At 39.8% G+C, this 72089-nt stretch overlaps 1 protein-coding gene across 8 annotated transcripts; it reads right to left on the reverse strand.

Moving 5' to 3' along the window:
* Positions 1–32091: 32091 nt before the first annotated feature.
* tab2 (TGF-beta activated kinase 1 (MAP3K7) binding protein 2) lies at positions 32092–51908 on the reverse strand. Of its 8 annotated transcripts, none has more exons than XM_079639273.1 (8): positions 51735–51908; positions 44202–44243; positions 42659–44111; positions 38657–38817; positions 37472–37565; positions 34485–34583; positions 34137–34250; positions 32092–34036 (listed from the first exon to the last, which is right to left on the reverse strand). In XM_079639273.1, the coding sequence occupies exons 1-8, from the start codon at positions 51834–51836 to the stop codon at positions 33900–33902; spliced, it is 2202 nt and encodes a 733-aa protein (XP_079495399.1). In that variant the 5' UTR covers positions 51837–51908; the 3' UTR covers positions 32092–33899. The 8 variants fall into 8 exon arrangements, with proteins under 8 accessions (XP_079495399.1, XP_079495401.1, XP_079495396.1 ...); XM_079639275.1 differs by lacking the exon at positions 34137–34250 and adding an exon at positions 51404–51463; XM_079639270.1 differs by adding an exon at positions 51404–51463 and having other exon boundaries at positions 42659–44243.
* Between the last annotated feature and the right edge of the window lie 20181 nt (positions 51909–72089).

The raw sequence follows: 72089 nt of genomic DNA on the forward strand, positions 1-72089 counted from the left end.
AACACGTGCGTACACTCAGTTTATTACACACACAGGGACACGCAGCAGCACACAAACCAGCCAAATATTAAAATTAATAGGATTACACAACGCAAATTCGTACGAATTTGTACAAGTGATTAAAAGGTGGCTAATTTGTACGAATTTGTACGACCTCACTCGTACGAATTTGTACTATTTGTCTAAACCCACGTGATGGGTAGGTTTAGGGGCGGGGTCAGGGGTAGGTCATTCGTATGAATTCATACGATTTTGGCAAATCATAAAATATGTACGATTTAGCAAAAAACGTACAAATTTGTACGAGTGAGGTCATATGAATTGGTACGAATTAGCCACCTCGTAAAATTCGTACAAATAGCCGTGAGATTGGGTTGGATTACAATATAAAATATTCATATTGTGTACATAAAGATATGGTGGACTCCGGCTTGTCCCGTAGATGGTCTGCTAGCGCTTTAACTTCGCGCACGAGAAGATCCATTTCCTCTCTGGAAACGCGTTCAGTTTTTCCGCTTGCCAATTGCGCCATGTAAATAGTGAAATGCACAGATGCACAGATAATCTAATGCACAGATAATCATGTGTGTGTTAATGTATGACTCATGAAGAACTAAACCATTCATTAACGATTACTGCATCAGTAACTAATAAAGATTCTAAATGATTAATAGATTAAGTAATATATAAATTTTTAATAATTAAATGTGTCATAATGTATTAATTCCTTAATAACATATTTTATTAACTAATAGTGTAAATTAATGTGTTTATTACCACAATGGGTTGAAGCCATGTACTTCAACTTCGAATTGTCTGCTTTAAATAATCATTAGCTAATGATTTGCAAATGTATCATTATGTTGTGACTTTACTTGTTGAGGCACATGACTATTAACTAGCAGTTCAGTAATATGTCATTTTGGTTTTGACATCCACACTAAGCCATGATTTCAAATTCCAGCCATCTGCAACCAAGATTTCACTGAGTCCGATGAACTGCCGCAACAAATACCTTGTTGTTCATGGCACAATAATATATCAGGTTAAGCTTGAGGTCGTGGTACACTGAGAACATGCAGCCGAGCACTGCTATTTCATAACAATGTGTCTAGACTGGACAAAGACAATATAATAACGTCCATTATGATACTACACTGGATGCGGCGCGACGCTACACGACAAAACCCTGACAGTAAACTGATGCCACATTCTATTTCTGACGTAGGGCCTACTCCAAACTCTTGCGTTTGTTCTGTTACGAAAGACAAATGGACTTGCAATGGTCTATCATGTCCAGTGTAGACAGCTGGTCTCGTCCAGTTTAAACACAGTGTATAAGCGGTCAGGAGTTCAGATTGTGTGCTGATATTTGTGTGCAGCCCAACTTACTCATCCTTCAAACACATTCTCTGACATTACATTCACTGCATGTGCAAACTGTCAAAACCCATAAATGGCATATAACTTAACAATTAGTTAATAGTCATGTGCCTCAACAAGTAAAGTCATAACATAATGATACATTTGCAAATCATTAGTCAATGATTAATTAAGTTAATAAAATATGTTATTAAGGAATTAATACATTATGACTCATTTAATTAACAACAATTAATATATTACTTAATATATTAATCATTTAGAATCTTTATTAGTTACAGATGCAGTAATCATTAATGAATGGTTTCGTTCTTCACGAGTAATACATTAACACATGATTATCTGTGCATTACATATATACTGTATATATATATATATATATATAAACACCATTTCCAGAAAAGCTTGGACATTTTGTCAAATGCAATAAAATCAAGAATCTGTGAACCTTTATTTAAAGCTGAAGTCTCATAAGATTTTTTTATCATATTCACTAAAACCGACACTATATGCTTTGACAGAACAACATAAAACGGTTTTAGAAAAAAACCTACACTTCTACCTCCACCTGGAGCCTGCTATTTGTTTAGCAAAAATCCACCGCTCCCGGTTCTTCTGGTCCAGTCAGCGCAGGGCTGTGTGAGATCTGACTGTCAATCACAGTTCATGCACACACCACAGATCCCCCCTCGGGATCGTTACTCAAATGTTACAATATCACATGTACACGCCTGAAGTTCGCAGCTGTGTTGGATTGTACAAAGCGTGATGGCGGAGATAAAAAGTGCACATGCACTGACGAGCTTGCGAACTCGATGGGAGGGTGCCGGCGGTAGTGGGGGAGGGACATGAGAGTTGCTATGGCAACGTCGCTGTCTACGTGCTCGCAACATTGTAACAACGTCGAAATTGTAAGACACGACAGGGCTGTAACGTTGTTGCGCGACATTCAGCAACTGTAAGACGTGACAGGGCTGTAGCAACGTTGTTGCGCGACATTCAGCAACTGAGAGACAACGTTCTGACCATTTTTTTTATATGCTGCTAGATATGCCTATAGATATCCCCCATTTAGCATTTTGTTAGATAATTATATACTTTTTAAATATTGTTTATCATTATTATTTAATGGGGCTATCCGTAAATTAGCCTAATTATAATAAACACCTAGCCTGGCTAACATCAGACCACATTGAACCACATGTTCATTTTCTCATATTTGAGGCGTGGCTTACGAATGCCCAGAGCCGTTTATTGGGCGCTACGAATGTCTATCAAATGCACCTGTACGTAGCTCATAGCCAATCGTTTCAATTATACCAGATGACGTATGTAGAGCGACAAATTCAACAAGCAAGAAGAAGACGATGGGTCATAGATTTATGTGTACACAATGGCGTTCAGCAACTATTGCCGTTTGTGCAAGACAAACATGAGGATAGAAGATAAATCTGCAGTTCACAAACAAACTGCTTCGGTGTGTCGCATAGACGTCGTCATTGTCTTCATGCTCCCTCCCCATTCTGTGATTGGTCCCTTCGCTGAGGCGAAAATCTAGTTCATGGAATTCAGGCTGCCTAGCAGCGTGAGTAAAAAAGCGCTACACGCAAGGCAACATGGGGAAACCCAGGCTAATAAACACCTGCAAGTGTACATTTTGAAGAGTAAAAATTACAGAAGGTTTCATTAATTCAGCTTTATTAAAACTGCATATGGCAATCAAATTGCACTTCCAAAAGTCATACATTTGTGAAAAAAGAAAAACACGAAATACACGAATATAGAAATTTATTTTAAGTATAATAAATAAACCATAAAAAGCAAAGGCAGATCAGAACATTTAATTAACAAAACCGGGATCTGTATATGGCAGACAGTAGAAAGCCGGCCGATAAAGGTCGGTAACCGGGGAAACATCCACAAATCCAGAGGAGCAAAAAAACTAATGAGACTAAATAAAACAGTGCGAGCGAGGCTACATTAGTCACATTAAATTAAAGTTGTAGGTTGTGTTTGATTGCTGAGGCTAAATTAAACGCAATAATGAGCCCAACTGGTGATTGGAATTTAAAAGGTTGATTTTCCCGCTTCAGGGCAGTGAGTACATTATGTAATCCAGTACACCCTCGGCACAACCTTAAGCAATGGCCCTGAACGGTGGTTTAATGTCAACATTGTGACAACCTTAACCACACAACGTAGTTAAAGCAACCTTTTGAACATGTTGTTAAAACGTTGTTAGAAGGTCGGGTACGTTGTGCCAACGTTTTCTGTTTGCTGGGAAAACACCCCATAGAAGTTTGAACAGAGGAATATTTACCACTGTGTCACATTACCTTTCCTTTTAATTACACGTTTTAATCATTTTGGGAATTGAGGATACCAATAGCAGTTTTTCAAATGGAATTTTTGCCCACTCTCGCCTGATATAAGACACCTGTTTAACAGCCCGTGGTCGTTGTCGTCTTATTCTCATTTTCATGATGGGCCAAACATTTTCAATAGAAGACAGATCTGGACTGCAGGTAGGCACATCCCTTTTACGGTGTTGATTGTCTAAGTCTAAGAAACCACTCTGTTTTAGCATGTGCAGAATGAGGCCTTGTCTTGTTTCCCAGGAAATATGTCATCTTGAAGCCATTAAATGTTCTCTGTACAATCCCAATATACGCCTAAATGTCAGAGGTACCTTCACACAAATGCAAGTCATCCATGCCATTTGCAATGATGCACCTCCATACCATGACAGATGTTTGCTTCTGATGAAAGTCTGGAGGGTCCCTTTCATCTTTGGGACTGAGAATCTGATGTCTGTTTTCCCCCCAAAACAAGCTGAACCGTGAACTCATCTGACCACAGCACACATTTCCACAGTCTTTTAGACCATCTGAGATGAGTTTGTTTCCAGAGAACTCAGCAGCATCTCTGCGTTGAACAGATGAGCTTTCTCCCTGTGTAACAGAGATTTGAGTTGCATTTCTTGATGTTTGGAGTAATTTCAACCTAGGGTCTTTTGCACCATGACCTCGAGCCAAACACCCCTTAGTCGAACATTATTAAAGTTAGAGCTTATTTAGAGATATCAGTCAAATGGCTTAGCCAAGGCCTAATGCATTGAACAATACGTTATTTAAGTGTATTCAGTTTAAACATGAATACGTCTGTGAAAGAGTGTAGACCTATAATACTGTGTAGCCTACCAATAGAATCGCAATGTTGAAACTTTTTTATATTATTTTATAAAAGATGCTGTTAATAAAAATAGTGATTTGAAGTAAACAAAAAGAGAATAAATGTTGGCCGTAGATCAGTTGCGCACTCCAAACACAGCATATGTGAAAGCAGAATAGCGCGTGCTGCTCCTGCATAACCTATCGTAACCTTAGTTCCCTGAGATAGGGAACGAGTATTGCGTAGCTATACGCAGAGGAAAATCCAGACCTTCATTAACAGCTGTCTACGCAGAATCCTTCAGATCCGCTGGCCTGACACCATCAGAAATTGCGACCTATGGCAGAGGACGAACCAGCTTCCTGCAGATCAAGAAATCATGAAGAGGAAGTGGAGATGGATAGGGCACACCTTGCGAAAACCAAGTTCAAGCATCACCAGACAGGCGCTGACGTGGAATCCACAAGGTAAAAGGAAAAGGGGGAGACCTAAAAACACATGGGGAAGAGACTTAGAGGCAGACACCAAAGAGACGGGGCACACCTGGAAAGAGCTGGGAAAAATTGCCCAGGACCGCGAACGCTGGAGAAAACTTGTCGATGGTCTATGCTCCGGGAGGGGTGAAAGGCTTAAATGAAACAAATGAAATGAATACGCAGTGGGGGGAAACTCCCTTTCCTCGATTTACTGAAGCTTATATGTAAAACGCATTTGCAGCTGCACAGCTAGCACACTGAGCATCTGACCTGCTCATAGGCTGTGCTGCCGCAACTGCACATCCAATGATGGGGCAAGGCCTTAACCTATAATAGCCCATCAAATTCGCCATTATAGCAGGTTTAACGACTGAAGCGACAAATCTCCAGGTTATCATGGTGCGGCCGGCAACGCAATACTCGTTCCCTATCTCAGGGAACTGAGGTTACGATAGTAACCGAGTAGTTCCCTTTCGATTGGTGACGTCGTATTGCGTAGCTATACGCAGCGGGGACAACCTGTAAAACGCGCACCATAGATAACTGGTTGCCACCGTGACTCAGGACCCCTGAGCACACAGAACAAGCCAGAAAAAAACAATATATATATATATATATATTATTCTAGACCAGACACCGTCGGGTCTAGAATAATATATATGTGTCAGTAATACTACCCAATAACCTCGACACCGTCGGGATATAGTATGGGGATTTATAACCAGCCAGAGCGGGTTTTTATATATATGAATGTGATTGTGCACAGTAGTATTAGATAAGACCAGACATCGTCAGGCCTTAGTTATACCGAAAACACCTTCGCCTGAAGAGAAGGCACTTCCATATTATAAAACTTCATGAATGTCGAAGGCGAGGACCAGCCGGCCGCATCACAAATATCTTAAATGGGAAAACCCGACAACCAAGCCCATGATGAAGCCATGCCTCTGGTCGAATGGGTCTTAATACCTATGGGGCAGACCTGACCCACTGAGGTATAAGCCATAGAAATGGCATCCACTATCCATCTAGACAGTCTTTGCTTAGTAACCTGATCCCCTTTCGATCGGCCACCAAAACTGACAAAAAGCTGTTCTGAGTGTCTGAAAGATGCAGAACGCTCCAGATAGATTCTCAGTGCTCTGACAGGGCAGAGAAGACTGACCTCCCCATCCTCGGCAGAAGGGGGAAGAGCCAATAATGTAATAACCTGAGCTCTGAACTGCGTTGAGAGCACTTTGGGTACATCACCATGCCTGGGCTTGATGGTGACTTTGGAGTCACCTATTCCAAACTCCAAACAGGAGGGGCTCATGGAGAGCGCCTGCAGATCCCCCACTCGCTTGATATATGCCAATGCCAACAGGAGAGCAGTCTTTAGCGAGAGAGGTTTAAGGTCAACCGATTGGAGCGGTTCAAAGGGAGGACTCCTTAGAGCCCCCAGGACCGTGGATAGGTCCCAGGGAGGCACCGAAGGAGGTCTGGATGGGGTTAATCCTCCAAGCACCTTTCAGAAACTGACTTTGAGCGTGTACGAGGAACGGCCCGCGTCCAACAGCTCTTGTAGGAAGGAGAGCACCACAGGTAACTCACATGACTCACACGACTTTTCAATCACCAGCTGGAAAAATCCGACCATTTTAAATTATACAGGCACCGAGTAGACGGGGCCCTAGCCTCAGAGATAGTGCTTAAGACCTTCTCAGGAGGGTCTCTGGGTACCCATTTAGGGGCCATACATGGAGGGCCCATAAGTCGGGCTGGGGATGCCATATTGTCCCGTTCGCCTGAGAGAGGAGGTTTCTCCGCATTGGAACAGGCCACGGGACTGTGTCTGACAGCTGAACCAGCTCTGGATACCACGGTCTGGATTTCCAGAGAGGGGCCACCAGAAGGACTGGGCATCCGCTCTCCCTGACCCGTTTGATGACTTGTGGAATCATCAAAACTGGGGGAAAAGCATAAAGAGGGCGGTTGGGCCAGGGATGGGCCAATTTTTGAGAAGAACACCGTGCAATGAGTGTTGTTTCCTGAGGCAAAAAGGTCGACTTCGGCCTCTCCGAACACTCCATATCAGACTGACCGTCTGTGGGTTCAGGGACCACTCACCTAGGGGAGTGTTGCCCCGTGAGAGCATATCTGATATATTCTGATATGCGTTGCCCTCAGACAGCTCAGATTGGTCTGTGCCCATACGAGGAGGTCTCTCTCCATGGCATACAGGCTGCCTGACCTGATGCCACCCTGGCGGTTTATGTAGGCCACCACCGCCATGTTGTCCGTGGGACTAAGTCGTGGTGACTCTGTAGGTTTGTCAGAAAAGTTTTCAGGGCCAAACCAACTGCTTTCATCTCCAGACAGTTGATATGTAAGCTCTGCTCCGTGCTCGACCAGAAGCCGGAGGCAGGCTTGCCCTCATGCAGCGCTCCCGAACCTAGGTTGGAGGCATCTGTGAACACCACTTTCCTCATGGAAACCACTCCCATGGTCACACCCTCGATGTACCAGTTCTGAGCCCACCAGGAAATCAGTGTTCTTAAACAACCGTAATTCACCGTGATGCAAAGGCTGGCTGACTGCCATATGGGTTGGCACACGGCGTTTCAGCCAGTTCTGCAGCGGGCGCATGTGCAGTAATCCCATACGGAGTACTGCTGATGCTGCTGCCATGAGGCCGAGAAGTTTCTGAAATTTCCTGAGGGGTGCGAGCTCGTGCGCTCTGAACGAGGCTGCCTGCATCCGCACCGAGAGCGCACGTTCTCATCACATCGTCACCGAGTCCAAAACTGTGCCCAGAAAGACAACACTCTGACTGGGGATCAGTTTGCTCTTGGCAATATTGATTGTGAGACCCAGGCATTGTAAATGGCCGAGAATCAAATCCCTGTGCACTAGAAGCTCGGTTCTCGGCTGTGCTAGCACCAGCCAATCGTCAAGATAATTTAGAACGCGCACTCCCTGATGTTTCAGGGGAGAAAGCGCTGCGTCCATACATTTCGTGAATGTACTGGATCACATGTGACGTCTTGTGTTGTCTAGATAGGGGGGGCGTCAATGACCGACCGAATGGCAGAATGGTGTATTGATAAGCCTGACCCTCGAAAGCGAATCTCAAGAATGGCCTGTAACGAGGGTTTATCTGAATATGAAAGTATGCATCTTTCAGATCCATTGTGACAAACCAATCCCCGGGGCGAACTTGTGCGAGGATATGTTTGATAGTTAACATTTTGAAGAGCCGTCTCATGAGAGCCTTGTTCAAATGTCTTCCATCTAGAATGGGTCTGAGACCGCCGTCTTTTTTCGGAATTAGAAAATTGCGGCTGTAGAAACCCGAGTGCTTTAGCGCAGGGGGGATTATCTCTATCGTTCCTTTTGCTAATAAATTCTGAACTTCGGCGCGAAGCACGTGACCCGCACTGCTTCTCACCGAAGTCTCGACTACCGCCTGAAACTTCGGGGGTCTGCGATCGGGGATGGCTTGCCAGGTCAGCACCCGTGTGGCTAGGGTTCGACACACTGATTGGGATGGGTCGCCTAACATATGGGGACCTAATACCCTTATATTAATACCTAGCGGGGGAGCGATGATCTCCCGTGAACAGGACCGGTGATGGTGATTGATCTAGCGACAGTGAAGCATGTGGGGACGTGGCCGTCGTGCGTTCACTGACGTCCATGCTTTCCGGGTGCCTTTGGCTGCGGCGCTTCTTTTTTCTCGGCTGAAGTTAACTCGGGGAGAGCTAGACGAGTCCGCAGCAGGGAGATGGGCATGCCCTCGCAGGCCACACATCCGCCGGTCGAGAGTGCATTCTCTGCGTGGTGAGGTCCCAGGCATGAAATGCAGCTCGCGTGTTCGCCAGCCTCGTGCAGCTTGCCTCCGCACGTGGCACAGGATGAGCGAGGCATTTGGAACAACGCCTCGCACAATGTTAAGACAGTTAGATATTTGAAAAAGGATATCGTGTCGTCGCCGGATAGCCACAGGTGAGACGTCAGGAGAAAACGGCTGAAAGGCGTAGTCTGCTGAAGATGCTGCTCGCTCAGGCTGAAAGGGCTTGTTCGACAGTGAAGTTCAGTAAACACAGTCAGAGATGTGGAGCTGTCGCTGAAGGAGTTATATCTGCTATAATGGCGAATTTGCGGGTCTATTATAGGCTAAGGCCACGCCATTGGATGTGCAGTTGCGGCAGCACAGCCAATGAGCAGGTCAGATGCTCAATGTGCTAGCTGTGCAGCTGCAAATGCGTTTTACATATAAGCTATAGGTAAATCGAGGAAAGGGAGTTTCCTCCCACTGCGTACAGCTACGCAATACGAAGTGACCGTTCGAAAGGGAACGCGGATAGGTCTGTCCTAGCACCGAAACTTTTTACAATGCAAAAAAATATTTAAAGAGCATCAAGCTATTAAAATCTCTATTATGTAAGCACCGATAATATAACAGTATATTAGTCCCGGGGTTTTCAAAATGGGGGCAGCAGGGGGGCCGCAGCAAGTAAAAAAAAAAAAGAAGAAGAAAGAAAGCGGAAAAAAGCGATATAAAAAAATATACAAATATTTATAGTATTATGAGTATTGTTATGAAATATCATTCTAATAATTTGTCGCATAGCTCATCTGAACATTATACTTTTAATGCTAATCTTTTAGAGATGCACCGATTGATTGTCTGGTGACCGGAACTGGCCAATTTTCACGTGACCGGCCATGACCGTCGACCGGCCCGTCAGTCTGACATACAGTATGCCAATTTTATGCCGGTCAAATGCACTCGCATGATTAACATCTCGCAACATCAGCATCACACGTGAGCAGCGCGTATTTTTTTTTCTGCCGTGCATGTTAATCAATGAGTGCATTCACACCGCGAGCAGGAGCAGCGCCTGAGTGTCAAGCAGGAGCGTCGAGTGAGCAGCAGTGAAGCGGGGGTTTTGGCGCCAGCTCCAAAACTGATGACGATTCCGAGCGCCTATTTGTGCTGCACTGCTCACACTCAATTAAAGTGACAGCACACTTTTAATGGACTAAATAAATATGATTTCACACAAAAAGTGCCTAAAATGCACTTTGCTAATACTTTGCTAATACTAATACTTTGCATGTCTAGTGTGTTTTAACAAGAACTGGAGTAGGCTATGTCAGAAAAGAAAATGAAGACTCAAAAATATTTATAGAAATGTATTATTCAGTTTGGGTAAAAGTATATGGTGTTTTATAAAAAAATATTAATATAGAAAATAAATATTTGTGTGTGCTATAAATTGGTTAGAAAAAAATGAATTGGAATCGGCTAAAATCGGTATCGGCAGGTCAAACTCAATGAAAAATCGGAATCGGCCTAGAAACTTGTAATCGGTGCATCTCTATAATCTTTCTGATTGGCTGGTATCAAACACCATCACATAATCTAATGTTCACCTAGATGTTTTTATTTATTTATTTATTTCTACATTTGCCGTAGTATTGTCGATGGGTTCAATAACACATCCTGCAAAAGGGGGGCCTTGGCCAGAACCTAGTGGTATTTGGGGGGCCTCGTCATGGAAAAGTTTGGGAACGCCTGGCTTAGTGCAGGCGCTAACAGATCCAAGTTTGTATCTCGTAAATTACCCCACTAATAATGCCCAGAATGGTACCAAACTTCTACAGTTGTACAAAAAGGTTCTGTGCTCATAAAACGAGGCATTGGAAAGTTTGTAAGTACATGAGCAGTTTATTTAAATAACACTTGCCTGATGGCTTATGCTCCCGCTAACCCGGACGTCGAGGTCACTTCCATGATTTGGGAAAAGTCTCATATTCCATGAGATAATATTAGATCTAGAGTATGATTACGACAATGAGTAGGTCCTGACATGTGTTGTCAACTCCAATTGAGTTTACAATGTATTTTAATGCCAATCCCAATGCATCTTTTTCATTATCTATCTATATGTATATTAAAATCACCAACAATTAGTACTTTATCTGCAGCCAATACTAATTCTGATAGAAAGTCCACAAATTCTTTGATGAAGTCTGTACTTAGTTGGGGCTCCTTTTGCCTGAATTACTGTATCAATGCGGCATGGCATGGAGTCGGTCAGTCTGTGGCACTGCTCAGGTGTTATGAGAGCCCAGGTTGCTCTGATAGAAGCATTCAGCTCTTCTGCATTGTTGGGTCTGGCGTGTCACATCTTCCTCTTCACAATACCCCAGAGATTTTCTATAGGGTGAAGATCAGGTGAGTTTGCTGGCCAATTAAGAACAGGGATACCATGGTCCTTAAACCAGGTACTGGTAGCTTTGGCACTGTGTGCAGGTGCCAAGTCCTGTTGGAAAATGAAATCTGCATCTCCATAAAGTTGGTCAGCAGCAGGAAGCATGAAGTGCTCTAAAACTTCCTGGTAGACGGCTGCATTGACCTTGGACCTCAGAAAACATAGTGGACCAATACCAGCAGATGACATGGCACCCCAAACCATCACTGACTGTGGAAACCTTACACTGGACTTCAAGCAACGTGGATTCTGTGCCTCTCCTCTCTTCCTCCAGACTCTGGGACCTTGATTTCCAAATGAGATGCAAAATTTGCTCTCATCAGAAACTTTGGTCCACTGTGCTTTATTAAATCCAGAGTCAACGCAGCTGTCTACCAGGACACTTCAGAGCACTTCATGCTTCCTTCATTTTCCAGCAGGATTTGCACCTGCCCACACTGCCAACATAACCAAAACCTGGTTCAATGACCACGGTATTACTGTGTAATTACTGTGTGATTTCATGTAATGACTTCCGGCTCTACGGCGCTTGACCAGACTAAGTAAACAGATCACTTGGACGTGGTTGTTTAAAAGAGATAAAAACTATATAAATACTGTTCGTTTTATCACACAAACCGCTTGTTTCGTGTCTTAGGCCATCAATGTGCACTTACGATGGGGATTTTTTTAATTTGGACTTTTCTCTGCATGCTATTAGAGACATCTCTGCATGCTTTTGGAGACAGTACCTATATACCTGCATTATATGACTGACAGACAAGAACGGTTTGACCTAAAAATATAAAAATTGAAACAACTGCAGAGACAAAGACACCTACATCTTGGATGCACTTCAGGTAAGCTAAAACATACCAACATTTAATTTCAAAGTGAACTATCCCTTTAAGTAATTTGTGGGGATATCAAGAGAATCGCGTCGCCGAGCCCAGAAAAATATCTAGCATGCTAGATATCCGGAGCTGTCGCACGACTCAACCACATGTGATGCCATAAGCTACAGCCAATCAGAGCAAGGCATGGGTTGAAGTCACCGGGAAAATACGCTGGGTTTTTTTCAGAGCAAATCATCACGCAAACAGTTTATAGCACTAATTTCTGTCTGACGTCCATATTCAAACAAAGACTCGCGTGTTGTGTACTTGTGTTCTTCTTTGCTTGGTAGTGGCGCGCGTGCTGTATTGCTTCATTTCCGGTTCGTTTTATCGCGTGATTTTTCGTGACAAAATGTGTTTTTTAAGTAGACAAGATATATCGTTGGATACAGAGTTGTTGTCTACTCGTGTAGTGATGCTGCCTTCACGTGCTGTGGAAAAGATGATATTTTCCACTTGTGAACTGGTATTTACCAGTGTGTTGTGTTCAAGTGCTTTTATGATATTTTCCACTTGTGAACTGGTATTTGCTTGCTAGCATCTGCTCTGGGTAGATAACACCAAACATAACTTTATTTTTAAAACTGACACTGAGTGTTAACGCATTATATTACAATTGTTAATGACACAACATTGTATAGGCTACAAAAACAATCCGCTAACAGTAGCAAAAAACGTTTAGTTGTGTACAATGCTTACCATTCACAACGCTTGCGTCGCTGTCCGCCATGTTGAAAAGGTCAAAGGTTATCTCATCTCGGCAACTCGTGCATCAAAATATTCTACGAGTTGCCCAGTGGAAAATACCACATGAGGGGGTGTTCATGTGCATTTTCCACGTCGGCTTTTGGTATTTACCATAATTACCATAGCACGTGAAGGCACCATGAGTTACCTCCTGTTGCGGATCAATCACGTAGTGTCGTGTGGTGTGAACAGCTCAACAACTTGAACACTCCTGATTTCACAGAGAGCAAGTCATGTAGTGTGAACCGCACAGTTCAGCCCGACATTTTAAAATCCTGTAGTGTGAACTTGCCTTTAGCTAACACAGTGTGAACAACAGTCCGAATATGTTTCCTTGGATGACGAGGGTTCGTAGACCAAATGGATGGAATTGCACTCGGAGAGACATTTTTAAAACTTTGGCGAGATCCACGATGAACACATTTACGGCGTGGTATAAAAGCAATATCCTGATTTGGGTACAAAGCAGACATGAGGCTCGCCATAATGCACGTACGTAGCTGCAAAAATTCCACTGCCAAGCATACCTGTCAACACTACCGTTTTCACCGGGACTCTCCTGTATTTCACACCCATCTCCCGCCCCCCTCCCGTTTTGTCCTTTCTCCCGTGAAACTCCCGTAATTTGTGTTCCCAAACGTTGTTATATGAATAATCACATCAATATATTATTCCAAGGTTGCCCAGTTGTCAGATCTTGTATGAAACCCATCCTACTCGCGCAATCAACACATCATACACATTTCAACCCATTTGTGAGCTCAACCTGGCAACCTACAACTCAGTAGCGCTGTTGACGTGCGCAGATCGACGCGGGAAGTTGAATAAAGCGATCACTGGTAGAAATGGGAGGAGAAGACTCCGTGGTAAATATTTCACGTAATTAACGCAGCATCCGTTTTTTCTGTCATCCTTTTGCTGGCGTTACATTATATGATGCGCTTGTATTCTTGCAAATGCTTTTAAACCATTCACGCAAAGACAAATTGAGCGCCAGAATCGAGTTCTCTTTCGGCTTGAAGTTGACCGAACTAACACGCAATTCTGCAAAAATGTCCGTTTTGTCGAGTAGCCTATCCTCATAAGAGCAGACTGGGCACTCTAGTTAAATAGTTTTAAATGAACATAAAGAAGAGTTGTGAGAGAATGATGCGCGTGTGAGATCCGCGTGCGTCTCTCTCTGTCAGCGGCTGCTCTTAAAGACACAGTAGCCAAAAAATCTTTCTGTCAGTAAAGTTAATCAAAGAACACAGGGAACAGAGAAAAACACTCACTGCTCTTGACAAAAGAACATTTGTAACTTTAATAATGATTCATCTATGTATAATTTAACATTTGTGCAGTGCAAACTGTTTGATAACTTTATACAATTTCTGTATATTTCCTACCTTTTAGACAAATATTTAAAATATACTGTCTTTGTTGTTTCTACATTAATTTGGAGATTAAATGTGAAATTATGACATTATAAAATATATAAAAAAACAAGTTTTTTTTATCGTGAGTAATCACATATTTTTTTTTGTTTCTAACCAAGCAAGTTTTTCCCCCCGTTCAGATCTCCCGTATTTCAGTACCCAAATGTTGACAGGTATGCTGCCAAGTATTGATAAAGCGGAAACACAGGATGGAAGATTGAGCAGAGGATAATCCACACAACTGAAAGCCATATAGGCAGTTTGATGATCATCATAACCGCAGCTGAGAGGAGGATAGAGGAGAAGTCCGACAGGCCCCGAAACAGATTTAACAGGTGAGCAGGATTCCAGCAATGCCGGCAACAATCTCAGGTAGCAGCAAAATCTCGGTAAAACCAAAACCTCATGCAAATGTACAAAGTTTGTATGTAGTCCAGACAGGTAAATAAAACACAGGAAAACACAGATGAACTAAACAGATAATCTAAAAACTAAAATCTTCCTCAGAACAGCGGCTGCTAACTGCGCCACAGCGTTCGCCCTGCAGGATGTTCTATAACGCTTTATTCAATACAGATTGTTTCAAAGCAGCTTTACAAGGATAAACAGGAAAGTAACGATTAAATTATACATTTAGAAGATATATAATTAAATTTAGCTGTAAAGCAGCTCTAAAAATACAAAATGTAATTTATGTTCAATTCAAATCAAGTTCAACAAATATGGAATGTGTTCAATTCAGCTATAAAGCAGCTCTGCAGAAAACAGAAGACAAATTAAATCTAAAAAAAAAAAATCCTGAGGAAGGTAATTTATTTTGTAAGCTGCATTTAAATTTTAAGTTCCATGCAATGTCTTTTTCATGTTAAAAGTGACTGTTGAATACGGTATTCAATGCAAGCATTGTCTAGGCATGAAAGTACCTAAAAAGTCCACTAGATGGCATTGTTGTGAATCAAATAAAAAAAAGTTTTCATTACCTGAAATAGAGATAATTTATGAGAGGATGTTTAGGTCTATTTTAAACTTTACTTCTCAAATGCAAATGCCTATAATTGCAAATAAACAAAATGTGCACACACATGCAAAACACTGAAATACAGACAAAATGCAGACGGATACATGGCTTTCACCTGTCATGTAAACAAAATGCTCTCCAATAGCCTACCTATAAACTCACTCACATTCGAGATCGGCCTGTAATCGATTAATTCTGTAGGATCAAGTTGCGTTTTTTAATAAGCTTTTTTTGTAAAATAGTTTTTTTTATTCAAACATTAAATAGCCTTGAAATAATTACATGATTAATTTTCTTATATGCACAAAAAGAGGGGACCTCATCTAGGGTGACATTATGTGCACGCAAATCTGGTTGTATTTCTGTTGTAGTTGCGTAAAGTAAGCTAACGCCCCATCAAAATAAAGGTCCTTGACTGTGCATATACCCAATTCCCAATCTCTCTCTTTCTCTCTCTCACTCACTCACTCTCTCACACACACACACACACACACACACACACACACACACACACACACACACAGACACAGACACACACACACACACACACACACACACACACACACACACACACACACACACACACACACACACACACACACACACACAAAGCTGAGTGTTAAGGGTTCAGTGAGGTTCAAAAGGGATTAAATAACTATTTCTAAAGAGAAAATAAATCCAATAAAGAATAAAAAAAGACAATAAATATTGAATATCTTTCTGTATAAAAGATTTTATATAAAGCTGGGTACAATGTTTCCCCGTGAATTTTCTGTGAAAATCATTCTAAACACTATAATCGCAAGATTTTGCAAGATTTCCTGTGTTTCACAGTCGAGACTCTGGTTGAAAATCTGTTTGTGTGTGGTGTGCTGTCTTTGTCACACCATGGCACACCACACACTATAGGAGCAAAACGGTTAAATCTAGGATTTTGTGTCCTCATGTTTGTGGTCTATCACATTTTGAAAATCTTATAAGATGTAAAAAATCTCTTGGTGTGTACCCAGCATTAGCTGGTTCACAAGTTATTTATTTGGTAGACAGCAATGTGTAAATATTAATGAACAAATTTCCACAATCAAACCCATCAAATGTGGAGTCCCCTAGGGATCCATTTTGGGCCCTCTCCTCTTTATATTATATATAAATGACTTTGAAAATTCCACCATGGTTTTACACAAAGTTTTATTTGCTGATGACACACATTTATGTATGTCACATGAGAGTCCAGATGAATTGGAAGAAACAATAAATAGAGAGTTAAGAAATGTAGATATTTGGTTTCGGTGTAATAAATTATCTCTTAACATCAATAAGACTAACTACATTGTGTTTCGTTCCAACAAAAATCAAATGGTAAACAAGCATTTCAACAAAAATCAAATGGTAAACAAGCATGTCTGTCTTAAAATAAATGAACAAACGATTGAAAGAGTTAACACCACTAAATTTCTCAGTCTTTATGGATGAATGTTTACACTTCAAATGCCATTTTGATCAATAAAAAAAAGAATTCTCCCACAGTCAGCACTTCTAACCTTATATAAAACCTTGTTTGAGCCCCATTTAAACTATTGTAATGTCATGGTGTAACACATTTACCAGCTACCTGAAAAAAAAATAGATTTTACAGATAAAAATTATACAGGTATTAAGGTGGTCTGAGCCCAATACCCCCACTCGTCCTCTGTTTCGTCGCCTTGGTTTATTAAGGCTTTCCGAATATAATCTCTTTCATAATGCCTGTACAATATTCCAAGTCATTCATAGGTTAAATTACCGATTGTGTGAGCTTGTTCCAATCAGTCGTCCCCAGCACACATATGACACAAGGGAAAAACATTTAATTACTGGCAAAATACGACGACTACAATGTACGAGCCTGAGTGTAGTTTGTAGGGGACTGCAGATTTGGAACGAGCTTCAGGGAAATTTTTTAATTGTTGCATTCTGTCTCCATTTTCAAGAAATATTCTTGAGGAAAAATAGCTCATAACATATGATTGTTGAACATTCCGTAATGTGTTATACTTGAGCTGGGATAGTCTGTTTGTTTGTAGTGTTTGTTTTCTGTTGTATTTATATATTTGTTTATTTTGTATATTGAGTTTTTGGTTTGTATATTATATGTTGTATGTTTATGTTATCGGGCCCCCTCCTAAAAGCTTTTAGTAGCTTCTTTGGGGTTACCCATTTCACCCGACCTACATATGACCATTGGTCCTTCTGAAATTGTGTTTAAATGATACAATGATGACGTGTAAAATAAACTAAACGAAAAAAAGCCTTCAGAGAGAAGAATTGGGTTAGCCTGAAACTGGCAACCCGCAATATCAAGAATGAGATATTCAGGGCAAAACTGAAATACAAGGACAGAAAGGAATTTTTTTTCCCCAATATAAACACAAAACAAGCGTTTCAGAAAGTTTGGACACTAACAGGATGTGAATTCAGAAATACTTAATGTGCAAATACTCCAGTAGATCCAGCACTAATTATAACAAAGAACAACTCTTTCTATGCTCGTTTTGATAAGCAGGATTTCTCAACTGAATGTGACATTTTTTGAGAGCCCTCCCTCCTCCAGACCCTGATGAATCACCACCCTTCAATGTGGAACATGTGAGGTGTCAGCTCAGCAGATGTAAGCTGGGCAAGGCCATGGGTCCCGACGGCATCTCTGCACAGGTGCTGAAGAATTGCGCTCAGGATCTCTCATCTATTTTTACTTACTTTTCAGTGAGGTTTATTTCACTGCCACCATACCTTCCATATGGAAAATGTCCATTATATTCCCTGTCCCCAAAAGGCCACGGCCCAAGGAGCTTAACCACTACCGACCTGTTGCCCTTACATCTATAATTGTGAAATGCCTGGAGAGGCTGTTGCTAAAAACCATCTTGCCAGCTGTTAATCCACAACTGTAACCCCTTCAATTTCCCCATTGAAAGGGGAAAAAGGGGCACAGAGGACTCTGTAGCCTGTCTGCTGCATCTCCTCCTTCAGCACCTGGATTCCCCTGGCAACTTTGCCCGGATACTTTTTGTGGACTTAAGCTCTGCTTTTAATTCCATCCAAAGACATCTGATGATTCAGAAGTTGTATCACCTCGATATCTCGATTCGGCTGATTCATCTTATACACAATTTCCTTAGCAACAGGCAGCAAGTCCTTTTTTGTATACACTTTACACAAGCGACAACATCCGTCCATTATCCAGCATAAAATATTTAAAATATTCAGACACAGATTCAACTATGGATTATCATACCACTGTCATGAACTTTGCCCAGTGGTGTGAGGATAACCACCTGAATCTTAATATTAGCAAGACAAAAGAGCTGAGAGTCAGTCCCCCTTCACTCCAGCATCCTATTAATGTAGTTAACAAGTTAACTGAAGTTCGGGAGCAAGGCCACGCCTCAACTAATCAGCTCGTTCCCCGTCTGTATATATACACCGAACCCACCTTCACCACACCGTTCGTCTCAGTTTCTCGACATGGATCCCGAGCTGCAGATCAACCCTTCTGACTCCGACGACGACTTATTCGGAATCGCTCCTCCGCCACAGAGGAGGTCTTCACAACAATCCCCAGGTAGTCAAAATCCACACCGGCTGCGTTCTGCCATAGAAATCCCTCAGCACCGCGGGCATTCACAAAGTTCATCATCGAAGATTTCTCCAACCCCGACTCGATCTCAGGATCACTCTCCTCTGCCTACGAGAACTACCATCAACGATCGCCACAGGCACGGAAGCCGGCGCGATCGCTCTCCTCGTCAACAGCGTCATCATTCATCAAACCGCAGTCATTCTCAGCGCAATTACGCCACGTCTCCCAGACCAGAGACTAACATTAGGAATTGGACCGTAGCTCGCCTTCAGCGAGCTCTTAAGGATAAAGGCATCCACTTCAGCCGATCTGACAATAAATCAAGATTATTTCAGCTTTACACAGCATCCACCAACACTCCAACTTTAAATTCCGAGCCTCCAACGCTTCCGGCATCCACACGCGATCCTCCCATCGTCACTCATGACGTCACCGTACTGCCTCCACAACAGCCTCAGCCAGCAGTATCGGCGCCACCTAGTGGAGATCAACTACTTCAACCTCCAATTTCCGCCCCTTCTACCTCAGATTTATCCCATCTAATGACATCTTTTCTTACATACTTACGCTCACAAACAGCTCCAAATCCTCATGGACATTCATCCCTTCATCCCATCATCCATTCCTCTACCCTTCCTTCTGGCATTAACAGCCACACTGCTCCTGTTATTTCTGATTCTTCCCTACAAATTAACCCAAATCAAGTCCATCATGCAGCAAACCCAGGACTTCTACCTCTCAGCGGACCTTTTCAACCCCCTACTATTCCTTCCTTTTACCCAGCTAATCTATCACTTTTCCCCTCCCTTCCCCACCCCTACCCCTCCCTTTCCCAACACCCTCACATCATGCCAATAAATACTAGCCCATATACCTTGGCCACAGCTGCACCGCCTCCTCGTCCAGCTTCATCAATTCACCGGCCCTCCCCGGTCTCTTCAGCCTCACGTCTTCAGATCCTATCAGGTAACTACACCGATCTAGCCCAGCTCCTCCAGCCATCCCTCATAAATTCCAGCCAGCCCAGAGAGCTGCAAACCAGTCTAGGCCTAATGCAGTTCAGCCATCCACTAAACTCTCATTCAAAAGACCTTACTCCCACCGAATTCGCTTTAGCTTTCTCGATCTACAGAGATATAATTTGCTCTGTCTATCCCGATCGAAGAACAGAGCTAGACGATTACCTTTCAATCGTTTTAGACATGGCAGTGCGTTTTGGAGGAACAGGCTTCTACAACTATCACGTTCTTTTCGCCAACCAAGTAACAGGTCGGTTACAGCAGTTCAATCAGGGAACATACTGGGGCACTCTTGATGCAGAACTTTACTGTCGGATCTTCGCAGCACGCACCTCAATGTCCTGCCAACTATGCGGGGCACCCTCACATCCAGCCTCAGCATGCACCATCACACCATCTCAACCCTCCTCCTCACGCAAAACATCCGTTTTCAATAGATTATCCTCAGCAGCCCCACCTCCTCCTCTAATTCCCAAACCCCTCAACATACAACCCACAGCCAATGTTCCACTTCCCAAAGGCATCGAGAAAAGAGGACGGCCGATCCTCTACCAAGGAGGCAGAATGGTATGCAACAACTTCAACGATCTCGGCTGCTCTCTTTCCAATTGCAGATTCCTACACACCTGCTCCTTCTGCGGAGGCGCTCACTCAAGAGCCTCTTGCCCCCACAACCCAACTGCTCTACCCGACTGACTATTAAAGTATCTCGGAACACCAGTCAAGGTAAAAGCATTAGCCACTGCCTTACTAGACCACCCCGACAGAGAGTTTGTAGATTTCCTTATCAGTGGATTAACAAACGGCTTCCTCCCAGGCATAGAGATAATCCCGGACACGTCTCATCTCTCCCATAACCTCCAGTCCGCTCTCTCCGAACCAGACGTAGTTGACACATTAATAGCTAAAGAAATCCAAGAAGGATTCATGATAGGCCCATTTAAAGAACCTCCATTTTCTCCCTTTCGCATCAGCCCCATCGGAATCGCCACCAGGAAATATTCCGGGAAAAAGAGATTAATCATCGACCTGTGGAGGCCTCATGGCACACACATTCCCAGTATCAATAGCATCATTCCAGCCCCAGACTTCTCCATGAAATACGCTTCCATCGATCAAGCCATCACTCTCATCCGCAAGGCAGGCCATGGAGCATGGCTCTCCAAAGCAGACATCACCAGCGCTTTCAAAGTCATGCCCATTCACCCAGAATTCTGGCGTTTCTTTGGAATATTCTGGAAAGGAGCTTATTATTTTTCAGTACGCCTCACTTTCGGCTGCAGAAGCAGCCCTAAGATCTTTGACTCCCTCTCGGAGGCCTTATGTTGGATTCTCATCAATAACCACAGGCTTCCCTACGTCCTTCACCTCCTCGATGACTTCCTCATCATCACACCCACATCCGCACCTCCACACTCAGGACTTTCTACCCTCGTTAAAATGTTTTCCGAACTAGGCGTACCCCTTTCAAAAGAGAAGACCTCAGGGCCATGCACCTCCATCGAGTTCTTAGGCATCACCCTAGACTCCATCTCCTTCCAAGCATCTCTACCTCCTGAGAAAATACAACGCATTTCATTGCTCCTATCGAACTATCTTCTAGCAGACAGGTGCACTAAGCAACAGCTGCTAGCCCTTCTTGACCATCTTAACTACGCCATCAGAATAATTCCCCAGGGAAAATCTTTCCTTTCCAACCTACTGTCAAAAGCAGCAACAATCCCCTCTCTACACGACAAAGTCACATTGGACGAAGCCTGCAAAATTGAAATGCGGCTCTGGCAGCAATTTCTGTCTTCATGGAACGGCATATCCTTCTTTTATAACGACTATGTCACACAGCCAGAAGACATTCAGCTGTATACAGATGCAGCGCCTTCCACCGGATTCGGCGGCTACTACAGCGGCCGCTGGTTCGCTTCTGAATGGCCACCAGAATTCAGCTGTCTAATTCAGCAGCCAGACCTTCCCTCATCTGCATTTTACGAAATGTACCCCGTCATCATAGCAGCCATCCTTTGGGGGCATGAATGGTCCAGACATTCCATACTCATCCACTCAGATAACTCGGCAGTAGTCGAAATCATAAACAAAGGCAGATCTCGTTCCCCGGCTATCATGCAATTAGTCCGCAGACTGACACTAATATCGGCTCAACACCAGTTTATCATCCGAGCTGCACACATCCCAGGATACCACAATAGCATAGCTGACTCATTGTCTCGTTTTTCTTTTCAGAAGTTCAGAATCTTGGCTCCAGAGTCAGACATCCATCCCACGCCAGTCCCACCGTTTTCAGCCACCATCTTCAATTAAATCCACAGCTGGAAGCCCTTTCATACGCTTCACAAGAAGCTATCCTCAACGGCCTCGCTCCGAGTACCCTCTCTGCTTACTCGACTGGTTGGAATTGTTTCAAGGCTTACCACTCCTTCTACCAACTCTCATTTCCTCTAATGAATGTTTGGTCCATCTGCAACTTCGTCACTCATGCCCATTCCTACCTAAATATCAGGGCATCCTCCATTCAGACTTACCTATCCGGAATCAACTTTATCTACAAACTCGCCACTGGTGACCAATGCCACTCCATTTCTCACTCCCACGTATCCATGCTCATCAGAGGTCTACGAAAACAAGAACCAGTCCTCCCCATTAAACGCTTGCCCTTAACTTCCGACCTCCTTAGCCAGTGCATCCACACATTACGTTCCGGCTACTTGAACCCTTCAATCGACAAAACACTAGAATGCATGTTCTTTCTCGCATTCTTCGGCTTCCTGAGATGCTCGGAATTTGCCCCGTCGACTTCAGCCTTCAATTCAGCCATTCATCCCAGCCTCTCAGACATTACCGCTCATACGCCAGATTCTCTGATATATACCCTAAAGAGAAGTAAAACCGACCAATTTGGTGAGTCATCTCCAATCTACATTTTTCGCCTCAACTCCTTCCTCAGTCCTTATGAGCCACTTTCGGAATACGTTCTTTCCAGATACGCCAACCATTCATCACCTCAAGAACCACTCTTCCTCGCAGAAAACAATAAAATGGCCACTAGATTCTGGTTTAGCAAACACTTCCGGAATATTCTCAGCACCTCCGGCATATCTCCCGAACACTACTCCATACATTCATTCCGGATCGGAGCAGCCACCACGGCCGCCAGTACGGGCATCTCTGACAAGACAATCAGAGTCCTAGGTCGCTGGTCATCCGAAACATACCGCTTGTATATCCGTAATAATCTTAACGATCTCCGTCTAGCCCAAGGTCGCATCGGCTCATCCAAACCTTTGGGGGTCTTTAAGTAACTCTGCTTACTACTACCGAGACGAAGCCCCCACTCTGAGTCTCCCTGGACAAGACTCCCTGATCAGCCAGACGGAGAACCATAACATTCTTTCCCCATCCCTTTCGACCCTTCTTCATTCCATAAAGCTAAATCTGTGTGGTTGTGGCGTGGTCCTTGCTAGTGAAATGTAGTTAACAAGTTAACTGAAGTTCGGGAGCAAGGCCACGCCTCAACTAATCAGCTCGTTCCCCGTCTGTATATATACACCGAACCCACCTTCACCACACCGTTCGTCTCAGTTTCTCGACCCCACCCACCCCTCCCCTTCCAACTCATCCCATCCCATCCATCCCACTTACCTCGACCCCAATCTCCCCCCCTCCCCCCTCTCAATCTCTAACATCCCCCATTTTTACTTCCACAGGCTGCATCCGGGGGTCTTTAAGTAACTCTGCTTACTACTACCGAGACGAAGCCCCCACTCTGAGTCTCCCTGGACAAGACTCCCTGATCAGCCAGACGGAGAACCATAACATTCTTTCCCCATCCCTTTCGACCCTTCTTCATTCCATAAAGCTAAATCTGTGTGGTTGTGGCGTGGTCCTTGCTAGTGAATTATTCATAATAAAAGAGTTGAAATAGTGGACAGTTACAAATATCTTGGAGTAACATTGGACATCACACTTACCTTTGATCAGCACATTATGGATTCAGAAAAGTCTCCAAAGAATGTCATCTACTTTATCAAAGCATCATTCAGCCAATTCTATTGTTTTGTTCTGTATGTTTTTTTTCAACATGCTTTCTGTTAAAAACCAGAGAAAACTTACAAAGGTGTCTAATATTGCTGCGAAAGTTATAGGTCTTCCAACACTCAACCTCATAGAACTTAATAACAGACAAATCACACGCATTGCAATTTCAATAGAACAGGACTCCACACATCCACTTAATGAGTATCTAGCCCCACTGCCTTCAGGGCGTAGGTACAGGGCTCTGAGGTCCAAGAGGGCTCGCTTGGGAAGAAGCCTGATTCCCTCAGCCATCACATACCTTAAAACAACAGGTATCGCTGAGTGTTATTTAATGTTTTTTTTTTGTATTATGTCTATTTGTATTTGTATTATATTGGTTATGTTGTGTGTGTTAGACAAGTGCAGTGCTGTGGAAAATAATTTACCCCTGGGGACAATATAGTTAAACATTTTGGTAAACACTTTTGTTTTCGCTCAGACTTGCATAGTAATTTTTCTGACTCTCTTCTGCAAAAGGATTTATTAACGTTCTCTGCCTCACTCCCCATGGCATAAATGAGACCGTTTACTTGCACTTTTCCGTCCTCTATCAAGCTTAGTAGCTGTCCAGAATCACTGCAATCTCTGTCTCCCATCCACTAGTTTATCAAAGGAAAAACTCGAAGGTGGATTAAACTTTGCCATTGTTCGTCACTTATGACCCCCATGTAAAATGACAGAGTAGGCACAGTTGCACCTTTACGCTTAAAGAAGATAGTCCAACGCTGTGATACAATGAGCACACCCAGGCCTTTAAGAGAGCAGCCAGAAAAATGTTGCACAACTGGAAGAAAATAAAACTAGTTTTTTCGCATTTCATGGAAAGGGGGCACGATTGCGTACAGAGAGGCCTTAAAAGCTACTAGATCTGCTTATTTTTAAACCCTATAAGAAGAAATCTTCTATCGCATCAGGGAGTGCATTGTAGTCTCCCTGAGGAATAATTGTATTCATTCATTGCCATAGGAGAGGAAGAATTTTATAAACTCGTTAAATCATACGTACCAAAAACTTTTAAGCTGGCTATGATTAAACCGCTTGTTAAAAAAAATGCAACCTGATCCTACAGAACTAGTCAATTACAGCCGATCTTGAATCTACATTTTCTGTCAAAGATACTAGAAAAGGCAGTATCCTCACACCTATGTTCTTTTTTTAGAAAGAAATGGTATCTGCAAAGATTTTCAGTCAGGATTTAAACTGTACCATAGTACTGAGGCAGCTCTCATCAGTCACAAATGATTTGCTCTTATCATCCGATCGTGGTTGTATCTGTAGTGCTGCTTTTGATACCATTGACAACAAAATTCTTTTAAATAGACTTGAAAATTATGTTGGCATTGGTGGAATTGCATTAGCATGGTTTAAACCATACCTATCTGACCGTTATCAGTTTGAAGCAGTAAATGAAGAGATATTCTGACAATAAAATATTCTGAAGTAAAATGCAACATACGCAGTAATATAAATGCAAAACAATCATAAAAACCCTGACAAGGAGTTTTTTTTCCCTGCAGAATTCCTTTACTTTTACTCTTGATACCTTAAGTACATTAGAGTATGCAAGATAATTTTTCTTAGCTAAGGTTTGAAATATATGACTAGTAGTTTTTCCCCAATGCAATATTAGTGGTCATTAAAAGTACTTTAGCGTAATAAAGTATCTCAATATTTATTCCATGAGTCAGCCCTGCAAACCTTACCAGGGTGTCTAATGTGGAGCCCATCTCAGTCCAGCAGCACACCAGGGTCTCCCTGCTCAGCTGAAGAAAAGAGGCAATGCCTCTGTCCCAACACCTCATCCATGAGGACAAACCAGGGCCAAGCAGTGGGTTTCAGCAGTGGGTTTCTCACTCACACCCTCACCTGTCCAAGTTCAAGTTCAAGTTCAAAAGTTTATTGCCATTTGCACATGTACGTTTCAGTACAGGTACATTGGAATGCTTATGCGTTTCTCAAAGTCAAGTTCTAAATTAAAAATAATGTATAAAAAAATAACACGAACATACACATATGTATCATGAGGTAGAGCAGAGAGTGACTAGACATTTTAAAAGGAATGCAAAAGAGATATAGAACCGGTGTATAACTAACCTTCCTAGTTTAGATAAATACACATTATAATAAATAATAATAATATTGTGCGTACAAGATTAAAACTCTAAATAGAATAAATTACTATTGCACTTGATCCTTACAATAATTAAAAACATGGAATAGGATACTGTTTTCCCTCCTTAAAGGAGAACTCCGGTCAATTTTAACATTGAGCTCAATTTATTGTAAATTTGGAGTGCTGTCAATACAGAGAACAACGACAAAAATCGGTGTTGCCTACACGGTGTTATCCTATTTTTAAAATTTGCACCCTATTGACTTGAATGGGGCACGTTTTAAACCTGCTTTTATCCTCTTAACATCTTTGATGTGTCATACAAGTGCCCAGCCATGTTGAGTGATTCCTTCAAAGTGAACACGAGTGAATCTGACTGCAGTAGATGTGAAAGATATAAATTAAAATTATGTTAATTCAGCCTGCGCAAATACCTGTATTTAGTTCCTGTTTTCGGTGGAAGTCCAAAGTAGTCGATTGTCGAGTTCACACGCGTGATCATAGTAACTAAACCTATGCGCGTGAACTCGACAATCGACTACTTTGGACTTCGACCGAAAACAGGAACTAAATACAGGTATGTGCGCTGGCTGATATAACATCATTTTTATTCATATCTTTCACATCTACTGCAGTCAGATTCACTCGTGTTCACTCTGAAGGAATCACTCAACATGGCTGGGCACTTGTAATGACACATCAAGGATGATAAGACTAAGAACTGGTTAAGTTTAAAACTTGCCCCATTCAAGTCAATAGGGTGTAAATTTTAAAAAGAGGATAACACAGTGTAGGCAACACCGATTTTTGTCGTTGTTCTCTGTATTGACAGCACTCCAAATTTACTAAAAATTGAGCTCAATGTTAAAATTGACCGGAGTTCTCCTTTAATGTTCTGTGCCACTAGGCAAGGCAAGGCAAGTTTATTTATATAGCACATTTCATGCACAGTGGTAATTCAAAGTGCTTTACATAGAAGAAATTAAAATAATTACATAGAAGAAATTAAAATAATTACATAAATAATAAAAGAAATAAAAATAATTAAAACAGTTTAGAAAATAAAATACAGTGCAAACAGTCGGACGAACAGTGGCACAGTGCTCATTCAGTAAATGCAAAGCTAAACAGTGGTAATTCAAAGTGCTTTACATATAAGAAATTAAAATAATTAAAAGAAATAAGAATAATTAAAACCCTATCTGAGATGGAAGTGATTTAGCAGGTTTGCGGTGCCAGTGGACCTACAATCCAGGGACGTCCTCTGCTGGGGTGGTGTCTTACACCAGTATTGCCCAATGGGGCCCCCACAGAGCACGTTTCACTTTTGCTGTTTTAAACAAACAGTGAACCTTTATACTCTCCGTAGTATAGATAATCTTCACTCGCCTCGTCGGAGTGAAGCTCTCCCATTCCCCTTCAAAATCTCTTCCAATCAGACAGCCCTAAAAATTAATAAAATCTTCCTGAATCACAGTTTGGAAAATAAAATAATAAAATACAGTGCAAACAGTCGGACGAACAGTGGCACAGTGCTCATTCAGTAAATGCAAAACTAAACAGATGTGTTTTGAGTCTGGATTTGAATGTGGCTACTGTAGGAGCACACCTGATCTCTTCTGGAAGCTGGTTCCAGCTGCGGCTGGCATAATAGCTAAAAGCGGACTCTCCTTGCTTTGAGTGAACCCTTGGTATTTCTAGTTGATGTGATCCTAATGATCTGAGTGATCTGTTGGGTTTATATTCAGTGAGCATATCTGCAATGTATTGAGGTCCTAGGCCATTAAATGATTTATATACCAGTAAATGTGACTGGAAGCTAGTGTAAGGGAGCCACTAGCCTGACAGTGGCTGGGAAAAAAACTTTTAAACAAACGGGCCTTGTGGGTGCTAATGCTCACAGGCCTACGATGTCTCAAATTATAGCCTGTGTTCACCCATTTAAACAAGGCATAAGCTGGGTGGTGTTTGTCCTCAAGGATGCTCTGTGCTTTTCGTTTGCAGCGCTGGGTGTACAGTGTCCATGGAGGGAAGGTTTGAGCCGATAACCCTCTCAGCTGTCTTAATGACACGTTGCAGTGATTTCCTCTCAGCCAGGGTGGTGTTGCCATACCAGACTGTGATACCACTGGTGAGGATGCTTTCAACAAGGTCTTTATAAACATTAGAGGTTGACTTTTAAGTCCGGCCTTCTTCAACGAAATGCAGCCTCTGCTGAGCTCTTTTCACTGTTGCAACAGTGTTTTTAGCTAATTTGAGATTCTCGGAGATATGAAGTCCCAGGAACTTAATAGCTGTCAGTTCGTTCCACCTCAATCCCCTTGATGGTTAGAGGCTGTAGCGGGGAAGCTCTCTTCCTAAAGTCCAGAAAGAGTTCCTTTGTTTTGTCTATGTTGAGAACAAGATCATTGTCCTCCCCATAGACAGTGACCCTGTGAACCATGTCCCTATATGATGATTCATTGCCGCCTTTGATGAGGCCAAGGATAGTGGTGTCATCTGCATATTTAATGACAATATTGTTATTGTCCGAGTTGGTGGCACAGTCATGTGTATATAGTGAAAAAAGTATAGGGCTGAGACAGCATCCCTGTGGGGCACCTGTACTCACTGTGAGCTCAGCTGAGACCTTCTTTCCCACCCTCACCACCTGTGGCCTGTCTGTGAGGAAGTCTGTTATCCAATTACAAGTGGTAGTTGGTACTCCCAGTTCTATCAGCTTGCCGGTCAGCTTCGTCGGCCGGATCTTATTAAAAGCGGAGCTGTAGTCCAGAAAAAATACTCGTACATATGTATTGGGAGTGTCTAGGTGCTGCAAAATATAGAGAAGTGCCACCGCATCATCCACTGACCTGTTCGAGCGGTAGGCAAACTGAAGAGAGTCTGCTGTTTCTGGAACCACAGAGTTAATATGCTGTAGGACCAGCTTCTCCATGCACTTCATGGCGACCGATGTAAGCGCCACTGGTCTAAAATCATTCATTGCAGTTGTGTTTGTTTTTTTCGGAACTGGTACTATAATAGAAGACTTAAAAATACGTGGAACTGTTTCTTGGAGGAGAGAAGTGTTAAAAATGTCCTTGTACACCTCCGCCAGCTGTTCAGCACAGACTTTGAGGACTCTCAGAGCCACACCGTCAGGTCCTACAACCTTATGGGGGTTCACCAAGTGTCCCAGGACACTTGCAATCCTAAGGCAGAGCAAATTAAGCATGGCTTGTTAACAACCACGGCACAATAAATTTCAGCAAAGATATGTGTATTACCTTTCTTACTTTGTATTTTTTTTTGGCCTGTATGCAAGTTACCTTCCCCAGCAGACAAATTTTTATCCAGAATTGCTCTAAAAAAGCAGAAAAGGGTACTTATGAAAAATATTAACAGAGGGGTGCAATCTTAACATTAGTGCATTGTTAACACTGCAATATGAGACATCAGGACATGCATACAAAATACTTCAGAAATCATATTTCTGGATACTCAAATTTGGTTAAAACCTTTGCAGACATAGCTTGCATGACAGCACTACAAAAACACATAAAAGTGAAACCCCATTGCCTTACTACTGCTTTTCTTATTGTTGTGGGCTTTATAGGGTGAGTGATATTTCTTAAAATACACAAGTGAGACAGACTAGTGCACATATTACAATCAACATTCATTTAATTTATTTATTTAATTGTAATTTAAGAAACTTAGCTGTCTGCTCCTTGCTGCCTGAAACAATTATTAAACTAATATTAGCACAAGTTTTGCATGAAGCCACGCAGTGGTTTATAAGAAGGACTTGTGGCTTTTAACTCATGTTTTCATTTACTCAAATAGCTAGCGAAACCAAATACTTACACTTAAATGTGAATTTGCCGTCCACCATGGAACTCTCGGCTGTCATTTTTTACAAATAAAAATGTTGTCGTCACCGGCGTGCAATGACTTATGGGGTAGATTAGGCCGCTAAGGATCCTTTCATGGGGAAACAAAGGGTGCATTTTGAGCCTTCGTCGCGCCGCAATGACACAACAGGCCTTCGAAAACGACCTTCGAAGGTTGCAGAATTTAATTGGGATAGCCTTCATCGCGCCACGGTGATGCAATCGGCCTTCAAATGCGACCTTCGAAGTGTGCAGCCTTTGAATTGGGACATCCTTCGTCGCACCGCTGTGACGCAATCGGCCTTCAAATACAGCCAATCGGCCTTCACATACGTCCTTCGGAGGATGCAGCCTTCACATTGGGACACAGCTTATATTTCTTCACGCCCTGGCGAAACTTACCAATTCACAAAATGAACGGAATGCATAACTGATATAAAACTGGATGACTAGTAATTTCCTACTACTTAATTCTGGAAAAAACACAGCAGCAAGAGTTCTTACCAGAACCAGGAAGTATGACCATATTAGCCCCGTTCTGTCAACACTGCATTGGCTCCCTATTAAACATTGAATACATTTTAAAATATTGGTGATTACTTACAAAGCACTAAATGGTTTAGCTCCCCAGTACTTGAGCGAGCTTTAAACGCATTATAATCAGTCACGTCTATTGCAAACTCAAAATTCTGGCCAGTTGATAATAGCCTGGCTCCGCCCTCCTACGTACTTCCGCTCAATTTTCATTTTCCTTCAGTACTCCGTCTGGGATTGTGGTATATTCTTGGGTTTTCTCCGGAATTTTTTTTACCGGTCCAATAAGCGAACAGAGGGAGTGGCTGAGAACGATGACGTTGAGGTTGTGCACTAGTTTGAGTCGTCATACGTCACGACCAAACGTTAGCAATTGGTTATGGCAGATCCAGAGTGGCTCTGGGCAGGTCCAATAGTTTTAAACTTGTACCTGAGTACCTGCCTTCAAGGAAGTTAACGCTTGTCAATCAATGGAGAGAGGCCAGACTCTGTGCAAATACAATGTACAAGAGACTGGTAGAACAAGGCTAAATTGATAATACCTAGAATATCAAAATCGACTGCTGGCGGTAGATCCTTTTCCTATTTAGCCCCAAAACTTTGGAACAGTCTTCCTAACATTGTCCGGGAAGCAGAAACACTCTTGTTAGTTCAAATCTAGACTAAAAACACATCTCTTTGGCCTACCATACACAACACATTATAGACTTCTATAATTCAATGTTAAGCTGCATAGATTAGGTCAGCCGGAACCGGGAACACTTCCCATAAATCCTGATGTACTTGTTACATCATAAGAAGGATGGCGTCTACACTAATATTAGTCTCTCTGATTATCCCGAGGTTTACCGCAGTCCGCCGGATCCAGGCCGTATCCAGATCTGATGAAGGACCTGCGCCTGGACACGACGACAACGCAGTCCTGAAGTGTCAACTAGTCTCCCCTGTGAAGGCCTCCTTCCCTTTACGCCTATACAGATAAAACGTTGTCGGGATAATTCCGGTTCGCGTGGCTATGCAGACGCGACAAAAAATAAATAAATCTGCATTATAAATTTTCAAGGCTTGAACCTAAGAACCCATTTCATGTTTTACGTTCTCAAGCCACCAGGCACTGTTTTGTGCTGAACAGGGTTTTCTGTTAGAACAGTGTCGTGTTGGCGGCCCCTAAGTTAATAACAAATGATCGTTGCGACGGAAGTGAATCAATCAAAACTAACTTTAGCTGGACAATAACTTAATTCTCAAGCTGCTGTAAAGCCAAAACAATCTCTGTTACTTTAATTTCCTAATATCACTGTAAAGCTGCTTTGAAACAATCTATATTGTTAATAGCGCTATATAAATGAAGTTGACTTGACTAAATGAGAGTAACAATACTTCTATCGATTGTTTCTGCTGCCTCTTTGCCTGTTTTCATGGATTGACTGAAAATCTTATCAATGGCAGGTTTAAGAGTTAAATAAATGTAAGATAAAAAGAAAAACTCCAGCAAAGCAGACAAAGTTTATTTTTGATTTAATTTTTTTCCTTTTTTATTTTATTTATTTTTTTACAAATAACTTATCTATTACAAAGACAGTTTTCCCAGCTAAGATCAAAAACATTGGATATCCAAATAATTTTTCTCCCCCTTTTCTTTTAAAATCCATAAACATGACAGACAGATCCAATATTTCTTTGGGTTTTTCAAAAGTTAGTTAAACTACCACAGAAAGTAATATTTTTGGAGCCAAAAATAGTCTCATCTCAGAAACAAAGCGTAGAATGAATAAATTTTCTCCACAGCAAAGTTATTTTTAGCCTGGATACCAGAAACCAGCATTTGGAAATTGTGTATTCATTTGTTTCATAAATAACGACCTCATTCAACTTTCCAATGCACGGCTTATGCATTAAACACTCTTGTAAGAATGAATGGCAAAACATTCATTTTCTGAAATAAACTTTAGGTCAATCAACTAATAAAGTTACAAAACATTTCCAAGGACCTGTTTCAATTCTGTAACATCTGCAAGCAAAGGCATTGTGCACATGATCCGTAACCAATAACCATGTAAAGACTGAAGGCACATTGTGAAATATTGAGCTACACACTCAGGGACACGATGATCTGTGCTTCCTGTGCTTTGGCACTTTATAAAACCTGAGCCATAAAGGTTTAGCGGTGAGTACTCCGTGTATTAAAAAGCCCTTGTGAATACTCATCCACTGTTAGGAGGGCACCCATACACTATGGGATAAAGTCTTTTCTCTCCAACCCACATTACTGAATATAATCTGAAAAGCGTTATCAATGCATAGCAATGAAACATTCCTTTCTTGGCACAAAGGTATAAATTCTCCTAATAGTAAACCTACATTCCAGTTGTCACATAGGAAAGCATGTGTTATCGGAGGGCTTTATGGATTTCCTGTGAAGTCCTTTGACCGCTCTGAGGTCAAGTACCATATTAATAAAATCTAGATCTTTTTCAGTTTTGCTGCATCTGCAGCTCGTACACTGGATAGAGTGCTTGACAAAGAGCATTGTTTTGTCGTTTGCTGTTGCACATTTTAGCATCCCTTTAAGTTCTCACAAAAGCTCACGATGGGAAACCATTCTCATCTGAGAAACAAAAAAACAACACCACATAGAAATAAATGAAGTCTATAAAGCTATACTTACAGGAAATACATGTGAAATCTCGAGAGAAAATAGGCATCAAAAAGCTCATTCTAAAACTATGTACAGTAAAATCTGTGTGGCGGGGACTCCTCTGTAAACTGTACATCTAAAGCATGCATTTTTTTTTTTTTTTTTTTACATTTTATTTACCAAACAAAAGATTTGCGAGTTTAGCAGATTCCACTCATGATCCTTTGGGAACAGCATTCATAAAGCAGTCAAAAACTGTTCCCATGAAAAAAAAAGGCACACTGGCATCCGTAGCCACACGTGTAAACCGTGTGGATGTAATAAACGTGTTAATATCACTGGCAGCACTGAGCCTCTTCATGGATCAAGCGGGTGAAATTTCCCTTGATCTCCCACGCGACACATAAAACTCCCTCTCGACACAGAAGCACACATTTTGTACAGAGACAAAATAGCTGTAAACATCATCCAGTCTTCAGTGGACATCACAAGACGAACAGACACACAATGACACTGTGGGGGAAAGAGGAAGCTTTATAGAAATCCTCCAACAGGTGAGTCCATGATTTCCTGGAGGAGGTGAAACGGTGGCTGTTGACACTTTTGTGTGTGTGTGTGTGTGTGTGTGTGTGTGTTGCATGTATTTTGTGTGTTTGTGTGTGGCTCAGAAATGCCGTGGAAATTCACACTCTTCACAGCGGTTGAGGGCAGGGTGGTTGAGGAAGGTGCAGGCAGTACAGCTCCATTGAACTCCATCATCATCCTCAGGCTCCGACACGACCCTCACATTCCTACTGTCCTCTGAAAGCAAACACATCGAAATCGTTATCAAAGCCTGTGCAGATGCGAGTTAGAAGGAAAGAGAGGGAAAGTGTAAAGACAGACAGAGAGAGAGACCCACCCATGGATACAGCCATAGAAGGTGGTACAGGAGGTAGAGACGGATCTCGCTTTAACTTGGAGCTGACGTTTATTTTGCGCCCTCTCCTGTCTAGAGAACCTGTGAGATCTACACCTAATCGGCACCACAACACAATGGGCCGATTGGCAACAGAGAAATAAAGACAGAGAAAGAAACTGAGGATGAGAATGAAATGTAGAGGCAGTAAAAAAAACTTTAAAATCTTTTAAGGGCACAAAAATAAGATATACTGTACAACATCAAAAAAGAGAAGCAGAAGCAAAAGTGTGGCAAGATCGTATTGTAAAGTGTAGAAGAGACGAGATTAAAAGTTTATTAACTACTGACCTGGTTTTGTAGGACCTTTAAGCGGTTTAGGAGCTACAGGACCCAAGAATCCAAGGTTGTCATAAAAATTGTGAATTGCAATGGGATTAAAGTCTGGTCCTAAAAATCAGAAGAACAAGCCGTCAAAAACACATTTGCATAAAATGGGACCAAAAAGAGAAGCTGAACTTAGCAGCAATACATTAGGGAGATGATACATAAAAACAAGTCCTCCCTCTTGATTTGTTTCTCATAATGCACACATGCAACAGGCAAAAAAAAAAGAAAAAAGAAAAAAAAGTTATATTAAACTAGTAAAAAGAAACAACATACACTGAAGTTAGTAATTTTTCGGTTGGGTCCAATTTAAACCATTACTGTGTTTGTGAGATTTGCATTAGTCTATTTTTGGAACGATTGTTCATATGAAACGTAATTAAATATAAATAAATATCTGATTAAATAAATGTTATTCAATGATAATTAAATATATATTTTTAAAACTACATATTGGTATTTGGAACTCATTGATAGGCTACTAAAACATTCATTCATATAACTTAAGCCATTGATAATCTATGTCAGTGGTTCTCTAGTGGTTCTATTTTTTTTTTTGATCAGGTAAACAAAAGGGTAAAAAATAAAGCATGTAAAAAAAAAACAATTTTTTAAAAGCATAAAACATTCTAAACTGCCTGTTAGTGTAGCTTAATAATCCCAGTTACATCTTTTATTTATAACAACAGCAGTATGTTAACATTAACATTTAACATAGGCAAAATACATTTACAAAATCTGATATTTTTAAATGGAAAAAATAAATAAGAGACAAGGGAGCCTATCAACTTCACATAAATATAAGCATTCGTTTCAAACTAGTTAGAAAAATGTTTATGTGTCGTTTAATAGGCTAATGAGTGAAGAGAATGGAATACGCTGAAATATTCCCTGGAATACATTGTCAGAAAATTAAACAACAAATACATCACAATTACCGAGTTCATCTCATCTGGCATGTTATTAGAATTATTATCAATGTTTTGTCAGTCTAGATTATTAAATACCTGCTGACAGAGTGCTGTTTTATTTACTATGTGCGTTTACACCTATGGTTTACACAACTTCTCTCACAGAGATAATTGATTTCTACATAGCTGAAATTATTTAGATGTTTAATAGCAAAATAAAGATTATATAGTACCGGTAAATGTTAATATAATTTAAGAAGTTTTAAACGAGCGGATCGTGTTAAAAGCTGCATACGGTGGCCATGCTGGAGCATCTGAGCATCCACCCGGGGACTGCACGAGACTACGAATACGACTACGAGACTAATGATAAGCATAAACAACAGAAAAAGAGAATTAAATTCAGCTGTTTTATTTCCAACATGCACTCATTCATGGCTGTTTTATTTAATTCATGTAAAGTTAAATTTTTATTGGGACATGACTTGACGGATTCACATGACTCAGTGTGTCCATGATTAAAACTACATTTCAAGCATTTATGTGACATCTAATTTGGGCATTAATGGTTGTTATGTTAAATAAAGTTTATTTTGACTTTGAACATTGACGACCCCTCAGACGCAAAGCTTTAAAGGGGTCATCGGATGCAAATTTCACTTTTATATGGTGTTCGCATATACGTGTCTTTGCAAGTGTGTGGACACAACCACCATACAATACAATTTTTTTTAATTCATTACATTTTTTTATCCTCAAAAAGCCTAAACACTCTCAATATCAAGCCGTTTGGATTTTCTGAGCAATATGATGTCATATTGCTCATGCTTCGCCCACAACCTCTGATGGACTGTCCTGTATTTGCATATTTATACCCTCAGCCATTTTTATACTGTCCACCAAGGCAGCACTTTACGTGTCTTGTGTCTAGACCTCCCATGGAAGAGAGGGGTGGGGTGAGCAGTTACTAATTATCATTTTAAGAGACATGCACCGAAACGAGTCGCTGTGACCAGAGCTGTTTTTGAGGAGGTAAAAGGGTGTTGTTTTACACAACCATTGAGGAATTGTAACCAAAATATGTAACAAACTTTACATGAAGACCCTAAAGAATCATACCAACTTGTGGAAAATGGGCATCTGATTACACCCCTTTAATGGTGGTCTTGTGTGTAATTCTCAAAACATCCACAAGATGGTGCCATTTATTGATGACTTTGATATTACAAAACCGATACCAGTTTATGGAAAAATGTTTAAAAAAGAATTGGTATGTATTGGTACTCATATGAGCTTATGAGTAATGTCTCTCAGTCATCTGTCTTTCTACAGTTTTTTTTCCAACAGACACGGGAGGGAATACAATGCTGAATAAAGTCTTATTTTGTGTTATTTTTGGACCAAAAAGTATTTTCGATGCTTCAAAAACTTCTAACTAACCCACTGATGTCACATGGACTACTGTGATGATGTTTTTATTAAATTTATGGACATGGACAGTATACTGTATATACATTATCAATGGACGGACAGAAAGCTCTCGGACTAAATCTAAAATATCTTAAACTGTGTTCCGAAGATGAACGGAGGTCTTACGGGCTTAGAACGACATGAGGGTGAGTCATTAATGACATTATTTTCATTTTTGGGTGAACTAACCCTTTAAGAGTTTCAAGGACCCAATATTCTGTTACACGTGTGTGTGCAGCACTGAAAACAGCGTGTGAGTCGTCTCATGCTTGTATGGTTTAAAATCACATTGAAATGCTCACAAAGGAATCGATAAGAGGAATCAAATGTTTTATTTTATAACAAGTATCCGATTCTTGACCTCAAGTATTCGATTCTAGAATTGGACTCAAACTTCTGCGCTTCTGAACATTACTGATATTTGAGTTATTCTGTAATTTAGCAACTTAAAAGTAATTGGCCTTCTGATTTTTTTTTTTACAAATTTCAAGAAATTATTTTGTCTGGAGCGCTTTAATGCCACGCCAGGACATATCCTGAAAAACTGCGGAAAACTAGCATGGTACTCACCTCGTGTCTGAAGGAGGTCAATCTCTTTGGTTAAACAATCAATATCGATCTGTAGAAGCCTATTCTTACACCTCAGTTGTTGCATCTCCTCAATCTGAAAAAAAAAAAAAAACATAAGTGGAAGTGTTCAAAAGTGCATTGTGTTGATCTATTATAAAATACCAAATTATAAACAAAATGAATGGTCTACAAACTCGTTTGTTACTTTGCATTAAGTCCGCCATGGCATTATGCTCATATTGGATCGACATGATGTAACAATTATTTTTGAGGCCAAACTAATGAGACAGAGATGCTTTTACGGAGTACAAGTGACTCAAGTGTGCTAAAGACTTCAAGCTCTGACGCAACATACACCAAATATTTACACTTTTCAGCCTATTTGAAAACAATAATTTTCCAATTTAGTAAAGAATCATAATTATAATCAATGTTGTCAGAGCAAATGTTAGCACACCTAAAGGAGAGTTAAGTGTGTTAGCAAAGGCTGTTGCGATAACCGTATTGTAATACAGCGATACTGCCAAGCCAAATTAAGAGGAATGCAGGCAACTGCCGCAACACCGATGTTCACTTTTGTTCATGAGGCTATGCCCTTCTTGTTTATGAATGTCAAATAAGTTGATAATGATAAAAAGAGTGAAGAATCTTTTTTTCCACCAACTTGCTCTTTGTACAGAAGCTCAGTGGATTTGCACTAAACAAGCCTAAACAGACTGAAGGCGTAAGATTGACTGCGTCAGTCCGAAGTCAAGTCATATTTGAGAAAAAAGTACGCTTGCCATGTCCGAAGAGGAAAGCAAAATCTTTGTCATAGCATCCTGTCAACATTTAAGGGTATCGTGGCATCCATAGTCGTAATTGTGACTAAAAATTCGATTGATTGTGCAGCCCTAGTTTCTTGGTCAGTTCTCGTATAAGTTATGCATTGTGTGGTTTGCCTTATTCTCCCGTGCGTTCATTCAGAGTGTTTGGATTATTAATAAAGCATGTTTTAGAATCTCCATCTTCGTGGCTACACATTTATTTGTTTAGCAATAAAAAATTTAAATAAATATATATTTTTAAAATTGCAATAATATAACATATCGCGATACTGAGCCACTCAAAATCACTGCAAGAGAAAATCCTTCACCGTGACAGCCCTAGTTAGAGTAAGAGAAATGAAGAGGTACATTAACGTACAGATGGTATCTGACAGACTGAGTTGGAGCGCTGCAGTCGTCTCCTTGTGAGGTCATTTTCCATCTCGTTGACTTCCTCTTTCAGCTTCTCCAGCTTTCTCTTCTTCAGCTCTAATTCATGCCACAATCGCTCCATGCGTGCCCTCTGATGCACTAGCAAAGCTGTAAATACACACAGATTATCATTATCAGATACATGCACAATTTCATCTACAAAACTGATCACAAACATCTGATTACCGGTAACTATAACGAGTCTATGAAGTGATAAAACAGCATTCAGCTTCCTTCTATAATGTGAAATATTTGAATTTGAGTAAACTAAATATTTGCCAAATTAGGCAGGACTTGAGTTCATCAATCAGAAACTGACTGGACTGTAAAATAAGCTGGTGAATGAGAGTTTGTGGTGGATTGTGGATGGTTACCCTTCTCCTTCACTCACTTTTGAGAAAACTTTTTGACCAGGAGATCGATATTTTTTTACTATTTACTAATATCAATATTGATATTAAAAGGTATAAAGAATGGTATTGAATATTCCTTTTAAACATGTAACCGCAAACATTTCATGTATGAAACTTCAATTATAAAAGTACCATGTAAAAGAAAATGTATTTTGGTGCCAATTATTTATGTAGAAAATATGAATCATGATTGTATTTCAAAATACAACAGAACTATTGACATTAATATGTACTCCTGTACTGGACAATAAAGAATATACATTTATTCAGAAACACAGGACAAACACACACGCACATCATTATATAATCTTGTCAATAAAGCAATTGGGCTTCTAGGCTGGACAAGTGTAGTCCATGGCAGCACTGGCTTTTTACTAGCACGGGGTTATTTGTATTGGCAAAAGATGCTGTAATATTTACTGGCACATGAATGTCCAGACAAAGTTTGGGAAAACTACTTAGGTGGTCGAGTCAGACAAGATTAAAATGACCAGAACTTCCAGGTAATTATTACATTACCCAGCCTCCCAATAACAGTAATCTCACATTCACTAACAAATGTGTCAAATTCTGAATATCACACACACACGCACGCACGCACGCACACCAACCATTAACAACTTCCACATTGTTTAATGATCTAGTGATGTCAGAACATTAGACTGGAAGCTAAATATCATCTAAACATCAGTGTCTTCGACAAGCTTCTGGAATAAATGATCTGAATGCTGTTTTACACAAAATTTGTTCTGTAGTGATAGATAAGCTGCATGACTCATAATGCATCCTGCTTTAAAGGAACACTCCGACTTTTTGGGACTTTAGCCTATTCAGTGATAACCGCAGCACCTGAGACGCGCTCTGAACGAACTCTCTGCTCCTCACCACGGCGCGTCTCAGGTGCTGCGGTTATCACTCCGCCCAAGTAGCAGTGCTTTGCCTTTAGAGAATATAGTTCCCAGTATTTATACGGTTAAAATATGTCTGTGTCTCATGTGACTGTTTTTTGTACACTCTGTGACTATACAAATCACAACATGTAAATAGGAAAATGTTTGCGTTATTTTGTCACTTATTTGGATTAGTATGCTAGCTGCAACCATTTACATCCAGTCTTTGTGCTAAGCTAGGCTAGCGGTGGGTGCGTCAAACAGACTTATAGCACGCACGGAGATGAAAAAGGTATGTATGGACTTATCTAACTCTGGGGGATAAGTTGAATAGGCTAAAGTCCCAAAAAGTCAGAGTGTTCCTTTAAGACAAAACACACTCAACAGAACAGTGTAGGCTATCTTTTAATGAGTTGGGCAAATATCCATATAAGGCAAACACAACACTGCCACGGTTCGCTACATTTTACACACAACCCTAAAGAGCTGGGCTTTTATCCCTATTCTATTAACCAATGAAAGTTAACGAGTGAAGAGCTTTGATTGAAGATTGTTGTGAGCTTGTCTGTGTTCTCATTTTGGCAAAAATCTCCAAGTATCCCAAATTTGCGTCATGTGGAAAAATGTTTTACAAAAAAACTAAACAATGCATGCCTTGCAGTAGGGTAAGCAGTAGGGCTGTAACAATATGCAATATGAAACCGAAATCGCGACACTCAGATCAAAGAACCTGTCGCGGTGTGAGAAGTCAGAATCGCGACACACCCCTTCCAACTTCCAGAGTTATCATTTCCGTCCAATCCAATGCGACCAAATCTTTAAATTACTATTAGTAGAGCTGTGCCGGTAAACTTGACAACCGCACCACCGCATGGCTGAGTAGCACCAGCGGTGGTCCGCCTAAGCACAATTGTTTGTACGTGAATGCTGTTTTACATGAATATAATGACTCGAGTGAAGCACAAAGGTACTCCCATAAATTTAATCTTTGTCGGTTTTGAATTATGGTTTGCGATCTGGATTATCAGCGAATTTAACAAAATTCCATTAGGTTATTCCATATAGAAAGCTTGAATTGTCTACTTTTAAACAAAACAATTCAAAATGAAAAGAAACTGACTAGCCTATAGCCTACTCTCTGTATTCCGGATGAAGTGTGCATTTCTCTCTCTAGACGCGTTCAGTGCAAAGATGACGAGTCAGCATAGTCAACTTCATCTTTGCAGCCCGACACTGACACAGAAAACACTAGTTTATTAATAAACAATTAAAATGTCTCCTTGCTAAATTTAACACATTCATAGTCATTACTTTTGCCGGTTCTTTGTGACAGCTGGTATGTGCGTTATTGGCAGCGTCACCCTCTGGTTACATGAACACGTCTCCACCGCATCCGTACCGAAAACATGGAGATTTTATTTTAGAGAATACTAAATTCACTCTTCATACCTTTTACAACTAGTAGAAAAGATGAAGATATCAGAAAAGCGATCGATGGTCTCTTTGCTGCTCGTGTCCCACATCCCCCTCAAAGTGCAGAGCGGTAGGCTATATCATCGGTTCCCAACAGGGGGGTCGCGGCCCACAAGGGGGCCTCAGCGAGTTCTGTGGGGGGTCGCGTCATATTTTGAAAAGTTTTGAGCAATTAGCATTAAATAAAAGTCCTTAACTTTTTTCTATTCAAAATTTACAAAATTTATATAATGAGCGAGTTCATCATGAATCCATTTTCCAATCCGTGTTTTTTTCTTATCCTGAGCCACTGGTACTCCTATAATAAGTGTTTACATTGGGACTATTTTACACGGGTTCGGATGCGCAGTAGCCCAGTGCCTGCGTGACTCGTCATAGATGTACACAGAGAGAAGTAGTTCCGGCTACAATGTTCTTCCGAAAGACGCATTATTCTGTTAATAAACGCATGTTTATTATCGCTCGCTATAGCGCCAAAAGCGTCAAAAATAAAGCCTCACACATTGATAAAGCGTCACAAATAACATGCAAGCATTGAGGCCCCAGACAGCAGTCATTTAGTAATAGCATATTCTTTCTTTTTTTACCTACACACCAGTGTGAATAATGTTATTGCATTTCAAATAGGGCCAATTTATAGGCTACTCCTAGGCTTACGTTTTTAAATTACAAAGGGCCTACTGATGTTTTTTTATTGTATTTTCAATATTATAGGCTATTATTTGTGCATAAACATATCTGGTTATAGTAAACATACCCCTTTGTTTAAAAACAACATATTTTGTCATCCTTGCTGCAAGCTTACAAGAGCGATAATATCATTAAATGTGAAGGGGGGTCCTAATTATTTTCTTGTGAAAAAGGGGGTCTCAGACAAAAAAAGGTTGGGAACCACTGGGCTATATCACGCGTCTGTGTGGTACTTTTTTTTTTTCTCTCCTCCAACCCTAACCATCCTCCAACTCTACTAAAAAAAAAGAAGAATCGAGGTTTGTATCGATTTGTGGGTCAAAAATCGTGATACGAACCGAATCGTGGGTTTGGTGTATCGTTACAGCCCTAATAAGCAGTATTTTTATATAGGACACAAGTGCTTGTGAACAGCTCTGACATTATTCTCAATATTAACTGAGCAAGAGGTAAAAGTAGAACCAATACAAAAGATGAACATACCTTGTGTGTATGCAGCGTCGTCTGCACCCATGCTGAGTCTGCGAGGCTCTGAGCTTTTGTCCCGATGAGGTGAAAGTGGGTCAGACTGGTACAGGGGATCCGGCTCTGTGTAATGGTGATCGCCAGGTAGACTGAGCAGGTTAGTTGGCTCAAACGTTGGCGATACCACTCCAGGAGACACAGCTGGTGGTTTATTGGGCGAGACAGTGATTTTAAAGGTGTATTTGGTGTTGGGCTGCGTTACCACCACACGAGGAGACGTGGCAGTGCCTCCAGCTGCCACAGAGGGACGAGATTTGGGTGGGTGGTGGTGTATATATGCAGGTCCCATGCTCACCTGGCTTCCTAAAGCCCGCAGACCAGCAGAACCCTGAAGCGTTGGATTGGCCGAGATATAGACTGTAGGCGGGTTCCTTCCCCCTCCATCATCGGCTGATGAGTTTGCAGAAATATAGAACTTGGGTTGCGAGCGAGGGGTGTTGGGAACAATGGCACATTCGTCCGATGGGGTAGTAGCAGCAGTGGGTGGGGACGCAGAGATATACACCGTGGGCTGGCTGCGACTGAGCCCAGCTCCTCCAATTGAGATGGGGGTAGAGGGACCCGTGCTGGCAGCCAGAGAAGACGACGAGGGACAGGACGAAGATGTGGAGCTACAGGTGGCTCGTGGGGAAGAGCCTGAGCGCAGGAGCGTAGCGGTGGCCGTGCTCGAACCACCAGCCCCCCTCTGTGGAGACTCCAACTTTATCTCAATCTGATTCTTCCGAGGCCCAGTTGAGATGTTCTGGATGTTATACTGGCTAAAGGAGGCAGCAGATGAGCATGAGGAAGGCGAGGGTGACGAAGAAGAGGCCTGTGATGTCACGGCCGAGGGGATGGAGGGGGCTTGGGTGTTGGTGGGTGAACTGATAGGCATGTATACGTGTGAGGTTTGATGCTGGCTGCCGCTCCACGAACTCTGGGAAGCTGCAGGATGAGTGATTTGATAGATCTGCTGGGTAGGCTGGGAGGTGGGACTGTACTGCGCTCGTCCTTGTACCTGTCGCGTTGAGCCTGGTTGGGTCATGTATGGGCGAATGTAGATTGAGTTTGGACTGTTCAGACCCGACTGAGGCCCTCCATGTATGTGCAGGGAGGTAGGTGTATTTCGGCCGGTGTTGGGTGCGAGTGTCACTGTGATCGGGTTGAAGCGCGGGGTTGGCGGTGGTCCGTGACCTTTGCCCCCAACCTGGTATAGGCCAAGGTGCTGAGGAGGCTGCGGCTTACGAGTTGACTCCATGGCAGTGAATGCACTGAGGCTTGTGGGTGTGTGTGAAGGCACAGATGGCGTTTCAGGCTGGTAGAACTCAGAGAGGGGAGACAGCACGTTTAAAGGCCCATCGCTCACACTGGGGGTGAGAGTCCTACTTCCATTCATCCTTACTACATCTCGCTGCACTGCACCGTGGGTATTCTGAGAGACGCCGAGGTTGAGTTGGGTCATGTGATTGCGAAGATCTGTCAAACTCTGGCTGCCGTCACTATACAAAAAACCAGGACTCACCTTGGCCAGGTATTCGCAACATGCAGCCAAATCGTTTTTATTCTGAGGAAAGAAGAGTGAGACAAATCAGCTTCAGATATGTCTGGGGTAGAAGCTAAATTTAAAGATATACCCCTGGGGTAAGATGTCCCACCCCTTAGATCTGGTAGTGACAGACCCCAGTGGCATTTTGTTGTGGTTCATTTTATTATTTCATTTAAAAATTATTATAATTCATGAGGATAATAATTCCAAGAATTACATTTCAAACATCATTACTCATTGTTCATCATACTCCACAGGTCAACCGAATAACATCAGTCAGTGAGTTTTGAATATATACTGCATTCCAAATGACATAAATGATACCTCTGTAGAGCATTTGGAAGAGAAAACACCTGAGACTGCACATTGTAAGCATAGAAATATTGAGCACAACCCCAGGTTTCCCACATTGAATTACCCGTACAATGAAGTCTGTGATTGTCCTAGTAATTTGTTTAGACCTTTCCTATCTAAAGGAGTATTTTTTTTGTGTGGAACTGGCAGCAAGCAGAGAATATCTCTGTCTGTCATAAGTGCAATCATGCAGCTAAGGTTAAAAATTAAACTCAGAATCAGGTATATAATTTTTCATTTTTAAGAATTGATTGAGAATCGTTGAGGAAAAAAACAGTGATGCATCAAAAAAAAATTCTTCCATTGCCAATCAGATATATCTTATAAGTTCTGCAAAAATCAGATAAAAGCTGGAAAGTTTACCCTTGGAGACCACTTTCCCCAATAGTGATTTTCAATTTTGTTCTATAATAAATTAATTAGCAAATATTTACATTTATTTCCTTTAAAATACATATTGGATGTTGTATCAGCGCAGTTATTCATCTCTAAATATAGTACAAATATGATAAGTGCTGACTGGTCCTAAAGGGTTATAAGTGTGCCGTCTTTAACGTGAGCATGATATTATGGCTTTTGCAACTCATTTTACTTTCATAATGTGGCCTATTTCTGAATAATATAGTTATTTCAATGAATGAAAATATTGCTCTCTCTCTCTTCTTTACAACATTTCAGTAATGCTTTAGCTTAGGTGGGGTATGTAATTCTCTTTTTTGGCCATTTTTTCAAAATCACTTGAAATCCTATTCCTAACCCACTTAAAGCCACTGAGTTAGAAGCACTGAAATAAAAATTAAGCAATTTAATCATCTGTGGAACGGGCAGGACTCGAAAAACTCCAGCCAATCATTTCCAAGACCACCTAGAATCATTGGACAGTAAGTGTGTCAATCAATCGGTCGTACCATCCCCCCATCCATGTCCATGTTCTTTGAATGGGTGGAGTCAAAGGAAAGAAGGTAGGACCATTTGAGTTGTGTATTTTCAAAACCTGCCAGCCGTTTTGCAAATCACATACCCCACCTTTAAGTTGTAAACTAATATATCTCATACTTGAAACTTAGTATTGTGTACTATTGGTGGCTATGATCAATATTGTTGGCTATGATAATGAAAAATTGCTTGTGATATTACTAATTTGCTTTAGATCAGGGATTGCAAAAATGTATTGTCAGATGAACTCCTTTGACAAAAAAATATTAACTTAGTACCCTCTGGAAATCAAGAAGTTAACATTTCAATTTAACAACACATTCACGGTTTCACTTGACATGCAGGCAAACAAATATAATGTTTTATATAATAAATAATAATAAGAAATAAAATGGATTTTTTGTAAGTGTTATATCGGTTTTATTTTAATAAAAATTTTATGACTCACTTAATCAGCTTTTTATCCACTCCACCAATTTGGGAATCGCTGCTTTAGATGAAAGAACACTATTTTAAGGGTATAGAATTATGCATTAGTTAAGCATAAATCCACTAGAAATGAATTATTAACTTTTCCACAATAATGTGTTAATTAAGCACGGACATACTTGTTGGCTAATTAATGATTAGCTTAACATATAGTAAGGACATATTAGCCATTATAATCGGATTCAGATTCATGCGATAAGCAAAAATAAGCTAGCAAGTAAAGATTAACTGAACGTACAGTAAACACCTTTTAGGCATTATTTACAACTTAAACCATAGCCTATATTATTTTTTTGTATAGTAATGTACTTAGTTATATATAATAATATATTTCAGTGATTCACCATAGATCAAGTTAACTAAACAATATGAAGCTAGTAACTGTTTAATTAGTGATGGTTAACTAATAAATATAATAATAGACAATTTGACCCCCTGTTCTAAAGTGAAAGTTATATCCATATAATTATTGCACTTATTGAGCGATATTTAGGTTTATTGACAAGAATAAGCCAATAATTATGCCAAAAGTACCACTAATACAGGACTAATAAAGACAATTTGACACCCTGTTCTAAAGATAGGTTCTTGTTTACACTATTGGTTTGTTTAGCAGTTATTCTGCAACGTGATCTTACGAAAATGTGTATTTTTACTTAAAGTGTGGCTCTACAACACGTAATACAGTAAATGTACGTGTTCATACACCGAAACGTACAATATTGACAGCACTAAAACATTTTGCTCTGTTCGTGACTTCTGCTGCAAACTCATTTAGAAGGATTACGTTAAACAATTAAAACGAAAATGTATAAAATTTCTGTAATTGCTTAACCATTATTTATTATGTAATACTTATTTTGTTCGCCGTGGAACACAAGGTGTTTTCTCAAATGCAAAAAAAAAAAAAAAAAGACTATTTAATTTGTTCGCTGTAATCCACATTAGGGCTGAATGATTAATTGCATTTGCGTTAATATCGTGATATGATAAAGAAATATTTTTTAACCGCAAAGGCTGCGATTACACTGTTCATGTGACACGTGAGAGCTTTGGTAAAGCAGTCTGTAGAGAAAGCATCAATAGGCCTGGCCTACTGGAAATAACAGTTTATGTTTAATCCATCTATTTTGTGTTGGTCATACTATACAATAGGGGTGGGGGAAAAGATTCTCTCACCAACGATTCTGGATTGATTCTGAGCTTAGTTTTTAACCACAGATGCACGATGGCGTTGAGTGCGTTTTAGAAACACCTGTATTCTGCTTGTTTCCAATTCCTCTCACACACAGAACTCGAACCTTCCATAAAATAATCTTTCATAAAGTTATGAAAGGTTGAAGCGAATTACACTGACATTTACTAGCTTTTATATTTTGAAGCTATATTAGTTTATATATAAAGTTCTTAACATGCTATTGTTTTACATTTTTTAAATGTGTAATGATTTTAAAAATATATTTGAAATTAAATAAAGTTTTATTAATAAGATTAGGCCTAATTAATAAGCAAAACATTATTAATGTTTATGGCATTATAATTAATAAGCTAAGAAACATTTTGGAATCGGATTGTGAGGTGCCTAAAGATTCCCATCCCTACTATACAATGATTTATTGCTTGTCTTTGTTGAGTAATACAGAAGATAAAGAACTTAAAAAATTAATCGCATATTAAATCACAATATTGGTAAAGAAAAATAAATAAATAGCAATTCGATTATTTTCCAAAATCGTGCAGTCCTAATCAGCATCTTCAGAATCCGTACAACTGCAATGAACAGATCCAAATTCACCATTTATCCAGCGATCTTCATCTCCATCCTCAACAGCGACCGTAAACAAATAAAGCTTGTTATGAATTCAAAACTTGCCGCCTCAAAAAGCTTGACACGACACGTTTTACGGCAGTGACATCACATGCTCATTAGCTCCATAGACAGACAGTATATAAACTGGACACAGCGACCCCATAGGTTTCAACGGAGAAAAGTGAAGTCAATTAGAAGCACTCACTTCCTGGTGGCTGGGCGAACTGCGCAGGCTCAAACTGAGCTTGACGACGTAGATGTGACGTGAGCAACCTGTCCGACAGCTGTACGTCTTCTAGTAGCTGTGCCGAGAGAAATCTGAATCATTCCCTTCCGAATCTCAACTTTATGACTCTCTATGGGCTTCTCCCTTGACTTTATGTCTCCACGTCCCCCCGATTGCTTATGACGCAATCGTTAGCCTATTTTTACAAAAACTGCTTCTTTTTGTCATCTGATTGGTGATAATCGCTCTCGACTTCCTGTGAAGTGATGTATCAATGTTTCCTTATTCCCTATGCCGTGCGCAGTGCCCTTTCGAACTTTCGCTCCCTTCGGATTGGAATCTCACTTAAGATGGCGGAATACCCTGTGAAGTCCACTTCGCAGTCCACTTACGGTTGAATGGAACGCACTTACCATTTCCAGCGATTGATAACTTAAATTCTGCTCTGTACCTGATACAAAACTATTATATATCGCCAGAGAGGGCTGCGACTGTAACACATCATCATTCAAACAACTATTGGTACCGCTTTTGACATTTTCGCAATAAAGAAATTATTGAGTTTACACTTTTCTGTCTGTTCTGTTTTTCTTTATAAGTCTATATATTAAAAAAATGGTAATGGGAAGGGTGAGGTTTGAGTGGGATTAGTGGCTCTAAATAACTTTTTAATGCTATGGTTACAAAATGTTAATTTTCCTAAAACATTTATTTTACATGTTATTTCTTGTTTGGGTTTAGTGATATAACATCTATCTAGGGCTGTATCAGACAGGTATTTATCAACGGTACACCATTGTCAGTAACAATATAAATTTCTTATAAATATAAGTATTTAGATATACATTTTTTCGATATAGCACTCGATATTTTTATTAAAATGAGCGCGCATCGCCCGTAGTTAAATCAGCACGCTACCATTGACAAGCAAACAACCAATAAGATCTAAACAGCCAGGTTGCGTTTGCTCTTGTATTCAGTTGCTTCACCACATTGACATCCCAATATATCTTACAGTTTTAGAGGTTTGTATTGTCATAGGAGTGTAACGATACGCGCATTTGTATTAAACCGTTAAAAACTGAACAATTTTGGAAAAAAATTCATGCCTGTGCCACCAAATTTTGTTAGCGGTCGCGCCACAACGTTGCCACAACATCAAATGGAAAACATAGCAAAATAAAACTGCGCTACTCATTATGTTGTGCTTCACGGACTGTTTATCAGTTTGAGTAAATGGTTTGGACCAATGTCAGTGCAAGCAATACTGTTACTACACAACACTAAGAGATCCAGTAAAGAAAGCATTTGAATTCGCCACTAAAGTAATAACATCGCTGCGAGATCTAGTCAGAAGCATTCAAATTTCTCCGTTATTAATGGATCAAACAGCGCTGACGTGGAAACCAGGAGAAACATTGTGCCATGAATTAACTAGTTTTAGGCTTAGTCCACAGATCAGCAACATTCATCATGTATTTAATGTAGTAACACCAACTGTAACATGGAAGTTTGGCAGGAATAGTAAAATGCTTTCAAGTAAATCACATCTTTTTCCAGCACTTCAAAACTCAAATATTATCATATTTAAATGTTATTATTTATGTGATGACCAAAACATTATTTGTTCATCCTTCAAATATTACCCCGATTAATTGAACTAAAAGTTTCAAGATGTAGGAAAACGGATTTATTAAAAAATATTTATTTTATTTTAATAAATATAAATATATATATATATATATATATATATATATTTTTTTTTTTATCAAGGAAATTTCTCTGCTATTTCTTTCTTTTGGCTGTATCGAAAACGTACCGAACTATGACACCACTGTGTATTATGTGAACCGTTACACCCCTACTTAATACAGATCTCATCTACTTCATTGCTCTACATTTACAATTTTACATTGCACACATTTTGTAACATTTTTATTTAACTTCAAGTGTTTCTTTAACACTTAATTTTTATCTTAATATGGGGCATAGAATATATTTTTGTTTACATTTTATTTTTGACTGCTAAAACTAATATAAGTTGTTGTTTGCAATGTGAAAAACCCCCACAGTGGTATGAATTCAAACTTTTCTCACTGTCTTTAAAAAATAAAAAGGTTTTTAAAAAATGTCAATAATTATCGATACCGAACGATATGAAACATTATATCGTGATACATTTTTTATCTATATCGCACAGCCATACATCTCTCTATAAAAAGGTAAAATTTTACAGATATCATTATGATATAAAAGATTTTTAAATATCTTATGTTTTTACCTGTTAAAGCATAATTATGTGTATGTTGCCAATACATCCATGTTGTACGTTTCAGCATTTACAAAAAAGTACTTTTTGTGTCTGTAAAAGTTATGCATTAGCCTAATACTTTTATAACAATGAAGACCACTCATTATGTGCCATATTTATTGAGGATATCACTTTTACTTTAGAACAGGGGGTCAAATTGTCTTTATTAGTCCTGTTTTAGTGGTAGTTTAGCCATAAGTATTGTCTTATTCTAGGGCTGTACACGATTAATCGCGAATAATCGAATCCAAAATAAAAGTTTGTGTTTACATAATATATGGGTGTGTATTGTGTATAATTATTTTGTATATATACACACACATGCATGTATATATTTAAGAATTTTTTTTTATTTATATATAAAAAAATTATATAATAAATCATATAAAAATATATATGCAGTATATAAATGGAAATATTTCTCAAATATATACATGCATGTGTGTGTATTTATATAATTACACACACACACACACACGCGCGCACGCACGCACGCTTATTTTGGATTTGATTAATCGTGATTAATTGTTTACAGCCCTATCATATTCTGGTCAATAAACCTAAATATCACTCAATAAGTGCAATAATTGATGTGGATATAATTTTCACTTTAGAACAAGGGGTCAAATTGTCTTTATTACACTATTTTACCAATTTATAACTAAAAAAACAGCACTAATTAAACAGTTACTAGCTTCACATTGTTCAGTTAACTTGATCTATGGCGAATCACTGAAATATAACTATGTACATTCCTACACAAAAATAATTTATGGTTTGCTAAGTTGCAAATATTGGCTAATAGGCGTTTACTGTACATTCAATCATTAATTTCTAGCTTATTTATCGCATGAATGTGGATCCTTCAATGGCTAATATGTCCTAACTATATGTTAAGTTAATCATTCATTACAAGTATGTTCGTGCTTAACTAATGCATAATTCTGGACCCTTAAAATAAAGTGTTACCAAAGTGTCTGCTAAATTAAAGCAAATGCAAAAAAAAAAAAAACCTACAATGCAAATGTAGTGTGAGATTTGATTTTATTCACCAGGAACGGGCTAGATTGTTGAAAGCCGTCTCTACATGACAGGTGGTTTGAAGGGAGGGGCTGTAAAATAACAGGGGTTAGTGACATCAGCGTAAAGTTGTGTCTGTATAACATGCATGACGAATTTTCCGCAAATACACCAGGTATTGTATTAAGACAATAAACTGTGTCACTTTTGATTTCATATTAACTTGTGACAAATTATGCTGGGTCGAGACGAATTTCAAAAGGAGGTTCAAAGAACTTAGGCTTACAGAAACACATTTGATAATAAGCCTTGTATAATTCACACACAGGACATGGATGGGGAAGTGGAGCATGTCTAACTCACCTGTAGGACACACTCAGACACCACGTCCTCTGGAACTTCTGGAAACTTTTGCCGCAGGTGCTGCAGAACCTGGTTGTCAATCTGCTGGTTTCCCTGTGCCATTCGTCTACTGCCAAAACAGAACAGACTTGACCTCAGCACGCACGCGTCGCTCACCCACTATCTTAGCATCTTCTGCAATTAAAGAGAGAAGACAGAAATGCATATTTGTGAGACAGACTAACCAGATGAAAAGCACTGGATATTTGCAACAGATGTAGTCCAATATTCATTTATGAACATTTATTTGGGGGTCCTCAGGATCATCGTGTCATCGCATACAATAGCTTTAATGGCTATTGTATGCAATCTTGTGAGGGAACTGGATTTTGATGATGTTGTGGAAGCGTTTTCACTGAGGAAATCGAGAAAGATACCCCTCAGCCAAGGTAAAGTTAAACCAACTTTTTTGTTCCAAGCTGCCTGTGGTGAACGACAGTTACACATGAACTGCTAAACACATGTCTGCTAAATGTAGAAATGTAAATTAATAATGGCATTTTCTCCTGTGCCATGATTTGGAAAGGTCAGAAGCTTTTTTAGCGGTTGATAGATACTGGGGAGATTTAAAGAAACAAATTTGTGGTGTGCAGTGATTCCCCTAGAAATTTTATTTATTTTTTTTTAAATTACCCCTTAAACCATGACTTCTGGCAAGTTTTGTGGATAGAAATGGACATTTTGAGACATGACATACAAATATGACATACCATCAACAGATTCAAGGCCTGATTATTTGTTTTAAACCCTATGGAAGTAAAATAATGACAAATGTTTTTGAAATAAAAAAGTCTGTTGAATTGCACTACTTGAAAAAAATATGCATTGCATTAACCATGCTTGCATTTTAATGCATTATATTTTTAGGCCTTGCATTTTTATGGGCTGAAATTCAACATGGTTGTATATTTAAGCTGTGAATATTTCAATTCGGGCAATTTTCGGTCCACTTTATTTCGCTTTACAAATTCGCTTCCACAAATTCAGTGGTTCAAATTCGACAGTAAATTCAACAGTGACCTCCAGCAAGGAAAAGCAGTAGATTACCGAGCATAATCTCCATCTGCTGTTAATAAACCTCACCAGCAGGGGGCGCAAGAGCGTGTTGACGAAGACCAGAGCAACAGTTAGAGCAAGCCAGAGCCATAGAGAGAAAGAGTTGCGACACTCTTTGATGTCGCAGCTATGGATGTCACGTGGTTCATGTAAACCCCAATTGAAGTTAGAAACGTGTATACCAATGTCGTATGTTACTTTAGAGAAGTCCCTAAATGTGCGAATGTCCAACGTCAAGCCAACTTTATAGCCAGTAAGTTATATAACTGGGAAACGCTTAGCGTGAAACTTTGCTTGGGTGTTAAGTTCATATTCTGAGTCCATCTGCTTGCCTGTAGCCATATAGTACAGCCTTCTCAATAAGGTGCGAGTTTGGTCTTTTATATCACTGTATTAGTCCATTAAGATACGTTAAGCGTTTTATATGTCCAGCAATCCTGAATTATTGAGGGAAACCCAGTAGTCTACTGCAGCACATTGCCACAATATAAAGTTAAGGCAACTAAACAACCAAGAGAAATATATGTCTACATTTGTAACATTTGTAACATCAAATGCCCGAGTTCCCGAGATTCGTGTTCGAAGGTGTCGCTCCTCGTACGTTCAGTAACGCAGTTTCAAACGCAGTGCTTTCCTCTTTGAGACTCAGTGGGCACTGGGGAGTGCGTTCTGGACAATCTCATCGATTTATTGCACAACCTTCTGTGTTCTGCGTCTTTTCAGTATGCGGTGGTTTAGGCTGTCTGCCCTATTATTGTGCATGTGCACTTCGCTCGTACCGCAGATTTGTTCCAGATGCTAAGATTGTAGGAATAACCCACTTGTAACAGCTGGTGTGATGTTGCATGCTTCATTATTAACAATAATCGACCGTGTTTAAGGCAGTGCTGAAAGCGCCGGCGAAGTTTTGGCACTCTGCCAGCTAGATGCATGAGTGTTTCATCCAGGCCCGATACAAAGCCAAAGAGCGGTAACTGGTGTTACGGTGTTCTGCCTTGGTTTCTCGTGGGCTTTTGGATGTTACTGGTAAAGCAACCCATTATTTTCTCGAAAAAAATACGGAATTGACTCAAAATACTTATAAACATTATAAAGGAGGTCTTGAATGAGCCAAAAATATAAAGAACTCATTTTCGACCGAAAACTAAGTTACGGCCTTTTGCCTTTGCACGGCAGAATTGTGCAGCCCTAATTTAAATATGTCATTTTGGTGATCAAAGAGGAGTTTTAAGAGATACAATAATTGACTACAGAGGGACTTAAATAAATGATCTAAAAAACAAAAACAAAAAAGCAAAGCACTGTAGATTTAATCAGCTTCAAATGTTCCTCAAATGTTTTTATAAATCACACAGCATAGGATAAAAATCAATAAATGCATTCAATTGCACGGAAAAAATCCACACATGTAAAGGGTGTAAAATAGGGCTGCAACAACGAATCGATAAAATTCGATTATTAAAAAAAGTTGGCAACGAATTTCATTATCGATTCGTTGTGTCGCGCGACTATTACGCCACATGTTGAGCGCGCGCAGCTGAGCAGAGAAAAAAAATTGAGCGCGCCGCGCAGCAGAGCACAGAAAAAAAGTTGAAGAAAATAAAAGAGCAGAGCGGAGGTAACGTTAGAGGAAAGACCATCGGAGAGACCCGTAACATTGTTCTGAAACATGGCGGAGGCAGAGAAATCAGTACGACCTAAATCATCCAAGGTGTGGGAATATTTCACACGAAAAAAATCGAAAAAGTGTGTTAATTGCAAGATATGCAAAAGCGACATGGCCTGGCACGGGAGCACCACAGTGATGATGCAGCACCTAAAACGTAAACATGTTGGAGTCCTTGATGAGGAAGGGAGTTCAACAGCAGGGTAAGTCACTACAAATTACTACTACTTTTGTTCCGTTTTGAAGTAAAATGTATGTAACGTCCCTCCAGTAGCTCTTCTGGTGCTGGTGTTTACTCGTTATCCAGCTTAATAAGCATGACACGTTAGTGTTAGCTCGTTAATAACAGTACTAGGCTAAAGCAGGAGTGGTATAACGTTATAGTTAGCAAGACAAAAGACACGTTTTTATTCCCTTGCCTTTTTTGGCCCATTAATATTTCAATCTGTTGTCATGTATAAATTCTCACCAAAGTTACATTTATTTGATCTAAATTACAGTAAAAACAGCAATACTGAGATATATTGAAATAGAAAACGTAAATTTGTAATATTTATTTAAAAATATTTAAAAATGTATTCTTATTATATAGGCTATATATATATATTATATATATATATATATATATATATATATATATATATATATATATATATATATATATATATGTGTGTGTGTGTGTGTGTGTGTGTGTGTGTGTGTGTGTGTGTGTGTGTGTGTGTCTTGTCTGTAATTGCTCTTTGTGTTCTTGCCTTTACACAACTAGTAGCTAAAACAACAATGTATGCATGTGTGTATTAAAGTTTATGTAATTTGTGCTATTACACATACTAATACTATCTTTTTGATTCCAGAAAAAAAACAGCAAACCATGAGAGCCTTCTTGATGGGAAATGCTTCATGTACACCACAGCAAGCTGCTGTCTTGACGGATAGTATCCTCAACATGCTTGTCACTGACATGAGGCCTCTGTCGATGGTTGAAGATGACGGCTTCACTAAAATGATCCACACCTTGAACCCTGGTTACACTCTGCCCTCCAGAACCCACTTTACAAAGCTCATGGAGAGAAAATATGAAGAGACATTCAAGGAAGTGAAGACTGCAATAAACCCCAACAACAGCAAACTTGCTCGTACCACTGATGTTTGGACAAGTGTAGCAACTGAAGCCTACCTTGGTGTTACATACCACTACATCACAGATGACTGGGACATGCAGTCAATCTGCCTCACCACCATGCCACTGCAGGACAGACATACTGCATCTAACATTGCAGAGTGGTTGGAGCAGGTAGTGGCCAGATTTTAAATTCCTCCTAACAAAATCATTGCCATAGTCCATGACAATGGTGCTAACATTGTTGCTGCGGCAAATATCCTGGAGGAGAAGCATGGGTGGTCCTCTGTCCATTGCACTGGCCATACTTTGCAACTTGTGATCAATGCTGCGTTGAAGCATCCAAGCATTGAAAAAGCTGTCGGGGCTACAAGATGTCTGGTAGAACATTTTAAGAAAAGCGAGCTAGCCAGCAGTAAGCTCAGAGAGAAACAACAACAGATGAACACACCTGAGCACAGCCTTGTTCAAGACGTAAGCACCAGGTGGAATAGCTGGAAGAGCTTTCAACAGTCCTCAAGGCTTTTGAATGTGCCACTGTGTTCATGAGTGGACAGAAATATGCAACAATATCTACAATACCTCCACCTGTGAAGGGGCTGTTGAAGTCCACCCAGAGTGCTGTCTACGAGTCAGCCCCGCTGCGGGCTTTTCAACTCACTGCTGTACAGCAGTTACAGGAGAGATGGAAAAGGGAGACTGCTTTCTCAGATAGAGCACCAAACACAGTGATTCTTGCGATGGTCCTTGACCCAAGGTTTAGGAAACTGAACAAGTTTCTTTCACCTGATGAAGTCCTACGTGTTCAAACTAAAGTGCAAACAATGGTACTTGAAGAGAGAAGGAAGATGGATGTGCAGCAGCATGGCAGTTGCAGTGTTACCTCCACCAATACAACAGCTACTGAATCAACACCTCTAGCCACTCTACTTGACTCACTCCTTGGTTCTGATGGTGAAGAAGATGATAGAGCAGGCCAAGCTGAGGATGTCCACACCCAAGTGAGGAAAGAAGTCCTTACATACTTTGGAGAAAAAAGCCTTGCCAAGGAAGAAAACCCATTACTGTGGTGGAAGGCTAACAATGACAAATATCCCATGTTGGCCAGGCTAGCCAAGTCTTACCTATGCATCCCTGCCACCTCAACACCATCTGAGCAGCTGTTTTCTGCAGCAGGAAACATAGCCTCCAAGAAAAGAGCCAGCCTGAGCCAGGAGCATGTGGACATGCTAACATTTTTGCATTGCAATGCAAAGTGTCTGAACAAAGAGAGTGAGAGAGAGTGAGTGTGTGTGTCTGAGTGTAGTAGTGTAGTAGATAAGTTCAGACGTTCAAAGAAATCCTGTTATGTTTTCTGATTTGTATTTTTCTTTATTTGTTATAAATTATTTATTGTTCCTCAGACAGCTCAAGTGCCTTTAAACCAAAATCTAAATCTTTTTGTGCACTTTTAAAAAAGCCTAGGCTATATATCTAATTTGGCAGATGTAAAGTATACCTGTGATGTGTGTATGTTTTTTGTGTTAGTCCTTTTTTTTTTTTTACATTAACAGCTCAGGGATGTTAAAGGAGCAATCTGTTTGTGCACATTCTAAATATGTTTTGCACTGTCAGTTCTATTTTTCAATAAAGGGTTGAAAATGAATGTTTTTTTATTTTTAATTTTTTCAGATTCATTGATTAATCGAACAAATAATCGACAGATTAATCGATTATTAAAATAATCGTTAGTTGCAGCTCTAGTGTAAAACATTTTTATACATCAGTTAGTTTTAATCCTCGAGTCTGATTGGCCGATGTAGTCTAATGTGAACAATCCTCACATGGAGAAGAAGCATGGCGGAAGGAGGAACGGTGCCGACGATTTATCCCCCTTCTAAAAGGGTAAAGTCAGAGATTCATACTCCAAAAATATAACCGCTTGGGTAGGAGGGGTGTCGAGTGCGCGAAAATAGCCTATCATATCTCATGCCATTTTTGGCGTAAATGGCATGAGAACTAAAATTTGTGCTATAGATATGCACTTTCATGAGATCATGGCGGGCTTTAATGAGGAGCAGTGGGTCCGAAATTTTAGGATGAGTAACCCAACCTTTGATAGGTTGCGTCAACGTGTGTCCACATTCCTCTATACGACGACACAACGTTTCGTCGGGCCATTCCGTCCCTTTGCAGATGTGCGTCGGGGTTTCTCTCGTCATTAAACCACGGAGATGTAGCCTAATGCCTCAGAAATTCCGATCAGCCTGTTTACATGACAGTCGCAAACAACTACAACAACAACAAAACTCAGATCTGCACAAATCACGTAAATGGCATTTCAATGTCAGAATGGCAAATTGTCAAAAAGCAGCGAGTTTGTAGCTATGATTAGCCTACATGAGTAACATAATATAATTACAGTCATTCTTGTAATGAAGATTTAAAGCATTTATATTTAAAGGTTTTATAGAAAACAAAACAGTTATTTCTTTACTGTGCAAGAAGTGAGGAGTCATGCATAGTTTTACCCATGATTACCATTATCTACAAATGTATGACACTATAGAACAGTGCTCTTCGCTATTTTTTTCAAGAGAGCCACACTGATAGGACAACGTCAGAAGGAGAGCCATTTTTACCGCAAACAAAGTATCAAACATTACATCCAGTCATAAATAACATGTCTGCTTATCAATCAGTCATCCCTGAACATTCAATAGGCCAATGCAATGCAACAGCCTAAATACAAAAGGGCAGGAAAAAAGCATTCTTTACGATTTACCAGTCAAATTTGTAACTGAGACGACAAGATGATTTCCAGAATATATTCATCCCAGAATGACCTTAAGTTCTTTTTTTCTACATTAGCCTATCATGTAGCCTATCTAAACATCCAAGAGCACATTCCATTAAGAGCTGGAAAGACCGTCATAACTGGCAACTCCGCAGAGACTGGATATGTTTAAATTAACAACTTTTGTTTCAATCAGACTGAATTCATTCCAATTGATGAATCTGAATACGTATTGTAGTTTACATGAACGCTAAACGTGATCGGGTTGATGTGCGCGTTTAGGCTATAAGTCACAAGCTTAAAATCTGAATATATTTTTTGACATGCAGCACACTGCACAAATATACAGAGTTTCCTGCTGTTTGAGCTTAATAACCCTTCTCCTAAATTGGTTCTTTTTATTTGTATTAAACAGCACACTTAATATTTATCCATTTCTGGTCATAATTTGGAGACGAACATATAAACCATTTTGCCGTGCTGTTTATCACGCAGTAAAATTGCCCCTCTCTGCGCCCAAAACCTGTGGTCGTCTGTGGATGAGAGTCTGAAACAAGGACTGGTGGGACGTTGTCCTGCTCCACTTCACAGACGCAGTGAAAGGAGAATTATAGAATAAGACACTTATTCATATGACACTATTCAATACAGCTTGTTCAGCGCTTCACACGTCATCCTTTCAGTTTCGTTTTTCAATCGATCAGTGTTTACATGTTCTCTCGTTTGGATTAGAAAAGGAATAAACCACCCCTTTCAATCCGATCGAAATTATTTGTAATAGAGATGACACTGAGGTTTTATTGGGTTATTTTATAGCCCTACTTGTTTTTAGGAAATATCTGTAGTGACTGCATGATCATATCACTGTATTATTTACCGCCATGCGAGCCGCAGGAGGTAATGAGTAACACTGCTATAGAAGAACTGTAGAATAGCACTGTCAGAGCATTTACATTTTTTCCCACTTCTCACAAATGTTACTGTTGTTAACGTACATCTGCACCTCTACTCAAACTCACTGCTTTACTTTCAGATATTTGCATGAGACAAAATAAATAATATTGTTAGTAACAGCACTTAAGTTTCTGCTCCTCTTCCCCGGTGCTGGTGCCACTGCTCTCATATGTTAGTCTGAAAGAAAAACTTCCTGAAACACTAAAAGCACTCTATTTAATTTGTTTATTTATTCAGATTTATTTATTTGTCTTCTTATTACTTGTAATTTGTTTCTTTGATATGATTGTAAACTTTGTTATGATTGTAAACTATGATTAACCTCCTATGCAGTTGGGAAAGTAGGGTTTTCTGTGGAGCTTCCACCACTTCACATTGTTTAAACGCCCAATCTAATTTCAGCTATTAGCCCAGAGACTATTTTACTGCCTTAGTTATTGTATACATCTGTTGTGTAATCTGTTTTGGAAAAAGAAAGAGGGAGGACACAAATTAAAAAACAAGAGAGAGAGAAAAAAAAATGTAAATTCACTGGTTGCTCAATAGGAAATATTCCATTTTCTACCCCAAGGCTAAAGAGGCCATTTTAGAGTTGCAAAACACAAGCAATGCAATTTGTATATAGTGCTTCTAATGCTTGGTTGTTTGAGATACACAGAGAACATCCATTCATCGCCCTCGGCAAAGCCACAGCTCAACGAAATGAGCCGCTGCCTTAACAAGACTCCAGTGGAGAGCTGCGCTGTCTGCCACACCCACACAATGAACAAACAGCACAAGACTGAGCAAAAGATATAAGCGCATCCCAAAATAAATTTAAAAAGAAGCCAAACATGAGCAAATTTTGAGGAAAAAAATGCTTAACGAAAGGCATAATACACAGTTTAAGCCAAAAGGTAAGAATGATTATCTGACATTCACTGAGATATTTAAATCAAAGACATAAACTAGGCCTACCTACTAAAGTATTAATCTGCCGCAACTTGCAAACGTTCAAACCACTTTTACCTTAGTGGAAATTTCTGTGGAAAAGTCCACACAATTGTGCAATATTCCTTGAACTTGTCCACCAACAACAAAAATGTCTGGCTTGCGCTTGTTCATATAATGGCAGTGAATGGTGCCAAATGAACCATGTTATATTTTATTATTTGCATTTAGCATAGTTTAGACAATCTTAGCAACAATCTGAAGTTAACAGGTTAACTGTCACAACTTTTGCCGTGGGTTCATATTCCTTCCTTAACTCTACTATCTGCAGTGACAGCATTAAGCAGTACACGTGACAGCATTAAGCAGTACACGTGCCACCCTTTCCTGTTTTTTGCACTGTTGTCTGACAATTGTCAGGTACATTTGTATATAACTAAACCAATACAGAAATATCTATAGCTAAAGTCAACCAATCTGAACAGCTGGTCTGAAAAAAAATTGGATTTAAGATTTTTTTATCTTGAAGTGTGGAGAAAAAAGAAAGAAAAAAAGAAACAGTTTAGTATGAACCATTACAGTGTAATATTTGACTATCAAAGACCTCTTGCTTAGTCAAGTCCTTAGATCTGATTCTGTTTTTGTTGGCCATCAGGCAAATTAATAAAAAAAGTGATTCCCTTTAAGAAAACTATCACTTTACCAAAACATGTATCCGTGTTTATTAACCAAGCCAAGAGTTTGGTTTGGAAAATAATGCTCAACGCACACTGAGCCTATTGTTGTCAGTACTTCAAAACAAGTATTCTAATGGCCATGTGTGTGATGAGGAAAATTATCTGAAAAGTACAAAACAAGTTTCTGTTTTCTTTTATACATTTCAACTTGTACAACTTGTGTTTTAATCAACTAAGTTTGAAAGAAGATGATCTTAAAGTTTTTTTGATTTTTGCACTAACTAGCCTATTTGGCACGTATGTTTTGCACACAGTGGTTTAGCTATGCTTTAGTGACAAGATAATAGGGCTGGGCAGTATGGCAAAAATACATATATAAATAAAATAAAAATGACCAATTTTTCTTTATAATTCTTTTGCACTCGTTGTCTTTTGTCTTCCGGTCTGTATTTTCACAGCGATGTAAATGAACAAGACCGCGGCAGCATAAGCACACCTAGGGCTGGGCGATAAAACGATAACGATAATTATCGCGATATAATTTTTCTCGATAAAACGATATTAGGAGTTCGATAAATGTTCGATAATGTTTTTGCGCCAAAAGCAGAACGAATCTCATTTGAACCGCACGCGCCACACGGACCGTTTATCCGCTCGGCTCAAAGGCAGCGCGAGCGCGAGCTCACTCGAGCAGACGCGTTTAAGCCTCGTTTATACTCAACGCGTCCGCACAAGCGCGAAGTGCACGCGGCAAAAATGACGTCATTGCGGTGTTCGCGGGCGTGCGCGTTGGGTGCGCAAGGGCCCATTTCGCCTGGTGGTGTGCACGGCAGATTTTGGAACATCGCGCGCGGCTCCGCATCCGAAGATGAACGACTTTGAGCCGAATCTGGCCGAGCACGAACTTCTCATCACACCAGCACCCCTAAATTAGTTGCTTACATTTAAAAAATGAGCATACAATAGCATAAAAAGCCTTTTTAATGAACATAAAGGTCCATGGTTAATACAAATGTACACGAAAGTTAATAAAATGTTTAGTGAAATTAGAAAATATTTAAGAGATCGTTAATTTATTTGTATACGTACATGTATTCCCATATAGGCTAGCCTACATATATTTTGTTCTAATGTCAAGTAATAATCTCCGGGTTTAGGCTACTGGGTTTTACACGATTATTTTTGTATTGGTGGTGGTAACTAAAATAAACATTGTCACGTGTTTATATTTCTTCTCACCGATTCCTGATGGTTTAGAGAGGACAATTACTCGAGTTACTACCCCCTGTAGTTTCAAAGAATAGTACAACGGCGAGCGCGTCAAGTATAAACGCCTCGACCGTTTGGAGAGGTGCGCGCGCAGTCAGCGGAGACTCGCGCTCGTGCGGACACGTCGAGTATAAACAAGGCTTTACTCTGATCGGTCTCGGTCACTAGATCCAGTGAGAGCGCTTGAATTCAGCGAGGAACACAAATGTCTCAGTGATTTAAACCAGTTTAAAGGCAGATGAGACCGCGCTGACGAACAGGAGAAGCACTGTGCGCAACGATAGTCAGAAGCTTCTCCGTCTAACGTACACATTCCCATCATTTACCACGGATTTAACGTTACTGTAACGTTAGCCTAGTAATATTAACTCCACCATGAAATGTGCGATATATATATATATTGAATTGTATAATATTATTAATGTAGACAATGTATTAAAGGACTAATGGAATATAATTACAGTTTTTAATAATGTATTTAGGCTACTGGTTTTCATAAATACCATAGAAACCATAAGGTTACATTTTATCTGTGGTTATCATGATGTAAATGCATGATGCTGGCTGACCAATGGTTAATTTTAATAAAACTAAAGAATATTACATTTTACCAAATAAAAATAATGTTGTTACTTTTTTTAACAGATGTTACTGTTTTTGTTAATGAACATAAATTGTATAAAGAAAATCTGCATCCTAACTCAAGCTAATACTACTGAAATAAAGATATTTATTTTATTAAGGAAAAATGTCAAATGTTTGAATGTTCTACCTCAGATTTGTGAATGTTCCCCTGTTTGGCAAGTGTTTGTCATGATATGTTCTGACAATAAAGAGTAGTTTAAAAACACAACGCTCTGGTTTCTACAGCTTTCACTTAGGAGTAAAAATCTGTCTTTAAACTTGAAATAAATAAAGATTTGACATTTATCGATAATTATCGATATCGACTGATATAAAAAAAAATATCGTGATATTTTATTTTGGCCATATCGCCCAGCCCTAAGCACACCCACCAAAAACATTTACAAACTGAATCCGCAGGGCTGCCAACTCTAACGAATTCACTGTGAGACTCAGGCAATTTTCACTTTTTACACGCTCTCACACCACACATTAATTTTCTCACGCAGAGAAAAATCGCAAAGCTGACACCGACAGACAAGATAGAGAATGTTATATGAAACAAATTCTCAGCTCTCCGATTCTTATTATTATATATCATTAAAATAGCATACCGTTGTTATTATAAAAAACGTATTATATTTAATTTGAGATGTCATTTTTAACCTTTAATAATAATAAAAGGCTGACGGGGCTCTGTATGTTTACAGCATTAGGTGATACATTATTTTTGGGAGAGAATTTGCCATAACACATTAAGTATCTACTGTAACTAATATTTAAATATTTGAATATATTTAAATCGTAAATCGGATTTTTTTTTTGTGAAAAAAAATCAGGGATTTATTTTTTAGCCCATATCACCCAGCCCTAATTGAATGTTAAATAAGTTAATAATGATGACAAGACTGTTCATCATGGTGATTTGTACAGAGGCTTCGTGGATTTGCACTTAAGCCTAAATAGACAGTGAATGAGAGGGACCGACTGAGCGCGAGTGATTACCTGCGTCTGTCTTCGAGATTAAGTCATATAGGTGAAAAGGTTGCCGTGTCCAAGGAAAGCAAAACATTTGTCGTATCATCATTTTAACGTTTAAGGATATTTACCATGAACGGCGTCAGCACTGGTCAGCATTCCACAGCGCGAGGAAAAAAATCTGCGAGTCACGCATTGAATCAATGCCATTGGTCTCTATTAAGTGAAGCATCAGCTTCAGCGTTAACCATGCAACTGAGCCTTGAAAAGTGGAGCTCAAAGTTAAAAAATAATTAACAACTTGTTTCATTACATCTATCTTTTAATGAATCAGCGTTTTTTGAACATGTTCGTTAAATGAACGGTCATGACTCAAACGGTCCGTTGCCATTACAATGTAACTGCACGCTGAGTGACAGCCTTTCAATGCGCAGAGTTTCGGAAACAAAATTTGTTTAGTTTCGGTTACATTGGTTACTTGTTATTGGTTACATTAAATGTCCTTGTTTTTGTGCATGCTGACCACATCGTATTTTGTTCTCGTATTATTTTCATCAACAATATGGTTTGATTAAAATAATTTCCTTATTGTCCATGCGGAGGCGATTCCATTTTATTTATCCATGGCACATGCGTTCTGTTTCTTTATATGCAGCCCAATGTTATCCAATGACTTGTTTGCATTATTTATGTATTTTTGTTAGGCAATACATTTTTTGGTAACACTTTACAATAAGTTCTAATTTGTTAATGCATTAACTAACAATAGCCTTTGTTAAAGTTAATTAATAAAAAGGGGAAAAAAGTCGGCATACCACGGCTCCAAAAATGTGACAAATTTAATGATAGACTCACACCCTTTTTATCAATTTTCTTGTTGAGCACCCAATTTGAGCAACATATTGCTTTGCTGTGGATGTGTGTGCTTTGGATCTGATTTTAATGTTAGTAAATAAAATATTTGTGTTCATGTTAGTTCACAGTGCATTAGCAAATGTTAACAGACACAACTTTGGATCTTAAAAATGTCTTAGAAAATGTTGAGCTTAACATGAACTAAGATTAGAAAATGTAAAGCTTAACATTAACGAAGATTAATAAATACTGTAGAAGTATTGTTCATTAATTGTTGGTTCATGTTAACTAATGCTATCAAAATGAAACCTTATTATAAAGTGTTACCATTTTTTAATAAAGAAAGTTGGCCATAGGACTGTAAAATACATTTTTAAAGTTAAGGAATCTTAACACTGGTTAAAACTAGGCTACTGTATTTGATGTTGAAGTGTTTGGGCCATGTCTTTGAATGGTGAACCTTTTGTTTTTGTATTCAGGCTATCAAAAAAATTAGAATTTAGATTTATCGGCCAATATATTGGTTATCGACTTTCAAATGTAAAGCTATACGGTATCGGCCAAAATGTTCATATCGGTGCATCCCAACTTGAAGTAAAACTACTCGTATCATGACATAATATCACCCACCTCTACAAGACAGCGTTAAGTATGATGTATTATAATGTAGCTTTAGCACAAAGAGCTCTGATTGCATTGTGAGGTTAGTTTACTGCATGAGCAGCTATATCTGACTAACATGGTGGAGGGTGTAAAGTAATGCTGTGTGGTATGAGCTGTACACTTCTAGTCTCTATATTTGGCTGTCATGGTGTAGTCCGTTAAAGTCTGGACCCTCACTGCTGTACAGCCACAGTGAGTACATTTACATGCACAGGTATCAAGCTACAGCAGGGTTTTGCGTAGTTGAGTTTTCTACATCACATGTACATTCTACATCATATTCTACATTGTCTTTCGGAGCAAGCACACGGTAACATTTTAATGGTATCGTGACATCCCTAATCAGTCAATAGTAAAACGACACGTCGACTAATTTTCATGGTCGATTACGCCGACTAATCGCGGCGGCACTAGGTGTTTATAAAAAAATTATGAACCATTGCTTTAGTCCAACTGTATTCCTAAACTCTCCAGTACACTATGATTTCACAAATATTACCAACTCTAAAGGTGCGTTCACACTACAAGCAACACAATACCATTCATTTCAATGGGGAGCGGGCGATTTCCGGCGACACACGCGGCAGCGACTGTTGGCGACCAGATGGGGCAAAGTTGACAAAGTTGAAATCTGTTTTACTTTATGCAAATGAAGAGCAACTTTTGGGAGCGACAACCAATAGGAGTCAAGTCCACTACGCCCACTAGAGTCCTAACCACCAGCCACTGGCGACCTGCAGCGACAAAGTCGCTTGTAGTGTGAACGCACCTTGTAACTGGCAAAAACAAACAACCATGCAGCAGAAGCTTCAGGCTTTGGCAAACCGATCAAACACACTGTGAGGACAGAACGCAGAGGACTGTTTTTGTAAAACTACAATAAACACATGATGCTAAACTACAATTTGTAAGCACTGTCAGAAACAGTATTGTCTCCAAGCCAAGGTATTTATTATATATAATCTTTGTGGAGCCTCGTTAATATTGAGAACTGAGTTTGGATCGGATACACATGGTTAGACTTGGATCAGATGTCTATATCGTATATTTAGGGTTTGAAATAGGGGTGTGAAATATCACGGTTTTTGATCGTGGATGATTAAAATGTCTCCACGATCTGCTTTTGAAGAAATCTCGTAGTATCGTGCATTCTATCAGTTGCAGTTCTGGCACCTCCGTCTAAACATACTGTACAACGCAAAGTATATTCACATCAAATGTTAACACAGAGGAACGGGACACTGCAGTTCACTAAAGTTCATTATTTGCATGTGCTTAAAAGGGATTTCTTTATTTCTTTAAAGGGAAGAAATGTGAAATTATTTTTGAATTTGGAGCCTTCTAGACTGAGAAAAGCCAGAAAATTTATTTTTGGCTTATGGTGATGAAAGACAACAACTGACAGAATGCACTAGCTTCGCTGCCCTAGGAGGCCACGCATACCGGTAAGAGATCGCAGTAAACAACAAGGCTATGCTACTAGTGAGTCTCCGTGAGTCTGCCCGGTATTTTGATGTCGCCCAAAATGTCCAGGATTCGGCTTCTGCGTTCTACAGTCGCCATTCATCATGTTTACTGTGACAAGCAGGAACGAGACTGACGGCCGCGGGAGAACGACACATTACTGATGAGCGACACCTGTGAGACGCACCGGTCTCGTATCTCTCATGGAGGAGCGGGAATTTTCTTAACAAATGTTAAAACGCACATCAACCGATCACTTGTTTAGCGTTCATGTAAACACTACATTCAGATTCACCAATCGGAATGAATTCAGTTAGATTGAAACAAAAGGTGTGCATGTAAACAATGAATGCGACTGCAGAAAGCAAAAGCCGAATCCCGGACATTTTGGACGATCTCGACGGCCGGACATGTCCGGGAAAAAGAGGATGGTGACCCCTACTACTCAGCTTTCTCCACAGAATAAGAAACTGTTAGCTTAGCTTCCAAATAAAAAATGCATGACACTATATGTACATTCTGTGAGTGAGATCCCTCCCTCTATGGGCGGGTTGAAAACATGCGGAACAGCGCATTCTACTGGATAAATGAGCTAGTGTTTGTAGTCTTACCCGTATTCAAAGAAATTGGAATTCCTGCTTTTTCTGACGCAAAATGACGATTTTTGCGTCATAAAAAGCAGAAAGTGGAATACTTAAACCTTATTTCTCCCATCTCAGGGGAAAATAAGGGAATAAAACATGACCATTCGAAAATGTGACTGGGTTTCTAAAGATACAAAGTCTAATGCAAATGGGTGAAGTGTTCCTTTTAAAGCCTTGCCAGTTAAACATGTCATTCACGTGCTGATGCGCTGTTCTAATGTGCGTTTTTCTGAGTGCTTAAGGCCATTGCACACGGAGTCCGAAATTCGCATCCGAAATTTCCGCACGTTAAAAAATAAACACGACCTCACGTTATGTCAATCACGCTTGCACACTGCCGTCATAAAAAAAAAATCGAAACAGGTTTGATTTTCTGCGTTTTTCGCATCCGTAACAAGCAGTTTGAATGGTGTTTGAATGGTGCTTTGACAATTCAGAGCCACCGAATCACGAATACGAAAAAACGCATACGAAAATTTCGGACTCAGTGTGCAATGGCCTTTACACCCAAAGCACACATGCACTAAAAGCCTGTCTAACAGTGTCTGGTTACTGGACTAAGTTATCTTTCGAGTCTTATTGCGCTAATACTGCCAAATACACACAATGTTTACATGAACAAAGTTGGTTATGTCTAAAGTGAAAGCAAACAGATAAAATTGAGAGAAAATCTGCTTGTCAAATGCGTGTATATTAGACTTGCCGCGTACAGGTCTTAAAGAGACAGTAGCCCAATAGTAAACATGCTGCCGGAGTATTACTGGAAGCGTTTGTAGTACAGCGTCACAGCAGCTGCTACAAAAGTCTCGGCGCCGAAACCCGCGATTCACTGCTGCTCACGCGACGTTCCCGCTTGAAGCTCGCGCGCTTCTCTTTGACCGGTTTTAAAAATCGGCATTGGTCAGAGTGATCGGCCGGTCACCGACTACGGCCGATCACGTGAAAATCGGCCGATTCCGATCACCAGCCGATCAATCGGTGCATCCCTAAATATAACCTACTATGGAAGTCACTGTGGTGCATCAACTGTTTGGTTACCCACATTCTTCCAAATAACTTTTATTTTCAACAGAAGAAATAAACATATTCGGGTTTAAAACAACTTCAGAGAGTAAATGAAAATATTTTTTGGGGGAAAACTATTCCTTTAATGTAAATAACACAACAAAACACAAAGATAACTTTTTGCTCTTGACTGAGAACTTTAATAGTAGCTTTAATAAGAATCAATGTATAATGTATACAGTGAAGTATATGTGTTGTTTTATTTTCATATTTGTGCATTTAATTACTTTCTTCAATGCTACTGTTAAATACACTAACTGTAGCTGAAAAAACTAAGCTTTTTATTTCATTTATTAAGTTTATATGTGTAATGTGTATATTTGTTCTTAATTTTTAATAACAAAGAAAATAATGACAGATTTTTATCACCACCTTGGCCTAAATGTCTGCCTTTCTTTTATATTTTGTTACCTATAAGGCTTTGTTTTTGAAATAGGGACATTGGTTTGGCTGTATTGCTCAGTCACTTGCAAAATAGTAAAACCAACATGAAAAAGAATCGTGAATCGTGATTTTCCTGAAAAAATTGTAATATGATATTTTTGCCATGTCGCCCACCCCTAGTTATAAATTAACTTATTCACTCACCAGCCAATTTGGTTACTAATTGTTTAAGTTACCAGCCATTTCAGGACCTATACTAGCCAAAAAGAAAAAAATTAACCAGATTCACTACGTCACAGCCTACACGTATATATATATATATATATATACACAGTGTTTCCTCTAGGATTTTTTCCAGCTGTGGTGGCAGGCCCATTTCCCCAGGGGGAGGGGGCGCCGCCCATGAGTGATATTCCCATGGGCCAAGCCCCCTTGCCCCAGGTGTTTAAACCTCCCCTAAGTATTATAATTAGGGATGGGTATCAATTCAGATGTTCCGATTCGATTTCAATTCGCAAGCTCTCAATTCGATTCAATTTCGATTCTCGATTCGACTCAATGAATATAGATTTAACACAAAACCTATATTTATAAAAAAGAACAGTGAACATAAGTTTACGAGTGGTTAATTAATAAAAAGAAATTAAGAGCCAGTATATTAAACTCTTATTATTTTAGGTACACTTGGGTACATTAAAACAGAACCCAACCATATCAAATGCAATGAATAGACAGGATTTTGATGCAAGATGAAAAATCGACTATTGAAAAAGTCAGAACAGTCTCATGCCTTGATCAAACAGGATCAGGTTATTTTATGTTTAAGATAAAACAAACATAAAATCTCACTGCATTAGAGTAACATGGAGGCTGCAAGCCTATGAAGTGTAGGAAAACTAATACTGGCTTTTGGGTGATATATAAATAAGTATGGGGGAAAAAAATCGATTCATAGCCTTTGAGAATCAAATTGAATTGACCACATTTTAAAAAACGATTAATCGAAAAATAGTTTTTCTAGTTATAATATGAAAGGTTCCAATTTACAGCGGCAAAGCGATTATGCGCATCCCGTGCGCCGAATGGTGCACTTGAAGCAACTCGAAGTCACAGCGTGCAGCGCTTCGCATTGAAAAGTTAAAAACACAAAGCGAAGAGATATTTGATGCTTACTGTATTATATCTATGCAACAGTTTATTGAGCCTTTTCTTTTAACAGTTTTAAATTTCAGTTACAGTGCGCATGAAGAACAATTCATAGTGCTCTCTACTCCAGTGCTGTAATCTAACAGAACTAACTCAATAAACTCCAGTAAGATAAAGTCATTTTAGGCAAACCATAGACCTTTATCTACAAATAAAGTATAATAATGTGAACATTGATCTTGGAGAGTGTCATCGTGTTACTCGTAACCGAACGCGACGCGCTGTTTGAGTTCTGAATGGAGAATGACTGAGGAGAGATGAGTTTTCATTAACTTTAACTTAACGACTTCAATATAAATTTTTACCTCACATTATGCTATCGAATGACTTTAGAAGTCTTGGAATATAGTGCACGAAAACTTTATGGTGCTTTACAATGTTTTTTATGCCTTTAGTGGGGCTTAACAATAACACAATAGTATGCACAATATCGGACCTCACTGAGAAGCTGCAGCCGTGGCGGGAGGATTTTTGGTGTGGCGGCCCACCACGGCAGAATGAATGTAGCGGAAACACATATATAATTTGGATTTCATACTAATTTCTTATTCAAACAAAGTCCTGTCATCCAACCATCTCCTCCCTTCCTCTTTCATCCTCATCCTTTTTTACCAAAAATGTGTTTTAGGTGGACCGATCAATACAGTACAAAGAACAAGAAAAAATAAGATGTTAGAAAATAACAATGGCGGAATCTGAAATCGCCCCCTAAACCCTCAATCACTATCCCTATGTTAGTCCACTAATAAAGTTCACTTGAAGGAATTAACTTTAAATCAGCTCCTTAATATTATTTGTTCTTTCTGCGAGCTACTCTGCTCTGATTGGCCAGACAGGTCAGTCTGTTGTGATTGGTTTACCGCGTACAGTGCACGTGTCGGAAACAAAAACACCTATTGCCATAACAACGTAAACTAAACACAGTAACGAACGATGACGTTGATTTTACCATATCAATCCAAGCGCGAGTCCGATGATGAAACACTGGAAGAACTAGTTATTCAACCCGAACCTCCATCGCAAGGACGACTCGAGCAGGACGTTTCTCGGTGATACACTAACGTTACTCACAGTCACAGTTGCAACATCTCATAATGTACCTCAAACTAATTCCTCACCATCAGCATTAACAAGTGCATGTCCATCAACAAACCGATTATTTTACTTGTACTTGTTTATTTACAGAGTATTTTTCTAATTTATTGCGGTGAACATCTGGAAACTATCAAAAACAGTGCATGCATTAGCCGAGCTCTAGCGTCAATGACTGATGCAACATAAACATTGGTAAAACAAATCTTGCTCCATGCATCTTTCCTCAAAGTAGTGAGAACAACAGACAGTAATAGTGGCCCACAACTGATTAGCAGAAGTATTCAAGTAAGACAGTAATAATGTGAGTTAGCAGGAGACTAAGTACACTAAGAATAAAACTAAGTACTTAGAACACCATCTTTTAAGAGCAAGCGGTTTGCGAATCCTGCATTGAACTCCGAGATTTGAGAAGCAGTCGTCAATAAAATGAAGGGAACACAGCAAAAGTTTAGGATTATACTGCTGTGGTATTGTGGTAAAGATTATTTTTAACCACTGATTCTTCACATGCTCGTCCTTGGGCAGTGAAAAAAAATGGCTTTACCTTGACATTGTAGAGCACAGCGTCTTCTCGACATGATGCTGTCCAGTGTCCACAGGAATCAGCTGCAGTGTTTGAGGTTCAAGTTCCCTGGTGTCTGCGCACGCAATAAGTGGGCGGGCAATATGCTAATGTTTCGTCTTGACGTCACAACGAAATGGCTCATGAAACTCAATTAATTTCATTGACTCGGAGTCAGAGTCGACTTTCACTTTTGAAAGACAATAACTTTCAGTGTTTCCCCTACAATGTATTCTGCAGCAGCGCTACTGGATTTTCAGCACCGTTGCAAAATCTTCATATGATCAGTAATATCACAACATTCACTTCATTCACTTACACACCTAAA

The sequence above is a fragment of the Phoxinus phoxinus genome (genome assembly GCF_949152265.1).
Source record: "Phoxinus phoxinus genome assembly, chromosome: 16".
Classification (NCBI taxonomy): Eukaryota; Metazoa; Chordata; class Actinopteri; order Cypriniformes; family Leuciscidae; genus Phoxinus; species Phoxinus phoxinus.

Bases quoted from the DNA above. Each gene is read 5' to 3' on its own strand.
- tab2 (XM_079639270.1), bottom strand. From the start codon at position 51,836: ATGGCACAGGGAAACCAGCAGATTGACAACCAGGTTCTGCAGCACCTG. The intron at 34,584-37,471 runs GTGAGTACCATG...TCTGATTTTTAG, and splicing joins TGACCTCCTTCAGACACGAG to GACCAGACTTTAATCCCATT. The intron at 34,037-34,136 runs GTGGGTCTCTCT...GTTTGCTTTCAG, and splicing joins TTCTATGGCTGTATCCATGG to AGGACAGTAGGAATGTGAGG.